Source organism: Juglans microcarpa x Juglans regia, chromosome 6D (assembly GCF_004785595.1).
Source record: "Juglans microcarpa x Juglans regia isolate MS1-56 chromosome 6D, Jm3101_v1.0, whole genome shotgun sequence".
Taxonomy (NCBI): Eukaryota; Viridiplantae; Streptophyta; class Magnoliopsida; order Fagales; family Juglandaceae; genus Juglans; species Juglans microcarpa x Juglans regia.
The window spans coordinates 23,568,878-23,629,825 of NC_054604.1; the positions used below are offsets into that span (position 1 = coordinate 23,568,878).

Genomic DNA, 60,948 nt, shown 5'->3' on the forward strand with positions numbered 1-60,948 from the left:
ATATAAAATGCACAAGTCATTCGAAATACTTAGAGTCTATTTGAGAACACAACTGTTCACATATTACTGCATTACTATTCACAAATAGTTTATTACCATTCACAAATTTATTCACTATTATTCACAGATTATTTCATTACTATTCATAGATGATCAATAATACTCGTAACATCCAAACAAAGCATTTAGAATATTTTGGAATATTTGTATATAGTAATAAAATGATTTGTGAATAGTAATGAAATTGTTTGAGTTAAGATTCTTTATTGGGTTTTGGAAAAAGAGAAAAAAAAAGTTGAATAAAAATACTATAAAATTAAAAAATAATTTGAATATAATCTAGAAGTTTGAAGAAGTTGTATTATTTTTTGTATTTTGTTTAGAAGTTTGAAAAAGTTGTAATGATTAATGTAAATATTCTAACAATCAGAATGATTATACTAGAAATACCTTACGTGAATTGTCAATAGAAATACTTGAACAATCATAGTGATTATGTCACAAGTACACGTGCATGATTGACTAGGAAAATACTTCTTTATGGACTCCTATGACTCGTGACATGATGTAACGTGACGTAACATATTAATGTGACTAATGACATGATATAACATGGCGTGTAATATAAATATGTATTGGAAAAATACATCATAGCATGGCATGTAACAGATAAACATGTACTTGAAATAAATTATGGCATGACATAAACATGGAATGTAACAAATAAGTATGTACTTGAAATGAAAATATGACATGACATAAAATAACATGTATATAAGCATAACAAACATGAATGATTGTTTCTTACCACTATACATATACAAATATCTTGAAAATAAATTAGAGGCCACCTTATAGTGATTATAGAGTGATGGAAAGTAGTGTGGAATAACGTGAACTGAAAGGAGATATTTCTAAGGGTTAGAAAATTCTCACTAAAATATTTGGAAACATAAAATCACTTACTTATGGAAAAATTACTATTTTACCCCTCTACTTATGGAAAAATGACCATTTTGCCCTTAATTTAAAGATTTTGCATCATAACTTCAAAACTCACCAAAATCTAAATTCCTCATATAGATTTTGTTCTAAATCTAAATATTTAATCAGGAAAACTAAAACACATCACAACAATAAGAACTATGCTTAGGCCGAAATATATTAGGGCTAAAATCCATAATTTTTGTTGCAATTCTTTTAACTCCAACTTTCATGCTAAAGCCGATTTATGCAACACTTAAAAAATCACATCGTATGTTTTATGTTTTAGAGAAACATACTAAGACCACAAAATATACATTTCACAAAAAGCATAAACTTCTCATGTTAAAAACATTTTTAAACACCAAATCTCAAACAACTCTTTGATTTATTTAGACTATTTCTTTTCCCATAAATTTCAAAAACTCTAAAAGTCCATAAACATACTCTTAACATATTTCCACAAAAATCACAATACATCTCTCAACACAATTGGATTGCACACTAACTTCAAAACCTAGTAACACATGCTTGGATTTTAGATCAAACCACTAGATATGAGTTTCTCATTAAACAAACTTTCAAGAAATAAAATCATATGCCTCATATTCAAGTTCTAAATATGATCTAGGCATTAAAACCTAAAATCTCATGGCAAAAACTTCATCAAAACACAAAGCAACCCGTGAGCCCCAAGTTTATGTCTTAAACGGACCTTAGCATGCATAAAAACTCATTTAATCAAGATCAAGATCATTAATCTCTAAAAGTAACTTCCTAACACATAGATGAAAGTCCTAAGAACCACATATGTGAATATCAAGACCATAGGGTCGGTCTCAATAACAAAAGGTCAAAACTTTCTCAAAACATAAATTGTTTTAATACCTCCAGTTTCCAACTTTCGAAAATCTTGCAAACCTCTTTGTAGAAAATCTTAGTTAACGTGTTAACTCTAAACCATAAAAAGATCAAAACAAGTTCTGGCCAAAAACATCAATCAAAATTTCACACAACATCCAGACTATCGCTCGATAATACCTTTGTATGCTTAAACAGGTTTTTCATTAATCAAACCTCCATTAGAGGTGTAACGGGTCTGATTCGGTCTAATTTTGTACATTTTTTAATCGAACAGGTATACACCGGTTTTAAAAATTTAAGAACCGATACAGGTTCAATTCACTAACCGAAACTGGACCTTCCAGTTTTGATTCGATCTGGTTCTATTTTTCCAATTTTACAGATTATCTATTTTAGTAATAATATGATATTTACATATACTAAACTATTAGCTTATTTATATTATAGTATAAATATATTATTTTATAATAATTAACACATACTAGTATAATATTAAATTTAACTATAGTCTATATAAGTTTCAAACTTTTTATAGGAGTTTATATAATCAAATGTGTAAAAATGCATTTGTAAAAATAATATATATATATATATATATATTATACAATTAATTATGCCAAAAATATATTTATCATTGATATATATAGTAAATTTATATTAATAACTTAATATTAATATTAATGTTTAAGATTAAAATTTTATAGCATATTAATTTTATATTATAAGATTAAAATTTATATATGTGATATTAAATGTTATATTAAAAATTATACGATTAATTTTATATTATATCATATGTTATATTAATTTTATGTTATAAGATTAAGAGATTTGAATAATAAGATTAGAATTGCGTGTTATATTAATTAGCAACTTAACATATAATATATAAAATATAATATAAAAATTATAAATATATATTGGTCTAGTTCGGTTGAAATCGGTTTTCAAAATATGAAAACCGGTACTGCACCGGACCAATTACAAATCGGACCGACCGAATCGGTGCAGTCTGGTTCAATTGATTTTTGATTTTTTTTTTTATACCTGTAACCTCCATGAAAAATACACAAAATACATCAATGGAAAGTAGACTGAAAGAGGAACAACTTATATGAAGGTAGTTTTGTGAGAATCTACTTGAAAGGGTTTCAAAAAAGTCAAGTAATAATGACCAGAAACACTGCCTAATGTCTCCTTTAGAGTTCTCTCTAAGAAAGTAAAGTAACAAAAGCATAAAAAACAAGCCATGGACGACTTATGTAAGGCTGAAGGATTGAGAGAGGTTGTGAGGGTGACCTTTTGATGGTGGTTTTGTCAACCAAAACCATGGGCAACCGCACATGGTTTTCAGCCGAGGAAGCTTCCATGTGAAGGGTGTTAATGGGGTGGGTATTTGACCTCCCATAAACTACTATCTTGGCTGATACGGGCATTGAAAGTACACCTAGGGCAGTGGGAAAAACTTCTTCAAGAAACCTTGCTTAGGTGTGCTTTTCGGTGGGCCTAAACCGATTGGGCCACATTTAGGGTTTCAATAGGGTTTGGTTTGGGGTTTCAGTTTCTAACAAGCCCAAATCCAAATTTGCTTGGCCCAGTAAAAATATCAAGGTATCAAAGAATAAATAAGGGTGTAATAACATGAATTTGAGTGGTTAATAGCATATTGAAGTGATTTAATTAAATGATTAAATATTAAGCTAAAATCAACCAACATTTTGAATTTGGGATAACCAATTGGGGAAACCTTTAGGGTTTCGGTTTTCACCAAGGTTTGTGAGTTTCAATTGGATTTTAAAATTTTAAGGTTTCAATAGGGTTGAAAATCTCTTTGGCTTGGCACAAAAATGAATGGTTGGATGGAACAGTATTTGCTTTAGATGGCATGATCACAATACTTGATTTCCTTCATTTTCCTTCACATTTCAATATCATGGTTATTCCTAGTGCCAAATGTCCTATACTATTTACAAAGTGTGGCTAAATCTTGTCAAGTTTTCAAATAAAACTTCTGTAGATTGATTTAGACAATCTACACTGTGATTTGAAAACGACTGGACTGAGTGTTATCCCGGATATTACTATTCATTCCGAAAAAAGAGAAAATAAACTTTGCACCATAAAATCCTAAATAATCATATGAACCTAATAGTGAAATTTGTTTCGCAAATTTTAACTCTTAAATGCCTCAATTAAAGCAAAATGTGTTTTCGAACAACTATCATCTAGAAAATGAAAATTGTATTATTGCGTCATTAAATATTAAATATTCATCTAAGACTAATGGCACAAACTGTTTTTCAATCTCATACTCTTAAATACCTCAAATAAATAAAACTGGTCAAAGTGAGTAAAAAACTGACTATGCTGACAGAATAAAACCTACATGATTTCTCGATTCTTGAGATCTTTCCGAGGTTTTCATGACATTTCTAAAACTTACAAAAATTCATCCACTAAATTTTTGATAGGTTGTTACATGCAAGACTCTTTGTAAGTAGGTTGGCTCAATACGTTAAATATTTAAGTAATGGGGTAAAGTACAAAATTAAGATTCGAATGGGAAATTATATGCTCGGATGCTATATTTCTTGTGCCAAGAAAGAGAGTTTTCGGCATTAAAGTATGAAAGTATGGAACAATGCAACAATATTCATATTGAAATATTTTTGGATTATTTGCGCAAACGTTCATTAATATTTTCTGCTGAAATATAGACATGTGACTAGGAATAGTTAAATTCCTAGCTGATAGTAGTTTAAGAAAATGAGTCATTAGTGTGAAATTATTAGATGCTTGCTTCTCAATGTCTAGACTTCTCTTGAAGGGCTCTTGTTATTAAGGCTACGTGGTGGGCTTTCTAAATCTAGCTTGCCCACCCAATTCGTTTGGTCCATTAGGGTAACAGGTAGAAAATCCACCCGTTACCTTGACCAAATGGGCATGTTCGTTTTAAAATAAAATCAAACGGGTGGGTAGAGGGCATGGGTACCCACCCGCCTGCCCATGCTATATAACACTAAAAAGAAGTTCTTTCTATACTCTCTCCCTACTCTCGTTCTCTCTTACTGTTCACTACACTACCTGATGACTCTTTTTTTTCTCTCATTTTCATTCTCGCATTCTTCTACCGCTCTTCTTGCAAATCCATGATTGTGGGTCACTTGATCTAATTGTAGTTGAGAGACCCACAACCATGGCTTGATCATGGATCTTCTCAAAGACCCACAACCAAGCCATGACCGTGGATTTTTACAACAAACAACCATTATTTGGTCGTGGATCTTCCACAAAGACCAATGGCTAAACTGTGACCGTGAGTTCTGGCAGCCCGTGGTCATGCTTTAGTTGTATATATTTTTGTGAGACCCAAGACCAAGACATGGTTGACGGTCGTGGATAAGTTGTTCTTCACTATTTTTTGTTTCTAAATTTCTAGTTGGATATATGTATTTGAAGTTTGATACAGATTTTGAGATTTGAATATAAAGATTTTGGATATGGACCTGAAGTTTTGGGGATAGGTCTGTGATTCTCTATGTTTGTAATGTAGACAACAAAAGAGAAGTGAAACAAAATGCCAAGAGTTGTCTTTGCTTGTGTTTTAGGAAGGGGTTTGGGGCAGGTGGATGTTTTACTAGGCAAAGCATATGGGCGGTGGGTTAAAAAATATGCCCTTCTGTTAGACAAAGGTGGACGATTAGCAGCTCACCCCTACTATGAAAACTTATTTTTAATCTAAACATCAAAACAAAAAGTATCAGTTCATGATCTCTCTCTTATACTTATGAAATTCTCCAATGAAGTAAGCAAACACAACAAATTTATTGCTCATGTTTTGTTTCTAATTATTTCAGTGTTTCTCAAAATTTTGTCCAACTAAATGTTTATAGAGTCTTAGTGTTGCAAGGAAACTTTACTAGGTGTTTCTTAAATTTTATTGATGAAGACATTCTCTTACAAACAAGAAAATAATAATCGAATCTGTTGTTTTTTAAAGGCTTAGGGATTCTTTGATGATAAATTAATCTTTTTTGCTCACAAAGAGAAACTCAAGTGAGAAAGAGTTTTGAAAGATTCTATTCTTATAGTTTTTTATGCAGTGTCCATTTTTAACAAAATTATTAGGATTGTGACCTATGCATGCATATGATTGCCACATGGAAGGTGGAGGGCCAAATAATCCCTTGTAAAGGCTGGGCTGAACCTACGACCACATGGGCCCACAGATTGAGAGAAGGACGAAGGCCTGCGTGATTATGATTGAAAGGCTAATAGCCACAACATGGCATTATGAAATTCAAATCTAATTGTCATTAACCACTAATTAATGACATAACGAGTAAGGTGATATCCAGCGTGACATCTACCTGCGATACTCCTCCAGGATATTAATTCCCTCCTGCATAACGGCTGATTTGAAGTCATAACAATCCTCATTCAAGCAAGGATCAGACAAAATTAAGCCACAAAGGAAGCCCTCTCGTCATACACCCAGCTCGTATAAATAAAGGTCAAAGAACACGCTCGAGATAACTTCTAAGCTCTCTAAAATTTCATATATTCTCCATACTCAATTTTGATTTAAGCATTGAAGGTGTCTCCCACCACACTGAGCCCCACCTATCTTCTAGTTGCAGGTTGCTGGAAGTCGTTAGCAAAGATATAAAATACTTGAGACAGATTTATGGCAACAGAAGGTATAGCCAGTCTGCTGCAACTAGAAGACTGGAATGGAAATCTCCAACAAGGCAAAAAAGACCTTGTTCGCACTAATCCCTAACAAGAGACAAAACCCTTGCTCAGATGAATCATTGGCAAGGCAACGAGGGCTTTGATCAGACTACCTCTTGCAAATGGAATTAAGACTCATATTGAAACTAGCGATAATTATTTTCTTGGACAAGTTGGAATGTGATTCTCTAAAGGAGAAGGATATATACTAAAATTACCACCATCAAAATTATCGAGAACTTACCTCAAAACATCCAAATAGGAGAAATGATATGACAAAGAACTAATTAGTAATGAGCTCAGGGGCCAAGCAACAAGTCCTTTGCCATATGCATTGGGCACCTCAACCAAATGATAATTTATCCATGATACTAAAGGGTAGAAACTACCTTAATTAAGAGCACTCAAAGCTTCTAATTAGCTCGATCAATTGGGAGAGTTAGTCATGAGAATCAGGGATTAAGTACTATTGAGATGAAAGTCTTCTAGTAAATGTTGGAGCTATAAATTTGTTAGTGGACCCTCAAATAAAACCCCATTTTGATTTAGGGAATAACTACTCCAATAGGTGAATGGCTTTAAGCCTGCCAGTTGGTACTAAGTATACATATATAGTTCATATATAATCTTAAGAATCTCATTAAAACTCCACAAATAAAACCCCACTTGCGACCACATCAAACTCCCATTTCATACGAACACATTTAATAATTAATATTCTTTTCTTTATTTGATGACAAAAGTAATCATGTCTTTTACAAGTCAAGTTGGTCACGTATTGCATGCTTCATTCCTTCTAAATCTTTGTCGTAAAAGAATTGCAACTAGCAGGACTTGGCACAATATATATTTCGTAGAAAAATAGTTTTTTACACTTTTTTAAGGTGGGATCTACTTTTTTACAAGGGTTTGCATGGAGCTTATCTATTTGAGACTTGTACAAATAATTTCTCATATAGTTTTGTTTCATTCAAAAGCCTCTAATGGATGAAGGTCAACATTTCTAATAATTTGATCGACACAAAAGGTTTAGATAGAATAAATTAAATTTGTGTCACAAACCTAATCTAAAGTCTTGTAGGAGTAGGTTGTTTTATTTCCTTGGCAAATTTATTGGTTCATCGAATTCTCTAAGTTCACTATTTTTGGTCACTGTATCATGTTGACTTTATAATTTTATTTATTTATTATATATGTTGTTATAACCTTTCATGAACTTTGAATTTCAAACTATCATGTACTACGTACTTATTGTCAAAACACAAGAAAAACCTTTACAAATTCAAATGCCAATTATATATTAATTTTTTCTCCTAAAAAATTCCTTAAAGGGATATATTCAAATAAGTACCATGTTAGCCATCATTTGGTCGATCTGGGGTACTCTTAACCTACGTTTCTTGTTATCTTCAGCCTTAATTATATTTATAGTGGTCAATCACTAATATTCGATAAAAATATTGTTTTTCACTTCTATTTTTTAATAATTTAAAGGTGTGATATCCCCAGACTCTACTTGGAATTTGACAGAGATTGAAGTGTCGAGACATACAACACAAGGCTACTTACCCATCGTTCATGATAGTTAACATATAATGCTCCTAATATTTTTCTAACAGTATGCAATAGTCGCAACAGAAATATAACATAAGATGGTAAAGTTTTGAGCAAAGTAATATGGTACCAAATATCCATTTATTAATCCCAAAGTTAATTGTTCAAAATCTTCAAATACAAAAGTTAAATATCTAAACCACGACCCCCTTTTTCCAGAACTATTAAATAGGTCATAAGATTTTCACTATCATATTCTAAGTGCACTTATCTTTTTGGTTTATAATCATCTAGATTTCCTTGACTCAATCTAAAACTTCTGTTATAAGAATCATGGCCTTTTCAAGGCTATCATCATTTGTAGGATGGGAACTAAACGCTGAACTCCCTTTGATCCTTTGAGCATCTTCATCCTTACACTCTTCAAACTTACATTTTCCCATCTTGCTTACTATCCTCGGGACCTATCACAACCTCTACCATTTTTGGAAGAATGGTAGTGGAAACCACCACAGTGAGATTTCAAGAAATTTCAGCAAGTTAAACCAATAATGTACACAAAGATAATATAATCATGTAAGAGGTAAACAAGAGTATGAATGCATGAGCATGGATGCAGAGTTTTACAAAGACACTTTTCTCTCCCATCCAAATTCATTTGCAAAAATATTGAACATGTTATACATAAAACCATTTTTCATTTTCTTATAACACTTATTGCTTATCACATATAATAGAGATACATATAACCGAGATTAATATAACAATATGAGTGGACATCTCACGGCTCCCCTAAGCATTGTGGGCTCCCTATTAGTTACCGACCCTTTGACCAGGTGTGAGTACTTCTAAGGTTCTTATTAATATGAAACGGCAGTTCGTAAATTCGCCTTCATTGTATTTCAATGTGTTGCACCCACTAGCGATAAGTGTTATTCCACTATGAAATTCTTTAAAAAGAACCCATTTGAAGTCCATTGACTGTTCTTTGTCAACTGAGGAGCTACCACTTTTAGTTTAATCACTTTGGAGTGAACATGAGAGTTTCGCTAAGATATTCTCCCATCCTAGCATTGGGGTTGTGTCAAAAGCCATTTTTAATGCACAACCTGAAAATCGTGTGACATGTAACACTTTTCATGACACCATGTAGACGTTATGTACTTATGCTCAATATGCAGTGGATGCATCATGTATACAGCTTGAAAAAATTAGAACATTCAAATACATAAATATAAACAAACTCTCGGCGATTCAATATGTCATATACAACTCGAACAGGAACTAATCATGTTATTCTGTCTAAAATTCCAGCATGTATAAACCGATCATGTTACAAAGAACATCAAGCATGTAGAGAACACAATCAAACATGTTATTATCAATAGGAAATAGAAAACAATAGGAAGATGCAAAATTTACACAAGAATATAAATAGGTTATCCAAGGGAAAGTTAGGCTCATTTGTTTTTGCAGATGAGATGAGATTAGTTGAGATTAAAGTTAAAAAGTTGAATAAAGTATTGTTAGAATATATTTTTTAATATTATTTTTGTTTTGGGATTTGAAAAAGTTAAATTTTTTTATTTTATTTTGTATTGGAAGTTGAGAAAATTGTGATGATTAGATGAGATGAAATGAGATAAGATGAGATGTTTTCTGAAAGCAAATGAGGCCTCAGAAGCTAACTTACAAAGCTTCCAACATATGTAACGATCAGACAAGTTGAAAGTATATGTATTAAATATTAGGTTCTCGAAATCAATGCACTAAACTAAGCGTGTGATACGTGCATCAAGGGTTTAAACTGCCTAATCCTAATCGGCTAAAAGCTATTTTTGTGATTTTCGTAAACATATATACACGTCATGAGAAACCCTAGGGCCAAATAATATCACCCCTCTATTTCCTTGTGTGAAACCCTAGTAGCCGAGTATGTGTGTGTATTGACAAATGTGATTTCACTCAAACAAACCTTAGTGGCCGAAAAGTGCATAGCACTCAAGATTGTGCTTTTTCAAATGCTGACTAGATAAAACTTCTCAAGAAACCCTAGTTATGGCCGAACACTTTTTAAATATCCAAGAGGTTACTCCTTACTTATCTTGCCATCAAAAACTCAGTTTAGAAGAAAAACTCTAAGGGCTAACCACACTTAAATCTATATTTCAAGCGTAGTTCATCCCTTTATGGTTGAACCTACCACTCAATCATCTTTATGGAGCTTCTTAGAAAAACACAACACCTCATTATGTCCTTACAAACTGAAACTTTCCAAAATTTCTTTTGGCATTTGCATGAGTGAGTGTGTGCGAAATAAGACTGATTGAACTCTCTTACCGTGCCAAGCTCCATGAAAAATATATCCTTAAATCTTCCTTCTTTACTTGTATGAGGTGAGTGTTTGGATGGAGAGAAAATTTTGAGAGCTATCTCCTAGAGTATAGGCGAGATAGAGAGGAAATGAATGGGAGAAAAGTTGAAAATGCACCAAATGACTCTTGATCTTCCCTCGTTCACTATGGACGCCTGCCATTAATGGCCCTATTTATGGGTCTTATTGCTTCCACTCATTCTCTCTCTCTCTCTCATCATTATTTCTGTTGAAAAGTGAAGAGCCACAAGAAATCTCTTGCATGGGGGCCAAGTAGCCCTTTCTTCATGCCCTAGCTAAACATCCTTTTTGTCCCTTCCTCTTCCCCATGATTTCCATGTGGCGCATGTCTCTTTGTTTTACAAAATTTTCCTTATGATTGCATCTTTTAGACTCTCAAACATCCTATGAGTGCTTGCCAAGTGTTATGGCCGAATGTCTCTCCCTTCTTCTTCATCATTTCCCTCTCTTGGAAACTTAAGGGACTCTTATGTGGAGGACAAGTGGCACCTCCCTTGATGTGGCCGAAACCCTAAGTCCTATTCATAATTAGGTTCTTCTAGAAACCCTAAAGATCACATGCATGCTTGCCAAACGGCATGGTCGACATGCTCACCCTTTGTCTTCATCATTCCTCTTTCTTCAAATCTTAAAAGACTTCCATTGCATGAAGGACAAGTGGCGCCTCCCGCTATAGTTGAAACCCTAAATCTCCATCATCTCAAGATTCTTCTAGAAACCCTAATGGTCTTATGCATACTCATCTAGTGGTCTGGCCTAAATCCTCTCATCATTCTTCCTTCATCATCATTACTCTTTCTAGAAACCCTTAAGGGCACCTTGCATGTTTTCCAAGTGGCATATCTCTTGGAAAAATCGAAACTCCCTTTTTACATGTGCCTAATGATTGTCCCCTTAAAAACTCAAAGGTTTCCTTCTTACTTGGCTCCAAATGGCGCCTCCTTCCTACTTTCAATTGGCTTTTCTCAAGCCCTCATCCTTTTAGTGGCCAAAATTTACTGCGCCTATGGCCTTCTCTTGGGCTTGGGCGCCTACTCTACTAATCAAAAGGTAAAAGTCATTTTATTTCACAAGGTTCTAATGTCTATGGCCCTTGGACTTATATCCACATAGGGCCACTCTTAGAACTAAATTTCAACCTAAAGATCTAGCTTGGGCTGGGGTATCACAAGGGGTGTAATGAATTAGTTTTGATAACTTAAGTATAAAAGGTAAAGTAATACGGGTTGCAAATCAAAGTATTTAAAAAAAAAATTGACATTGTAACTTATATATCATAACAATTAGATAACTCATTTTGACCCATTTAGGGTGCCGAAATTGAGAATTTGGGTAGGCTCCCAAATCCTCAAAGAAAGGGATAAAAAGAAAAATAAGAACAAAAAGTACATTTGCAGTCGTCCACCAATGTGTTGATTAAGGTATGTATGTACTTGGGCAGGACAAAGGGTACAACATGCTAGCTAGGAAGCATTAGCATTGGACTTGTTTGGCAGTGCTTTTCAACTTGATAGATGTTTACATATATAGAAAATCTACTCCTAGACCGGATGAACACTCCAACACCACACACTGTGATGTGGCGAACCCGGTCTGCTCCCCACGTCACAGTTTTACACCCATCGCAAATCCCTCTCACTTCCCCTCAGATCCCTTACTCACTTCTCCTAAATGCAAAAAAGACTCTCATTGTCTTCCCCTCACATTTGAGTACCCCTCTCTCCCTCTCTCACTTTTGTAGCCCTCTCTCCCTCACTTCTCTCTCACTTCCCTCCCGTAGCACTCTCTCTATAACCCACAACAAAAAACCCTCCTTAGTATCTCTCTTCTACTCAGTGTACACCAGAAAACCCACACCTCGTCATTATGGGTTTTCTTAATTGTTGGTTGTACGGAAGTTGTTTAATTTTAATTGTTGGTTGAATTTTTGGATTTTTTTTTGGGTGCCCATCAACTGTTTGAAGGAATTACTGAGCAAAATGGACATGGTGTGTCCATGTTTGTGCCCATTCATATGGGTTTAATACATTGTGTTGCCCATGGACGTGCCAATCACGCTCTATGTTCTAGTTTTGAAACCCTATGAGCATTATTACAAGAGGAGAAAAGAAGAAACCGAAGATAATGGGAAGAAGAGATTAATTTGGAAGGAAAACTTATCCTCTTTCGTTCTCTTCATGAATGAGATTTTAGATCTATATTGGTCTTGGGCTTTCTCTTCCACCTCATGCATGGATTAAGTCCTAGGTAGAAGAACTAAGATCTGGGCCAAATGGAAAGCTTCCTCATTCATCTCATTCATATAAAGGACCCATGTCAGGTACTTGTCTCCAAGTCTAATTGGCTTTTTGACTATATGATATTGACATGCAATAAATGTCACTCTAGGAGGCCAAGCGTTTATAAGCATTGATATTGAGTATGCACTAATATTGGCAAATGAGTTCTGTTACTTAAAATTCGGTGTGTAAACACACTAATATAAATACATTACAATTATTAAAGAGCATCACGTATTCCTTTTGGTGATAGTAGAATGATACCTCTTCCTGCATCGTATCAGACTTTTGTATCATAAGTCGCCTTCACCAAGAGGTGGGATTAAGGGATACCTAAACATATTTACAAAGCGATTGGAAAAGGTGGGACTGGGTGTATGTTAAAACCATATTTGAATTAGGCATGCTTGTTTACTGAATACTAGTATTACAGATATTGTAGAACTTGATGAGCCAGAGCCAGAGCCAGATAGGTCTTAATTAGTTCTATCCTTGGTTTTGATTTTCCATTTAGTTTAGTTAGTTTTGAAACCTCCTATCATTAATTACATCCAGAAAAATTACATTCAAAACCAATACACAGTTGAGAACCAAGAAAGTACAACACTAAAAATCAATCAGCTCTACTTGAGTAGAAGAGGAAGCAAAGCATTTTTTTTTTTTTTAAGTTTGATGGAGAATCATTTTAAGTTTGATTACATTGAAAGCTAATTAGTTTCTTAGACCATTTACTGAACTTAAAGTTTATTTTATTGGTTGTTATGTAAATGAACTGGTTTTTATGATTAAAATCTTCAAGAGTCCAAGGATTAGCTTTGATGCTAGAGATGCACCATTTCTTCCAAAACTGATGCAATACCTATGTCTTTGAAATGCACATTTGAATGGATTTCATTAAGCAACGCTTTGTGCTCAAAGAGTTGAGTAAGGCTAACAAGAACTTCTATACTGCAGGGTTTTAGGGGCATTACAGACATAGCTGGAGGGTATGCTACCTGAACACAGATCGGACTTCCAACAGAATCGTGATGAGTGCTTGTAGACAATACTGATGAAATAAATCCAAGGAAGAGCAAAGGTGATACCAGTGAAGCAAAGGAGATCATGTTAAGAAAAAGTATACTGAGAATGTATGTGTAAAATGAGCTAAAAATAAAAATGAAATTGTTATAGATGAGCACAATTAAAAAGATGGTCAAGTTTATTTCTTGTCAAATTTGTAAATAAAATATCTGATTGTAAAGATGACTAATTAATATTTATATAACTCAATTTACACCTAGCCATTGCCATAGCGCCACTTTATACAACCTTCCTCCATTACTAAACAATTATATATATATATATGTGTGTGTGTGTGTGTCATCATCTTGAAAGTTGTCTTTTCTATGTTGCTTTACATTTGTTGTACTCGTACCCGGATGAAAGTGACTAAAAACCATGTAATATGCCAAGCACATATTGATATACGGACCCACCTCTTTGATGCAGACCTCAAACTACGCAATTATTCTACCTTCGTATGAGGTTCATTGTCGTGATTATAAAGTGCTTCAAAACAATTGTTTATCACAAAATTGTTAACTTTGGCATTAAATATTTTCACTGTCATTTGTGATTCTCATTTAGATCACTTGTGACATCAAGTCAATCATCATCATGTTTAGTTGATGCGTTTTAAATGGAATCACCAACCTGTACTGGTGTGGTTTGAAAGCACCATCAAATACTTCCAAAACTAACAAAAGTCCTAGAAGGATAATACCTGCCAGAAGTATAACACGGTAAAACAAAAAAAAAATGTCATATTTTTGTATTGCTTTTGAATTTTTCATATTTAACGTTTGAAATTCTTGAATTGTATGCAGGGAGAATCAAGATATCAATTCTTCATATGGGCATATATACTTTAATTGGTAGAGAAGAAAATTGTGACACGAGAAAATGCAATTCAAAAGCAGAAGGATGATTTATTGTTGCACAAGTGAAGTTCAGAAAAAGAAAGATGAACTAATTGAGAAAGAGAATGCTCTTCAAAAGCAAGAGGATGAAGTTTGAAAGAGGATCGTAGAGAATAGATGTGCATGTATATTATTGTGTATGTACTAGGTGTTATCTATTGTAATAGTTTTTAGTTGATTTGGACTATAGATGTATCATGTTACTGTTAATTGTAAATGGATGATTCGAACTATGTTTTTTACGGATATTGCTAATTTGATTATGTGATTGCGGTCCATTAATATTCTCCATTTTCTAGTAATAGCTGTATATAGGATTTTAGTGGGACAAGAAGGTGTCCACAGCCAATGGTTCCATCTTGTATCATTACAATTTTTGAAGCTCTTATTACTGGAGTAAGCAAAGACTATGCTCATTACAAATATGCCTGGTAATTTATGGAGCTCTGATTCCTTGAGAAGAACTAAACTGTATATATCTAATGATCTAAAAAGAAACATAAAAATGCAACAAGGAGTCTGCAGGGAAATTAAGCTAAATCCAAGAAAATCATGGTTCCTAATAAACCCAAGGAAGAGGAAAAATGAAAAAGTAGAAATAAACTCATCATATGCTAACTAAAAGCTAATTTCAAGATGGTGATTCAAGTGCATGCCAACTCTCAAACTTTACGTCCCTCTTCTGCACATGGGTAAAGACAATAGCTTGAGTAGCATCCGCATTGCACATGGTACTTACATTTCACACTCCCTGCTAATTGTGCAATAGCAGTCAAACACAATTTACTAAACTAATAACACATGCACGACAACAAACTGCCCGAGAACAAAGAATCAAGTTGCATAACATTTCCAAAAAATAGATAATAAACCATAACATCGTGTCTTTCCAACCACTCCTCACAAGATGAGTTCTATATAGCTTCTCATCAGTTCTATAAACTACATATTACAAATCACAACAAGCTGCAACTTGCAAATTACATTCTTTACAACAAAATCTACACTTTACATTAATTAAAGAGTTTCACACTCACAACATATATATTTCATCACAAAGCCTCACAGCCAAAACAAATTACTACATTACAACCATAGCCTCACACCTCCTCATTGCCTGATGATGTTAGTTGTGTGACAGTATTACATTATGTTCCAACAACAAAATTGTCAACATTAGCACCAAGTTGAGCTTCCGAGACCTCACCATGCTATGATTCATCATCAAATATTTTTTGCAAATCTAAATTTCAAAACAAAAATACACATCCATTAGAAAAGAATATGCGTAAAATCCAATATATATAGAATTAATAGAAAAAAAAAATCACTACATGTTTCTTCTTTCTCATGGTTGCAGGCTTCTCCACAGTTAGAACCTTTCTTTTCATTGGGGGTGTAACACCCCGTATTTTAGTATATTTTTACTGAAGGATTATTTTTTATTGTTTAAAAATTTATCCTCTTATTTTAAAATTGGTTGGATTTTTAGTAAGTTTATTTCTATGATTTTAATTTGGTGAAAATTAATTTTTATGTGCTTTCTTAATATTTATTTATTTTTGTGCATTTAAATTGTTTTTCATATTTAATTAATTACTGTGGGATTTAATTATTTCAATTCGACTTTACCATTGCGTTTAAATTATTTTATTGAACTTATGGTTTTAAAATCATCTCCGTTGGATCATTTTTGTGACCCAAGTTATGAGAATTGGACCTCATTTCTTTTCCCTCCATTTTTCTTTCCTCTCCTTTTCTTTTCTTTCTTTTCTTTTTTCTTCCTTAATTTCCTTCTCTCCCTCGCACGACCCAACCTCTCCCTCTCTCCCGTGCGTCCGTCGGCTTCAACCCCAGCGCCGCCGTGAGCCAGCGGTGGCCTTCACCGCCCACCCCATTGTGTTCCCTTGCCGCCGGCGACCTCACCCCACCATCCTCACCTCCAACCGCGCCGCCGTTAACCACCACCAGCCCTTCAAGCTGCGGCGTCACTTTCGCTCCAGCGCCGCCGTCGCGCCACCTCCGGCCACCATCTTCACACCACTTCATCCCCAACCTCTTGGCAACCCATTGGACTCAACCCCAGCTCCGATCCGCCACCGGTGAAGCTCCACCATCTACATTTCCGATTTGGGTATTTTGATCTTCTACCGCTCATTCCGCCGCCACCCACGGCAAACCACCACCACCATTGGCTTCACCGACCTCCCTAGGCCCTACCCTATCAATCTTGGGTCTTCGTTTGCCTCCGTTTGAAAGTTGGTATTTGTGACCCACGGCCACAGTGTATTTTACACTGTGGTGTTGCTCAAACGTCGCCTTTTTTCAACTTCGTGATTCTTCGGAAATTGTTATATTGTATTGTAAGTATTTTCCTTAAAGAACTTTCGTGATTTAAATATATTTTTGTACTAACACATATTATCTGTGAATTGGTTTGTTTTGCCGGACTGAGTCCGAGGAGTTTCGGGGTCGGATGGATTGTGGACGGAGTTGTTGTGTGTTTGTTTGCATTGTGAATTGTGGTTGTTGGTTGTTGGTTATGGCTTGTTCATGTACATCGCATATTACACGCATGATCATGTTTGTAAAGAAAACTGGGTTTTCGCATGATTGCATACATGTTCATGTGTTTATTGAAAATTGGATTCTCATGTGAGTAAAAGGAAAAGAGACTGTAGGGATGGTGGTAAGCAGGGACGGTGGTAGAGTCCCCGCTTGCGATTCCCGCCTACGGTGCACGCGGTAGGGATGGTGGTAAGCAGAGATGGTGGTTGTGTCCCGCCTGCGATTCCCGCCTACGGTGCACACGGTAGGGATAGTGGTAAGCAGGGATGGTGGTAGAGTCCCACCTGTGATTCCCGCCTACAGTGCTCTGTTAAGTATTCATTGTGTGTAAAGGAACTGTAGGGATGGTGGTAAGCAGGAATGGTGGTTGTGTCCCGCCTGCGATTCCCGCCTACGGTGCACGCAGTAGGGATGGTGGTAAGCAGGGATGGTGGTTGTGTCCCGCCTGTGATTTCCGCCTACGGTGCACGCAGTAGGGATGGTAGTAAGCAGGGACGGTGGTAGAGTCCCGCCTGCAATTCCCGCCTACAGTGTCTGATAAATGGGTTTTTTGTGTGAATCATTTTCTGGGAAAATGACAAACTATATTTTTGGGCCAAAATGGGATTTTTGGCGTGTGTTGGAAATAATCATTTTTCTGGGAAAAATGGTATTTTATGACTAAATGTATTTTGTCATATTGTTGGTTGCATTAATGTATTTTTATCCCGAGAGTTGTTTGGTTTATACTTACCTGTGGTACCATTTTATGGTATCGCAGATTTTGATGCAGATGATGATAGCGAGCCTTAGCTTGGCTCCGTTGGTGGAGTGATCTGAGATTGCTCCTGTTTAGCGAGTTATGTTTTTATCAATTTATGTATTTACCTTTTGTATTATATTTGGGATGACTGTATAACTTTTAAAGATAAATTATTTTGGACACCTGTATTTAAATTTCTGGTACTTAGTTGACTTATTTATATTATCCGCTGCGACTTTTATTGTGCACATTTGCATGTTGCACACACACTTGAGCACATTTCGTTGGGATGCGTGACCGTGTTGTCACCATCCTGACGTCACAATTCCCTTGTTTTTGTACATGGGAGTCGGGGCGTCACAGGGGGCCTCCCTTTCCCTCAGACAACATGGGGCTTAATATTTTCTTATCCTTGTCCACGACCACATTCTCTTTGACAATAGTTGAACCGGACTCAAGTGTTAATCCTTTAAATTTATACTCAAACTCATCCAAAAGGCACATGAATGTATTGACATGGTCATCATTTGGGGATACACAGGTCTCTAATTACAAATATCTTTTCACTACAACCTCATACATCTGTATATCTGCATTGTGTTGCAAGTCATCATAGCTAATTTTGACAAGTGTGTATCTCCTCTTTAAGTCCTTCCTCCATCGATCCAAGACGTACTTCTCTGGAAACACATGAATGTTCTTCATCTGACAAACTTTAAATGCATGCCTACAAAGAATCCCCTTCATCTTAAATAACACGCATGTCCATTTAATTTCACATTCCTCCTCGTTATAGTAAATTGAGTATTGGACGGTTTTGACCTGGTCATGATCAGTGGAAATTTCATCCAAACATCGAAGGTGGAAATGCAATCCTGCAATTGATAAGTACGCAATTACTTAAAATATTCCCCACACCTCTCTTTGGACCTCTTTAAACTTTGCATTTGTATACAATGCTTGAAACTGCTTCTCAATTTGGAATGAGGATACACATGGGATGGTTTGGTAGGAATTGAAATCAGTTATTGTCTCGACCCCCACCTTCTTCCTCAGAGCATTGTCAAAATGATCGATAAATTCCTTCAATGTCGTACCATAATGCACAAAGCCATCGAAGAAAGCATTCATACTTTCAAATCGTTGTGCAGTGCTCATACCTATCCAAAATACACTTTTCAAGTAAACTGGTACCCAAAACGACCTCTCAGTGTAAAACCCTTGCAGCCATGCATTATCACCAAGGTCATACTTCTAAATTAGTTTCCCCCACTTGTCCTTAAATTATGCGCAAGTCTGTAAATCATATAGGGCACTCTGAATGGAAGTCTTCACCCCTGTGTTGAATTGGGAGTGAGATTCTAATTTCTTGGAAATTCTTGAACCCAAAGATAATAACTATAGTGACTGTCTGGGAATACCAATGCAATATCACTCTTCGTTGCTCAGTCTTGGTTTGTTATGATTGCTTTTGGAGTCCGAATATTAATGCACTGCAAGCATGTTTGGAACAACCACATAAAAGTATTTATGTACTCGCTTGAAATCAAGACAGCCCCTAACAGTATAGACTACTCCTGATGGTTTACCCCCAATAAATGGAGCAAAAGGCATACCGTATCTATTTATTAGGTATGTTATATTGAAAGTGATAACATCTCTGAAATACTCATACGCCACTCGACTTCCTATGTCAGCCCAAAACAACTCGTCATCCACATCTATCACAAAAATAAAACCATCATTCATCTCTCTCGTCCTCTCAAAGTAGTCACTAAATGTTTCTCCACCTCCTTTACACAGTCTTAAGTGTTTCGCTTTGTCAATAAAATTTCGATAATATTTATCTTGAAATTCAAGATTCTCGAAACGCTCCCGCATCAACAAAAATACTCCAAAATTCTTGTTCATTTGAATATCTACTCTATCATTCAAATTCAAATCTATCATTTAAAAAATATAGTAAATTTAGATTTATGTCAGTACTATGATTATAAGCTATATATCTCAATAGTGGTGAAAACCCATACACCCTTCACCAAGTGAACATTTATCTTCGCCTTACAATTTATTTTAATTGTTGATCGTGGCCTTGAGATATTATATGTGGATGATGATTCAATATACATTTAACTCACCACTTCTATAAAATCTATCATAAGAAGAATTTACATGTGAGAGCTCAATTGGAGAATCAAATGAAGATGGTAAAAAATAAAAGAAAACATCGAAGTACTCTATATGGCACAATTACTAGCCAATGAATCCTGAACACATGTTTTGCCTTCTCTCACATACGGGTCCCATGTTTAAATTGTCACATCCTTTGTTTAATTGCCTTAATGGATTCAAAGGGCCGGTCACCTTAAAGATCCAAATAAGACTACAGTATAGCAATAATCTTCAACCCCTATCATGTCAAGACTAAAACTATTGTAGCATATAGGTGATAGCCATACCAAAATGATGGATCAAAGAGAATCTGCCCCAATCCAATTCAAGCAATTGAGCCTCTAGTATATTTCACTTAACGACGGAAACAAGTGCTCTTCTCCCATATATACGCACACTAACAATAAAAATATTGGGGTTTTATTGTTGTTTTCCCATTGATTAAGAGTTTAGTTATCTGGTCAAACATTTCTTAGTTTTTTCTCCCATTGTCTTTGTTACTGGTTCGATTCTCTCCAGTAGCTAGCCTCTGATAGCTTGATCGAAAGTAAGGAAAACAACCCCCACCCACCAACAAAATCTAGTAATAATAAAAAATACCCTAAGAGCATCTTTGTTGCTAATCCAAGTCTTGAAGTATCAAGTCACCTCTAGCTTCCAGATTGCAAAGAAAAAAACATCCACTCCTTTGAAATAGAGCTACGAAAGAAATACATTACATGTATTTGAGGAAAACCCAAAGAAAGAGGATCGAGTTGGCCATATTCATAATAAGAACTCAGGACTGCGGTATGGAAGCATTTCATTTTAGACATCCCAAAAAAGAAAGAAAAGAATAAGAAGAAGAATGGAATTCACAAAAGAGCTATAAAATTAACTCAGCCATGTACAGCGAGAGAGAGCAAACATGGGTGTGAGTTTGTTCAGTCGGTTGTTTTCGTCGGCAGCCCAAGACGGTGGTGGACGTAGTGCAAGTTGGAAAAATGTGAGTTGAAAGCCGCAGGCGAAGGCGGGTGGAGGGGCGAAGGCGGGCAGATCAGGGGAGAACACGAGAGAGGGAAAAAATTCGAAATGAGAGAGTATTCGGGGGTATGCATTTTAGGAGGAAAAACAAAAAGACAAAAGCCGCATCACCGGTGTGTGGTGTAGGAGAATGGCCGGCAGATGAGTAGAGCTACTCTTATATACATAGTCCTAGGGTGCTTCTACACCCACCGAGGGGAGCCACCAAACGTCCATTTTTTTTTTTTATTATTTTTTTCAAACATTTTTTTAAATCCTTTAAGCATTTTCAAAAAGAAAAACTCAAATTTATTTAAAAAACACTTCCTTAACCATTAAGTAAAAAAAAAAAAAAAATAGGTAGCTTTTTTTGATGATATTCTTCGGTGGGAATATAATTTTCCATACATATAGCCCATGCATTTAGTTAGCTTGATTTCCAATTCGGGGAACCCCTTCAACAATATTGATGAACGCATAATATCAATATAATTTACCATTTTACGTAATCCGGCCAGATTCATGAACGTACTATAAGTACTTGTAGTTTTTAAGTGCTAATGATGAAGATAACCAGTGACAGAACTATTCGAGGCGGCTATTTCAAATGATCTGTTATCTTTAGAGGTAAGCCAATTAATTAAGAAGCAACTTGAAAGATTGTCTTGCACGACAGGTTGAAAAGATTTGAAACCCTAAAATATTTATGAATGTCTTCTTATACTTAATTTATTTGATACTTTACCAATATCCATGCCTATAATTAGGACTACTTGGTCCACCATTTATATTATATCTTGCATGACGACACATCTTAATGTGTAAACGTAATATTTCGTTTGGATGTTGAACTGAATTGAATTATTTGTGAATTGTCGTGAGTTAAGATGATAGATTGAGTTTTGTGGGATTCACTTAAAAGATGAGTTTGGATATTAAGATGAATTTAGATGTATTTATAGAAAATTGAAAAAAATTGTGGATCACACATGTAAAGAAGTGTTGAATTGAAAAGGGTTGTGAGTCTCGCGTGTAAAGAGGTTTTGAGTTGAGATGAGTTTAGTAATTTGAGAGAAAAAAATGATAGGGTTACTACCCTCTTACTACCCATTTACTACTCTTTTTGTATTTAATTTTTTTAAAATTTTTTTACTTTACTTAATAGTTAAAGAAATGACTATTAGTAAAATTAGATATTTTTTTATTTTTTTTCTTAATGATTAAGGATGTTTAAAAAAATACTTAAAAGAAAATGATAAAGAAATAAAAAAATTTCAAATACTACCCATTTGAGAGTTGGGTGTTTGAATGTTAGACTTTAACTTAAAATTAGACTGAATTGAGTTGAACTTAAATGAGTTTAAGAACCAAACGGGGCCATTATATAATATAGTTGCGAGCATATATATATTGGAAAATACTATACCCACAAAAAGGATTACACAAAAACAATCCTACAAACTAATATGATTTGATATAGTTTGTCAGATTATAAAGTTACTTTTATTGTAAAGTAGATCTAATGGATCAGAAGAAATCACATTAATTTATGGGATTACTTTTGTACAATTTTTTTATAGATATAGCAGTACTCATATATATTACTACCCAATGACTTCTACAAAACAAACCCTAGAGAAGAAATAATCAATCTGTTTCAGTTCTGATCAACAACTTCCTGCATAACGTTGATCCCCTCTTCCCCTTGACTAAAATTCCTCACTTTCAGGAAATTAAAAATTATGTTCATGAAAAAAAAAAAAAATCTGCTTGATCTTCGATCCTTTTAATTATTATTATTATTTTCGCTGATCAATGCAGTAAAACATTAAGTATATCGCTAATTATTTCCAAATTTATGTGGAAAAAAAAAAACATGATCTAAGCCTTGCGTACGGAAAATACTGAATGAATTAGTAATTACACAAAATGGCCGGAGGAAATATCTTAGCAACATAGCCAATATATTATATTTTCATGTACGGACGTACGTAGGGATCGACGTCAGTCTCAAGCAAGCTAGCTAACCTGATTGCCAAAAATTAGCATTTTATAGTAACTACGTACTATGTATAGTTTTATTGTTTGCTGATAAATGAAGATAGATAGAAAACTTTAAGAAGCTCAAACATTGCTTGCATCACATTTTCATGCAAGATATATAATAATATAAATGGCGGTCCCTTGAAGCAGTACTAATAATTAACATTTAGAAATCATGTCACAGTTACGGAAGGTTCGATGCCTCTCGGATTGAAGGGGATGGTTATAAAAGCTTAATTTACACGGGTTTGCGCAGAGTTTGGTTTTTTTTTTTTTTTTTTTTGGCCTATATATGATGTTGGTTGGTTTAAAAATCTTGTTGATTGGTATTTCATTGTATTCATGGTATTTTTCTATTATCAAAAGTGGGAGGTTTTCAATAAAAATTTGGAGATTCTGTCCTTTTATTTAAATAATAAAAAAATAAAAAAAAAAAAAAAAAAAAAAAAAAAAAAAAAGGAGGAAGAAGAAGAAGAAAAAGAAAAAAACATGTAGATATCAAAGCAACTTCTAAAGTCCCTCAAAACCTTCATCAATGATAGCTAGCTAGGTAGGTTTTATTCCCCTAGTTTTAATAGTCATGAAGTTTACAGGAGATAAACATATATGATGGTACTGTGGGTCCAAATCCCAAAATGGTTTCCATGTCATGGTTGATCATGTGTGGTTCGCTCATGTACTTCCTCCATGCCTGTCTATATCGGCGTTCTGTATATTCGATGTTATTCACTACCCAGCGCGCGCGCGCATATATTATATAATGTATATGTCAACAAAATTCCAGTCAGAGCTAACCAGCTTCCTGCTAGATGATCAATATGTGAAACCAAGATCAGGAATAATGAAAAATTAATTAGCAATAATAAAAAGAAAAAAGGAAAATTGTCACGCGTCCAACTGATTATAAAGAAAAGTGTACTGTTTTCCTGGCACAGTCCACACGCAGCATAGATCAAGGCCCTAATGTCTGCCTTTAGGACAAGTGGGAACATCTAGTTTTGATGATGACCCTCCTACTTCTTCTCAAGCACAACTATTTGTTATTTTCCCACTCAAAACTGTTCAAATCCAGTTTCAACCTTCTTGGTGCGTTAGTCAGGGTGATCAATATTTTCACGTCGTTGGCTAGTTTTTTTCATAGAATATTTCTATCTTTTCCACCTTAAACAAACTTAATTATTAATTTACGATATGCTTTTGATTGGAACAACGATAGCTACTGCAGAACTTATTATCATTGAAATAACAGAAAATGTGATCAACACTTCAAGTTAGGGAGCAATAGAGTACTGTTATAATTATTAGTTGATAACTTTGAATTTGGTTGAGTAAAATGCTTTACAATCGAATACAGTTTAGAAGTAATCTTTCTTTCTGAATAAATTAAAATGAAATAAACTAAAATCATCATTGGAAGGAAAAGTACAACTCAAATCCGAAAGGTCGGGAAGGTTTACTGCATTATATATTCCTAAACAAGTCTAATAAGGTAGCTGAGAAACAATGGTAACGGAATCCCACTGAATCAGACTACCTTTTACAAGAATATTGTCGAGGTTGGTAAGGTTTAAAAAGCCAAAGAAGGGGGTTTTGGTTGATTATAAATAACATTAACCTCTTTTCTTTTGCTTCATGCACTACCTACCACCTTTGTCTTCTTTGCTTTCATTCCTTTCGTTCCTTTCGTCACACGATGTCTATCTCTCTACGGTGTCTTCTATCCCTTTTCGCAGCTCTTCTTCTCATGCAAAGTCTGGCAGACGCTCAAACAAGTAGCGACTCTTTCATTCATTCTCGTGCAGCTTATTATCCAAATTCTGATGAAAAAGGAACAGATAGTAAGAGAGTTTTTCATTAAAGGGAAAGGAAAATGCATACTTTTACTGATTAAGCATGCATTATTCTTATATCCTTTTGATTGAACTGCAGAAGGCGCATGTGGGTTCGGTTCCTTTGGAGCTACCATTAATGATGGGGATGTATCAGCTGCATCTGACCTCTACCGAAATGGTGTTGGCTGTGGGGCTTGCTATCAGGTAGGTTTAACCAAATAGCAATACTAGATACAACCTTTGGACGTGCAAACCTGGGACAAGCACGCATTTTCTAGATATTGTTTTTTCCTTTTTCTCTATTTGGTCTCATTTATTTCAAAAGACTTGCGCATAGACTTGCACAAAGATTATCTTAAACGAAACTTGTCACAGACTTTTGCTAGCCTTCGGTCGTATTGTCCACTACTTTATTTCTAAAGTTTACTACTACGATTTTAACTACTCCATGCTAGGTGAGGTGCACCAACACAGCCTACTGCTCGGACAAAGGGGTAACGGTAGTTATAACAGACCAAGGTTCAGGTGATCGAACTGACTTCATTCTGAGCAGACGAGCTTTCGGTCGGATGGCTCTAACTACTGATGCGGCTGCTTCTCTGCTAGCTCTTGGTGTGATTGATATTGAGTATAGACGGTCAGATTAATTATAATCTAATATATATATATCGTAGTTAGAAACCAAGAATTCATTTATTAATTACTAAATTAATGGTGACGATTGACGAACATCATACGAGAACTTATGATGGCCTTAAATTAAAGCATGCCAAATAATTCTGTCTGCTAATTTGGGGATCTCTCAGACTCTCTCTTTCTCTGTGTCTTCAAACAGTGTCTCATGCAGCTACCCGAACAAAAATATAACAATAAAGATAGATGAGAACAGCAACTACCCTTATTATTTGGCTTTCGTCATATGGTATCAGCAAGGCAAGAAGGATATCACTGCTTTGCAGCTCTGTGAGGTAATGTGTATATATATAATGCCGCTGCTTGTTATCACTGCTGGCCTGCTCCTCTTTGAAACCAGTTGACTTAAGTTACTGCTCTTTTCAAACATGCATGGGTTTCTTTCTTACAATAATCGTTACCTCGATCAATTTAATGAAAATGGAGTTAGGATGATATATGATCAAGATCTGGCTGCCTTTAAAAAGAAAGAAAAAGAAAAAATTATAGGATTATTACTACATACAAATAGTTGCATCGATTCATGGATCAAACCTATGAGAATAATTATATAGAAAATATTGTATTTTTCAATTACCAGCGGCCAATATAATAATACCACTTCATAAAAAAATACTAAATCCTTTTTTGAATTTAAAAAAAAAAAATTGTCAATATATCGTTACTAAACCTATAAATACATTTTAATTATGTGTAGACTGAGAATTTGGTGTGCAAGCTCTTGGATCGAAGCTATGGAGCAGTATGGACGACCACCTCGCCTCTAAGCGGGCCTTTGTCTCTGAGAATGTTGCTCGGCGATGAGGAAGAAGGTCAAGAGCAATGGATAATTCCCACTAATAACATACCCAAGACTGGAAAGCTGGAGAAACTTATGACTTGGGAGTACAATTGGATTTATAGACGGCTGTTTACATTCAGTTTTTATATTTATACCTTTCAAATAAATTCTTACTTTCCTGTTGTCATCGTTATTATTCCTACTCATAGAGAATTAGGAAAATTCTTGAATGCAATCATTTATAATTTTGAAGAATGAAATTCTCAAATGACTTCGACTCTTAATTAAAGCCCTCATTTTAGACACGAATATTATAAACAAGGAAAGTTCTATTCGTAGTCCGGTCTACTTTTTACACTCCACACGAAAATCCATCTGGCAAACCGGTTCATGTTCAACCTTCGGTCCAATTCGAAATTCATCTGTTCTCCCAAAACTCATTTCCCTCTCTCGCAAATCCTGAATCAACTCTCCCCCGCGCCGGTACTCCCTCTCTTGCCTCACCCTCCCTCACCATCTCTCGCCTCTCCCTCCCTGAATTAGTTCTCTTTTTTCTTAGTTTTTCAGTCTGGGTTTCTTATAGAGGCTTGAGAGTTTGATCATGGATGATGTGTATGCAAAGGTCATTGAGAGAATGAACCCAACAAGGCATGCTTCTCTCTCTTTCTCACTCCTTACATACAACCTTTATATCTCAACTTAGTTTCTGGAGATTTCTTGGGGATCATGTATTTGACCATTTGAAATAAGTCTCATTTGGCTGTCTGGTTAATGATAATACACAGTGAAACACTCTCTCGCGGATAGAGCTGAAAGGTTAGCAAAGACAAACTATCAAATCTTCCTCCATTTCTAATCTAGGATCTGGCTTTTAAATGGGGGAAAAAATTGTTATGATTCCAATTAAACATCCGCACACCAAGTCCATTACAAAAATCTAGGAAATGGGTTTGGAAAAAATTAATGAGTTTGGGAGAAATATGTTAATGATGAAATCTAAGAGATTGGTTTTTTTTTCTTGGTGGAGAAATGCTTCAACGTTTCCAAGAATTTTGGTTGTGCTCTGATTTGCTATTTGCCTGAAGAAGACGACGAAAATTTCATCTTTCAACTTTTTGCTTTGCTTCTTCTTTCTTCTTTCATTTTTTCTTTCTTTGATTTTTACGTTTTCATTTTTGCATTTTAACAAATCCCCGAAACTTCTGATATTGCCTGGCGGAGGTAGAACGTGGGCGTGGGGGTGGGGGGAATAAATTCGAAAAGCACATTTGGCCTTTGGGTAAAAATAAATAAATAAATTGCCTGGCGGAGGAAGAACGTCAGCGTGGGGGTGGGGGGAATAAATTCGAAACGCACATTTGGCCTTTGGGTTGAAAATAAATAAATAAATAAAAAGAGAGAAAAAAAGAAGCCACATCACGGTTTCGTGTGATGTATGAGAAAAAGTGGCAAAGTATGTAGAAGAACTCTTTGTGATCCTTTCTTTTATCTAACACCACATTTCTCATTTTCTTTTATCTGAACACTTTCTACGGTTCAAAAGAGATGCACAATACTTGGGCCCCATGGAATCGTTGAACTTATCCTGTAATCAGACTTCATGCTGAATTTCCCATATTGTAATTGTGCAACTGCTACGTTGCAATTCCTAATCATCGGTCACTGTTACTCCAAGCAGCAACAAATTAGCAACAGTCAATTGACAATCTTCCAGTTTTCAACCATTTTACATTCTAAAACATCATTGGGTCACATGCCATGGAAAGAAAAGCTAAAAGGGAGGCGGTCTCAGCTGTCAAAGCCAACCATGTATGCTTGCTTTGCAACAGACCCAGACCCACAACAAGAGAGGCCGTCACTCAAAAGCATAAAGCCTTCGAACCTGCATGCTTTATAAAATTGTGGTGTAATCCACAGAGCAGGCAACAAAAATTAGCTGAACCAAAACCACATCACGAATTCTATAACTAAGAATCATGAGTACAGAAACTTCCCTGGCAATGCAAACATAATGCTGTTTAGCAATTCAGGAAGCCCAATCACTCACCACCACAACCAATTAACTTTATAGAACTTGCTTTTTAAGTCGGGTGCCTCATTGCCTTTACAAAAACACATAAAAAGCCCATTGGAATCTTCTTACACAGTCCGTACGCGTCAAGTCACATGTCAGAGACAGACCACAGGTATGCTTCTGTTTCTGTAGCTCGTCTCTCATTCGTCCTTTTAATCAATCCCTTCTCAAATCCTATAGGATGAAAAACAGCAGAAGTCAGTCAGTTCTAATAGCTAAACGTATTCTCTAAATACTTGTCTTTTTTTCTTTGGCTCTATGTTTCCAAGCACAAGAATCTTCCTGTGGTGATATGTAAGTAACAACATGACTGGGATCGCCATATCATGGCACACTGGAAGATACTCAATACAAGGTCCATAGCTTCTATGGAAGGTAAATAAGAAATATGTGACTCAAGAATGGTAGAGGTGAACCAACCATTACTACGGTCAACTCCATCCCAATGTCTTCCTGGTCTTATGCCATATCGGTTTGGTGCAGCATCCAATCCTCTTTTTAACCAGCTGTGGACAGGAATGTCCTGAGGAATAACAAACCCCGATTCTTTCATCTTCTCACTATCCCCTAGGTTTGGGAGAACCATTTCAGGATGCTTTTTCTGCAAGATGTCAGAGAGATGTTGAATAAGCAATCAATTCTATAATTTTGGCAGCTAAGAATAAGACAGTGATCAATAACTTACCTTCACCAAATGTGCCATGGGATCACCCCATCTTAATCTCTCCTTCAGCATGTTGTCTAGTTCTGGATCATCCCTGCATCAGGAATCAGTCTATCAATTCCAACAAGCCACTAGGTGTACACAAAAGACAAGAGATGAAAGTACTGTGCAGTGCCTTTGTTAAACTGAAGATGGATAGCCATGCAGTCAAGCATGCTTAATGTTTTGTCGAGATTTTTATTTTATTTTATTTAGAACATTTCTTTTCTTACAAAAGTATTTTATTATGTCCAATTTCATACACAAGTGTATTTCCACAATATCCTATGATTACAGCACCATATTGAGCACAAAAACATCAAGATACCTGGTTCGTGCAAATGGTTTTTCCTTCTCAAGTTCCAATTCCTGCAGCTTAGTTTCAGCTTCCCGCTTTTGAGCCAAGCCCTTCCCCCATTCCAATTTCTTCTCCTGGTAAAAATGCACAGGAAATGAAAATTGACTCTTCAACTAAAAGGAAAGGGACAACATTTATTTTTCAAAGAAAGAAGCTTCGAACTCAAGCTACAATATTAAAACTAAAAAGATGCCCAAGTGCATAACTATGATTGAGTTAACATAATATTTGAGCAAGTTTCTGTCCTCTACAAACTCAATGCTTTAATGCCTTCCATAATAGAATTTCAGCACGTCTGCCATGCTTAATAATAGTCATTTGTATTGATAACCACCAATTCTCTTAGACAACTAGCAGAATTATACTGCGACATTAGCACCAAAGCCTCATAAGAGATGTATAAGAACAAGAAAAAGAAAAAATTTTCAGAGACATGAACATCATCTGAGTGCAATTTGTACGCCTGAATCATTCCTTCCACAATTAAGTTCTTGCCAGATTTGGGAAATGTAAAAGGGGAAAAAACAAAGAAAACAGAAACGCCTATCGTGAAACACTTCACAAGATGAGATTGCTTGGCCCACCACCCAAATAAACATTTATCTAACACAAACTCACATATACACCCCATACCCAACTTGCCATCGTCCCCCACAACTCCACTGGAGCCACATCTTCTCTTGACTAAACTTTAACCATTTATCCAACCATCAGTCAAAAGCAATGATACTGATAAAAAAAAATAGTCAAAATCAATGATCTATTTGTTTCAGAATAAAATAAATTGTTTATTTAGCCAAGTTAAAAAGAAAATGGATCAATTAAAGCTCCCACCCCCCAGCCCAATAGTTGTCTACTCATCACAAACAAATAACCAGAAAATTTTTACCAAGTCATATCTATACAACTCAAGTTATGATTAACTCAAACCTTCCATTTGAAGAAAAAAATGTTAAATAAAACAATATTATACAGTACCTAATAAATTAAAAAAAAAAAAAAAGGCATCGTAAATTCCTTAGAAGTATGTCACTCTAAAAGTGGTAGCAAAACATGGGTAAAAAATAGGGAGACTTTATGACTGCTATCAAGACAAGATTTGTCACAATCAAGATGAAAAATTTCTCAATTACCCAAAAAGAAAAAATATCCAGAATCTGCAATCGAATTAAATGGATCAACCACTCAGCAGAAGCATAACCGTAACAAATATGTATATGCACTCTTTATCCTATGTATCTGTTAAAAACACCAATTTCCTTCATTCATGAGAATTGTAATTCTTGTAATAAAATGGAAATTTCTTTTATGATGAAACATGAAAAATACTGCACGGCCACAGTGGCACTTACCAGCATAATTGAGTAACATGGGCTCAAGGGTAAAGGTTTTGACATTTACCAACAAAAGAAAACAGAAAGAAGGAAGAAGGGAGGGACAGATATAATGTGGTAATAATCTCTAAAACTGTAATTTTCTCAACATAATACAACTTTCCCAAACTCCCAAACTCCCAAACAAAACACAAAGAACAACACTACTTTTTCAAATTTCAAAATGAAAGTAATATTGAAACAATTTTTTAACTTTATAATATTTTTATTCAACTTTCTCTCTCCTTTCCCAAAACCCAATAAAACATCTTAACTCAAACCATTTTACTACTATTCATGGATATACTGAGATATTCTAAGTTCCTTAGTAATTGGCCATTAATTTGATAATAATAACTATTGTTTATGCCAACCACCATCATAATAATGGTCAACATTCATTAATTAGCTAGATTTATGAGGTTCACCAAATTTTTTTCTTTTCTTGGTGCATAATTTCCCCCTTTTCTTCTCTCTGTTTTTTTCTTGATTTGGGAGATATGTAGAATATCCATGCAAGCTGCTGATTAATAAAGATATTCTTACTTCTAAAAAATGTAGAATATCAGTGCAGAATGCTGATGGCAATAAACGAATGATTAGATGAAAAAGTTAAAGATTTGAAATCAAAAAGTGTTTTGTGTTTGAGTAATGTTTAGGAAGAAAATATCAGAGAATACTTAAGAACAGTTGTATTGCCAAATGGACCCTAAAACTTCCAGCAGAATCTGGATCAAGACGTTATTCACTGGTTAAACATGACTCAAAATACTCACTATACCACTCCTCACACATGACAGGTTTAAGGTTCTATTCCAAAGTACCTTGGGCTTCTCTTCTACTTTTACTTTCTGCCTTGACTTCAAAAAGTCTTCCTTCGATATACGTTCTCCTACAGCATTAGAAGCGAAAGCAAAGAATGTAAGCATTGCCAACTCAGACATAACATTAAAAAAATAATGAAAAAATTACTTTTGTTCACCTTTTATCTTATCACGATATACAGGTTCCGCACCTCGACCACTTATAGAAGGATCCATCTCTTTAAACCTACAGAGAGGAATGGATATCAGACACAATAAACAACTTATATTCACTGAACATAAACTTAAAAGGAGCAGGCGAAATAATATAAGCCTGAAGTGTCGGTGTTACCTTAACCAATCAGTCTTCTTAGTTCTAGCAATCTCTTCACTGATCTCTTTGCCAGTAAGCAGACCTGTTTTTCGTTGCTCATTCATAGCAGCTTCCTTTCGGCTTTTTCTCGGTGGGGAAAGATCCTGAACCAAAGATGCACGCGAAGCATTGGTTTCAGTTGAACGTTTACGTGGAGGGGAAAGATCAGGCAACCCAGGAATCCGAAAACCCTCCCTAGTTTTCCTTTGGGGTGAAAGGTCTGACCCTGGAGAAGCCTGGAAGTCATCTTGGTACGAAGAACCACGACGACTCCGTCTAGGAGGAGAAATGTCAGGAAATTCAGGTGTCATATCATTCTGTTGGTGCTTCAACCGCTGTCGTGAAGGTGACAAATCGGTGCTACCTCTGCCAAAATCTGCAGGCTTCAGTTCATGTTCCGGTGAAGGTGTGTCATTCCGGAAATCCCGCTTCCGTGGTGGTGACATATCAGAGTTTGGGTCATTAGAATTAGCGGCTTTGGGAGAGAGGGAAATCCAACCACTTCCATCCTCTGATATGGCATTATATGCACGCATAGCCTTCAGTTGTTCGAGCCTCCTCATCCGCTTAACCTCAATGTCCTCATCAACTTGTGGCTTCTCTTCATCTACATCAAACGACAGAAAATGTTCTTATTACCATAATAACAAACTCAACTAGAATTTGAACACTATAAACTAGAAACCAAAATGTAATGACTTTTACCAGCTGAATCATCATTGTATTCCTCTTCAAGATTAACTGGTTTCTGCCAAACTGGATCTTCATCCACGACTAAAACACCTTTTACATCTGGTTTACTTTGGACCACCTTCTTCTTCCTTTTTTTCTTTTTCTTTTCTTCCTCATCATTGCTTTCATATCTCTTCAGATATTCTTTAAGTGACTTGGACCCTGAAGTTGAAGCCGTCACCATCATTCAATATCAATGGCCTTGAACTTGCAGTAAAGACAATATATTACTGCATTTGATTTTCAACCAACCAAAAAAAAAAAAAGGTTTTAAACCCATTAGAATTACCAGCATAGAAGCAGCAGAATCTATTAACAGCTTCAATGGCCTATATCAGCAGGTTGACTACATATCACAATTTCCCAGTCTAATATGCAAGAGATCAGACAGAAACTGGGCAATATAAATATCAAATTGCATCCATTTTCATTCACACTTCTATGCCATGAATTCAGACTCTTTAAGAAGCAACAAATCTTGATCGACAGAATACAAAAAGCTTAAAAAATAAAAAATAATAATAATAACAAAAACTCATTGATAATTGACACAACTCCACAAACACATTTACATTTAATTTTACATAGAGCAATGACATTCCCCATTTGGGGACTGCAATGCAAGCCTAGGCAATTCTATCTTTAAAATTTTTTAAAATTATAAAATTATCCCTCCTAAAATGATGTTTTTTCTCATTTAATAAAGGGTCTGCATATACACTCCCCAAGTGGAGACTGCAAATAAAAGTTCTCTTTTACATATTACAACTTAACCTAGAATTTTTTTCATTTCTTTCTCCCATGCAATTCATTAACTTATTATACACACAACAGTTAACTATACATACATAAATATAGTATTGTCAATAGGCCCGAGAAGGTATCTAAAAATATCCAATTTAGATATTTGTACCCTGTCAAATTAAGTAACCATGGAATATATGTTTGGATTAGATTCCATTTTGAAAGAGTTGAAAAAGCACCATCTCATTGAAGGTTCTATACATCTGCCCTTTCTCAAGGCTATCATGTATTGGGGTCTTTGACAAGTAGTCTCTCCGAAATATGGTGCTCAAATTAGTAATTCCTTCCTTCTAATCTCTCTTTCTAGTAAATAAGGGACAGATGTTTCTAGGAGGGTCCATTGGCACAGGCATGAACAGTTTGGACCTTACGCTATGAGGTTCGTGAAGGAGTTTAACCTACCTATACAGACAAGATTAACCATTTGAATATAATGCCTATCAGGGACCACAAAGGTGGCAAAGCGCTATTAATATATTTCTAAGGAAGGTTAGGTTTCAAATCACAACAAGATAAGGGATAGATTTAGTTTCCCAATAAAATTTTCTGATATGGTCCTGCTTATAAAAATAGGTTGGGTCATCGATTTTGGGACAGATTGGTCAATTGACTCATTAAGGGTTAATGTTAGGTGGTCTCATTTAAGCAAAAAATATTCTTTCTACACAGTAAGCACCTAGAAAGAAGAAACGATACTCTCTTGTGATAACACTGACTGATGTGATTATGAATGGGATCCCACATTGCTTGGAGGGATAAATACTTGCTTTTTATAGTGATTCTAATAAGGCTCCAATTATACCATTGACTAGTCCTTTTAGATTATGGTCCAAATGTGGCTTAGGTCTCCCTTGGGCATCACAAATGGTCCCAAGTAATGTGAGATCCCATACACCGCCTACACTCATCACTCAATATGGAATATTACATTTCTACACTTTCTTGCTTCCTCTCATACAAAAAGCTCCAAGAAACTGTTTCTTGGCCCTTAAGTTTTGCAATGGCCCACATCATCCCCACCCACCTTCGTAACCAAATGTCGTCTACTCTCCATCAATGTCCTTTATCTTCCAACTCCCTCTTTACAGCATGCCCTCCTCTCCCTTTTCCCTAGCTCTTCGATAGTCCTCTCCCTACCTTTGAGTCTCAAACATGTTCAACGGCCTACATTGGCCCTAACCACACCCCCTCCCCCCCACCTTCGCCACCAAATGATGTATGCTCTCCATCACTCTACTTTCTCTTCCAACTCCCTCATTTACACCATTCTCTTACTTTTTTTCCCGACTCATCGCCGCTTCTCTGCCTAGCTTCGCTTCTCAAACATGCTCCCAAGTCCAATAGTTGAGCCTACCAAAAACTCAAAGCAGTGCATAAATCTTCCCAAGTTGCTATAACATGGTGCATTTGCAAGGGTACCATTCCAATACCTGGAGGTGAGAAGCAGAGGAAAATTTGGGTGCTCTTGGTACAGTTTGAAAATGGAGTTCTGCCACGAGTCTCCCCATGATCCAGAACAGTTTTCAGACATGGTAAGTTATTCCATTTTATACTATTTTCTTGAAAACCAAGCATGACATGTTTAAAATATATAGTTGTGATTTCACAACTGATCTTAATTCACATTCTATTCACTATCGATCAATAGATGAAATTTGTATTGGGAAGAGCAGAATGGTGCCTGCTCAGAAGATAACTCCAAGAAAACTACATCAATAGATGAAGTTTGAGGTCATAAGTTTGAGTTGTCTCATGAAAACTACATACTCCAAGCAATGAACCCCAAATAGCACGATTGGTTCAAGAGGGGTAGTCTATGGACTAGCTCCTCTGCTGCTTTTAGATTCACAGCTCGGCCCCAAAGATTAATCATGCAAATATAATGCTCTAAACCTTTTTGAATTGCATAAACATCACTGATGGCATTAAATAACTCCCAACCTCAATTGACCAGCCCTGCATGGCTACATGCTGATAGGACACCCAAGAAAGTAATGGAATTTGGGTGGGCCCCGGATCTAAGCATGTCTTCAAAGATCTTGCAGGCTTCATTTGCCAGCCCATGATGTGAAAGCCCCATGATCATGGAATTCCAAGAAATTAAATCCCGAGAAGTCATATTTGAGAAAATGATGTGTGCATCGCCTATCTCCCCACATTTTGCATACATTGAGATCAAAGAATTCTCAAGAATCAGGCATTCATATAATGTTTTTATCAACAGGCAATGGAACTGCTTTCCCTGATCAAGATATGACAGTGTACCTACGGCTCCAAGAAGAATAGAATATGTAGAATTTAGAGGTAAAACACCATGGACTCACAATTCCAAGAATAAGTAGGTAGCTTCTGTGAAAAGCTCATTTTGAACAAGTCCTGAAATCATTGCAGTCCATGCAACTGCATCACTTTAAGGCATGTTATGAAACAGATGACATGCCTTCAATACTTGGCCAACATTGAAATAGCATTTAATCATTGAAGTCCATGAGATCTCATCTCGGATGGGTACAATGTCAAACAAATGTTGAGCCTTTTCCAGCTGCGCTGTATGAATATATTTGATCATAGAATTATAAGACCGTTTATCAGGGTTCTTCATAAAAATAGAGCATGCAAAGTCTATCATACCAAAAGTAGAGTACATGTGAATGAGGCTCCTATATAGCCTGCCATCATAATCATCATGGTCCCAACTTTTAATAATCAGTTGAGCATGCAATTGCATACCAAGAAGAGGAAAACCTACACCTGCACAAGCATAGGCAAGTGAAATGAAAGTGTCTCCATTTAGTTTTACTTCAAAATCCCTCATTTCAAGAAAAAGCAACAAAGCCTCCATATATAAGCCATTCCGAGTGAACGCACTGATCATGGCTGTCCAAGAGACAATGTTCCTCTCAGGCATTCTCTGAAACGGACCATACCCCTCATCCACATTACCCACCCTACAGTAACCAACCATCGTGCTGGTCCAAGTGACCACATTCCTCTCTTCCATTTCATCAAACAATGTTTTTGCTTCTTCTATTCTACCATTCTCAACATAGCCCGCAATCATGGCATTCCAAGAAACTATGTTCTTATCTAGCTTTAGTTGCAAAACCCAGCTTGCTTCCTCCAAATCCTTGCTCCTAATCAACCCTGCCAACATTGAATTCCAAGACACAATATTCCTTTCTGGCATCACCTCAAATAACCTCCTCGCATCATCTATCCTCCCTGCAACCGCCAACGCACAAAGCATTAAAGTCCACGACACAACATTCCTTTCCGGCATCTCACCAAAGAACGACCAAGCCTCACTCAACCTCCCACTCTACATGTACCCAGACAACATCAGATTATAGGTAACAACATTCCTCTCAGGTATGATATTGAAGAGACCACGGGCTTCATCAACAAAGCCACTCTTCAAGTACTTGGACAAAACCGAAGTCCAAATACAGATTCAGCCATGCCGTCTCCAACAGATAATTCTTCAAGCATATTACATGCATCCTGAAGCCTATGTTCAGAAAGGAAATGGAGCAGTTGTGAATCATCGTTAGTGAGTTTTGGGTAATCGGTCTTGGAAAATGTGATCTGGGTTTTGAAGCAACAGACATAAATGAAACGGCACAGAAGTTCAGTTGAGGTTTTGAGAGAGAATAAAGTCGAAAGCTACTGGAAGAAACGACACACATTAATCGTTTTGCAAAACGAGATAACTGTCAAAGCAAAACAGTTTCCTCTTGTCTAGGCCTCTACCCCTAGAAAAAGAAAAGAGAAATAATATTTGCAATTGTGGATTGTGCAAGCGCCGTGCAATCCCTTTGAAAAAAAATGAGTAAATACGGGACCCCACTCTTTTTCAAAACGATTGCGAGGCGCTTGCGCACTTCACGACTGTATGTAGCATTACTCAAAAGAAAACTTATGCTTTACCTCTTCAAAGATGATAATATAAATATTGTTCATTGAGACGCATTCTATTATCAGGGAAGTAGTTACACTTGAAAAAAAAATCCATAACTTGAGAGCTGCATCCAAAATATCTCTCACTTGCGGGTATCATTTAAAGAGATCAGCTTTAAGGGCAGCTACCCAAACTGCTTTTTTTTTTTTTTTTTTTTTTTTTTTTGTTGGTGAGTATTATATTTTGTAAGGATAGCCACAGTAGCAAACACTACAGGAATCAAAGTCAGCCCTCACAGATGCACACACTTCAGGAATCAAAGTTATGAATAACATTAACTTGAGAGTTCATTGAAAGTATATGGCCACATCTCTGTTTTGCTGCACTCTTTTCCTTCGATGAGGTGAAAGTGGAAAGAGCTGGTCCACGGTTGATTCTGTTTTGGAAGGAGAGGGCTATCATGAAAACTAACCTTCGGGTTTATGTTATCTGCAGCACTGATAGAAGTGACAACCAACTATGATAAAGCAGGCTATGAAGTCTCACGAGAAAGAAGGAAAGGACAAAGATGACAGTTCAATCTCATAAACAGAACTTTGACAGCCACAACATTGAGAATGTAGCAAACAAAGTGGCAACAGATTCTTATAAGAGTGGCAACAGATCTCATGCCAACCAGAATATAATTATAGCCTGAGCTTCCAGATCTCATGCTGAGGTTATATGTGCAATGCAAATCAATATAGAGCTGGAAAACAATATAATACAAATACACAAAAGAAACTTGATTTTAAAAAAAATTGAATTCAACAATTGAGAAACCCACAGAATGGAAGTCAGATGAATATTCATTAACGTTTCCAACTAACTACATGCCCAAAGATCGAAAACATAATAAATGATTCTGGTGTAGTGCAATCATGAGCTTCCCAAAGAAATACTTATGAATTGTTCCTAGCAACATCTATTATAAAGGTCTACAATCATCACTCAGTATGGGGTATTACATTTCTATTCTGTATTTCTTGCTTCCTCTCATACAGAAAGCTCCAAGAAACTGTTTTCTTGGTCCCATATCAACCAACCATGAAATCACTCAATCTACAAATTCCAATATAGAAGCAGAGACAATCCAAACCCCCAGTTGGCACCAAACATCAAAGTCACAAAAATTAAACGGTGGATACGAGGCTAAAGCTCAAGGGTACCTTGCCCAAATTTGGAGTGGTGGTCCGTAGGATTTGAGAGCAAGGCTGCGCTGTCTAGGGACGTTCCTAATGCTCTGTAACACAGAAAAACAAGGTTAAAGTCGAGTTTGAGATGGTGAGGAACACGCGGAGGTAGAGAGAGAAAAACCGGACAAAGAGGAGGAGAGAGGAGAGAGAGAGAGACCGAGGTATACCTTGGCTGGGAGAGGCACAGGTTGGCTCCAGTAACCTCTATCGGTCGCGGTCTAAAACCTAGAGAGAGAGCGTCTGCGGGAGGGACAGACCGAGGAGTTATAAGAGAGAGAGAGAGGGACGGGCGGAGTACTTACTGGCATCAAACTACGAGCGGGAGGAGGCGACATTGGGTAACTCGCAGGGTGTGCCACACAGAGGAGAGAAAAGAGGGGCTGCCGGAGAGAAGAGAGAGGGCGTGAGAGAGGGAAGAAGAGAAGCGGGCAAAGAGAGGCGTCGGAGGCGGGGGAGGGGGTTTTGCACGTAGGGGAGAAAGAACAGAGGAAGAGGCGTCGGGGCAGTTGTTCTGTCGTGGGTGAGCCTCTGGAGAAAAGAGATGGGAGAAAGGGGATAATTCTTCCGTCGTGGGTGAGCACCAAGTGAAAAAGGAAGGCTGTGTTTTCAGTAGGCCTGTGCATTGGCCTGCCCAAGAAAATTTTTGGCCCGACCCGTCATAGCCCGCAACAGTACCCAGGGCAATATAACCCGACCCGGACCATTTGGGTCAAGTAAAAATAATCGGGTTTTTTTTTTTCCTAACCCCTATTTGTACAGAGACACAGATGCCCAATCTTGTAAACCCCCAATGCATCCGGATATAACAGATTTTTCTTTTCCTTTATGTAACATTTGTACATATTATAATATAATCACCCAATCTATATAATTGTAAACCCCTAACGCATCCAGCTAGTATAACAGATTTTTTTTTCTTTTTGCTACATAAAAGGAGTAAAAAAAAAATCATAATTTAAAGGAGTACGTTAAACATCATAATTTAAAAGAACACAATAAACATCATAATTTAAAGGAGTACAACCCAAAAAAGTCATCAAACATGAATCTTTAACAACAAATATAGAATGTGCAGACCATAAGCCTTGAGTCACTCCTCATCAACATAAATAAAGCTTGATTTAGGATCAAACTCTAAAAATAAAAAAGATATGTCAAGGGTTATTGTAAAATGGTAAAAGTGTTGGCCAAAAAAGCCAATAACCTGATTAAGCACTGTAAGTAATTAGCACAATCTCGGTTTGGGCAAACAGTTTAGCTCAAACAAAGCATGGTTATGATTCAGTTGGCCACTGGATCAACTCTACAATCAAATTATAAACAAAATTAAAAAATAAAATAGAATTATAATGATCAATTTTTCCACATTCCCACAAGTAACTTTGAATTACCAAAGCAAATATATTTGCTCTGGTTTCAACTAACTTATATTCAAGCATCACTAATTACCATCGAATCCTGTATGACCTCAATTAGGGGTGTAACCAGTCCGGTCCGGTCTGGTTTTAGACAAAATTTAGGACCGAACCAATATGTACCGGTTTTGCATTTTCAAAAACCGATTACGCGCCGGTTACCCCCCTAAACCGGTTTTACCGGTTCCGGTCCAGTTCGGTCCGGTTTTCCAGTTTTAATCATCTACCATAAAAAAGATTCTGCCATAAAAAAAAAAAAAAAAAAAAAAAAACTGCTCCCATGTAAAAAATCTGCTGCCATAAAAAATGTGCTATAAAAAAATCTGAAAAATCTACTATAAAAATATAAAATCTGATATTAAAAAAAAAAAAAAAAATTGTAACAACAAAATAAACCCTAAATCAGAAGCTCATTAAAGTTTTTACAATATGCAGTTATGCACGTATTGATGCCAGTTCATAAAAAATACACAAAAAAAAAATGGATCAACCAAAACTGACTTTTTTTATAAGTGTTCAATGGACACCAAATAAATTGATATAAAGAAATCTCAAATACATGAACTGCAACGACTAGCCAAAAGGGCAAAGTACCCTGCCTCTCGTTACATAGCACAAGAGAAAAAGCTTTTGGATTCCTTATATCAATACACAGAATAAAGATTAATAGAGAAAGAAAAGTCATCAATGCAATAGCAAAAAATTCAAATAGAGAATACACACAATGCAAGAAAACATTGTAATGATTCAAGACAACACAGAAAACACAAGAAACCAAACCAGTAGAATCACTGATTGACATCTATACAACCCAAAAAAATTTATCAGGTTCAAATCTACTAACATATATACGAACAAACGAACAAAATTACCCACAAAAACAAAAAGGAAAGAAATCAAGCTATTTTCAGCTGGATGGGGAACTATACATGTTCATCCTCGATGGGGAGCTATACAACATATATAAACCCTAAATCCTAAAATATAAAATTGTACCTTCCACAATTATAAAATACAGATTCAGCTTGATGGGGAGCTATACAAAAAAATATAAATATAAACCCTAATCAGATTTCGAAATCTGTAAAAAAACCCTAAATCTCAAATTTGTAAATTCGATTAAAAAAAAAAAAACCCTAAATGAAATGAATCAATTAGCAATGAATTGAAACATTGCAATGATTCATGAAGTGAATATAAGATTTTGAAAATTAAAAAGCATATATATGTTCACATACCGATTAGCTCGCCGAGAGAGGGGAAAACAATATCTGTGATTCTATAGCCTCGGGAACAACTGGAAGCGGAGGAGAACAGAACGGACCAACAGTGTCGACAGCGAGGGGCTGTTGACGGCGTGAGAGAGGGGCTGAGCGTGAGAGATGGCTGGGGCGAGTTAGGGACTCGAAAGGCAGAGCAAAGATGGTCGAGCAGGGAGAGAGAGGAGGGGGGTGTGGGGGGACCGTACCCCATTAAACAACGCCGTTTGGCCTTTGGGACTAAAATTTAGTCTATATTCATAATATATATATTATAATACTAACTATATATTATACTATTAAAGTGATACTATCATAATAATACTATATACTATACTAATACTAATACTATATATGGTATATGGTTATATATATTTTGTTATAGTGATTTAACCTTTTAAAAACAATTATAGTGATTTATATCTAATACTATAATATAGTATTAGTTATAGTGATTTAATATAACTATATTAGTATAAGTATATATATTAGTATTAGTTATAGCTATATAATATATTAGACTATATAATAGTATTAATATTAGACTATTAGTATAGCTATATAATATAAGTATAACTATAGCCTATATTAGACTATAAGTATAACTATAGCTATAGTGAGTTTGTTAATTGTTATATTAGTATTTGTTAATTGTTATAGTGAGTTTAATTTATTATAACTATATTATTGATAGTATTATCGTGATAGTATTAGTATGGTAATTTATTATAGTGATAGTATTAGTATAGTAATTTAGTATTAGTAATTAGTATTAATTAATTACTATATCATTATTTTATATGTGATTATTTAGCTATATATAATATATCAGTATAATTAGTTATATATTAGTATAGCTATAAATAAAATGTTAATAATAATTTAAATATATATTTTATGTTTAAAGTATATGATAAATTAAATTTTCATACTTAAGATTAAACTTTTATTTTATAAATTATAAAAACATTATCTTATATATAATTATATTAATAACATATGAACAAACAAATTACAAATGTTCATATTTAAGATTAACATTTTATATTATTTTTAGATTATAATATGAAATTATTTCATATATAATTATATATTATATATAAAACTTATATATAAAAAATATTTTGTATAATATTAATTTTGTATAAAACTTATATATATATAAAAATTTTTATTTTTTGATTTTTTTCCAACTGGTCCGGTCCGGTCTTGGAAACCATGGAACCGGAATGGGACCAGGTCCGGCTGGTTTTATGGTTACAAGAACGGGTCCCGGACCGGACTGGTTCAAAACCGGTCCGATTCAGACCGGTCCGGATTTCCAATTTTCCGGTTCAAATTTACACCCCTAACCTCAACGCTTGAAGTCATGAACCAGACCGGACCGATTTTCCAGTTTTCCGGTTCAAATTTACACCCCTAACCTCAATGCTGGAAGTCATGCCATGCCAAGTCAATCATTTATACAGCAAGTGCATTTATACTAGCAGATCCATTGTTTTAACTTTTTTTTTTATCAGTAGATCCATTGTTTTAACTTTTACCTGTATTTGACTCTCTCACTCAACTTTAAAGGCCATTTACTTTCTGTAAAGCATTTAAGCACGTCCATTCTTTCAACCACATTCATGCGTGCCCCTTTTCAATGCCTAAATCAATGTGGATGGCTCTTGTTTGGGCTGCTGTGTTTTTTACCTCTTCCCACCAGCATTTGTATCAGACTTACTAGTTCAATTTCATTGACTTCAGTTTTTTCCTAATTATCTGCATGGTGGAGGTGTCTCAATTCTAATCACATCAGTCTGCACAGTGGCTTTCCAGTTTATCTCACAACTGTGACGAAAATCCATATCTTATAAATAACATACAAAAAGAAAAAAAAAAATAGACCGAAGTTAGGAACTCCAACTCAATGACAGCAGTTCTTGGGATTGTGGGAATTTAACACAACAATTTACAGGTTCTTTGGTGAACAATTATTTTAGGGTTGATTCACCCAAATCCCAACCTTCAAAGCTGATGGGGTTTCCCTATTTTGCCGTATCTCTGTTTTCATAAAGTAAAAAGAGCAATTTTTTTGAATGATGCATCACAATGTTTTCTGTAGTCTCCACAGGAATTAAACATGTGATCTGAAAGAAAGCCATTTTCTCAAGCTTCTTTTGTGAATTAAATGGCAATTTAAGCTGGACACAAGGACACTTGTAGATGTATACTAACCCTCGGAGCTTCATTCAAACGACCATAATCACTAGATGGTTATTGCGGTTTATTTCTACATTATGCACATCAACTGTTTTAAACAAATGAGAAATCAAGACCGAGTCCTTAAATTAGTTCAGAATGCAAACTTCTACCATTCATACGATCTACCAGAGAAACATAACAAAATGAATAAAAACAAGGCTCAAAATCGTCCGAGTTCAACAAAGAAAGAATCAGACCCAGATTGACTAATCAAACCCCAAATAAAACTAACGGTCCAACGAATCAAAACCCCAAATAAAACTAACACAACGGAAGCTCCATGTGATACCAGCAACGACAAGATACTGGAAGGGCAGAGAAGGTGAAGACAGAGAAATTAGGAGCATGAGAAACGGAACATACCTCAGCAAATCGACTTGATCTTGGAGCTGCGGCCGAACAGTGATAGCGAACAGCGACGAAGAACGCCGATGGAGACTGCGACAGAGAACGGCGACGGAGAACGCCACTGGCTAGGGTTTCTGCAGGCAGCTTCGTGTTTGCTTGGAGTACTCGGTTGCTTAGAGGCGTGATCGAGGGGAGAGAGAGACTCGGTTTCTGCAGGCGTGATCGAGGAGAGAGAGATAGGTATAGGTTTGGATGTTTGGAATGGACGATAGACTCGGGTTGCTCTTTCGCCCGTTAAACAGCGGGGGTTGGATGATTTCCAACCCGTTGTCCAGTTGAACCCGCATTTAACGGGTGGGATCGAATGAATTTATCGGGCAGGTGCGGGTTATATATTTTTTTGAATAGGCATAGTTTTCGGCACATTTAATAGTAAAAGTATTTTATTTTATTTTATCTTATTTTATTATTATAATTTATTTTTTTATTTTGATCGTTCATATATTTAATTTTTTTAAAAAAAAATCTTAATGATAAAAGAAGTGACTGTTAAGAAATGTATTTTGATAGTAAAAGTATTTCATCTTATCTTATCCCATCTTATTATTATAATTTATTTTTTTATTTTGATCACTCATGTATTTAATTTTTTTTTTAAAAAATCTTAATGATAAAAGAAGTGACTGTTAATATATTTGTATGTTTTTATTTTTTAAAAATGTTTAATAAATGTTTGAAATAAAAAGTAAAAAAATAGAAAAATACAATTTGCGCTAGGCGGCATACTGAGTAGGCACCTATAGGCGGCAGAATAGCACCACTTTTTTTCAAATTTTTACATAAAATATAATAAATAATTCAATTTTTTTAAATCTCAAAACAATAATAATATTAAAAAATAATATTCTAACAATATTTTTTTCAACTTTCATCTAAAATCATCTCATCTCATCTTACTATCCAAATCACACCTTATAGCCATGTTTAAATTTAGAAATTATCATAACTTATCTCATCTCATTTAATCATTACTAATTTTCTAAATTTCTAAACAAAATACAATAAATAATTCAACTTTTTCAAATCTCAAAACAAAAATAATATTCTAACAGTATTTTATTAAACTTTCATATCATCTCAACTCAACTCGCTATTTAAATCTCCCCTTAATAGAATTTTTGCAGGGAAAAAAAGTAGGAGTGTTACCCACCCCCTACGAGGCGAGCCCACCACTTCCCCGCACCCCGCCCCACATGGGGCGGGGGGGTGGGGTTTTCACTCCAGTCCCCAACTCTCGGGATATGGGGGCAGGGTGTTGGGCGAATTTCCCAAACCGCCCCACCTCCATCTACTAAAAAAAAACTACATTTTACTTGGTTTAAAAATTATTTTCAAGTCTAAAAATAATTAAAAATACATTTTTAGACCAAAATTATAAATTTAAATTTTGTAAATATGACTATAATTTAAAAATTATATAATTTTTAAATTTGCTAGTACATATTTTGTGTAAATTGTAGTGTATTAGTTTTTAAATTATGTAGTTTTTTAAATTTGTCAGTGCATATTTTATGAACAAGTCTAACAAATTGTAATATATATTTATATATATACAGAATTTGTAAAATATAAGTACATATTTATGTTTATATAAATATAAATACATATTTATGTTTATATATAATATATATATATATATAAATGTAAGCAGGGGCAGAGCAGGATAGCGGGGTGTGGGCCCCACTGCTCACCCCTAGAAAAAAAGGGTATAACTAAAAATCGAAGATCAAAACGGTGCACTGTAACTTTTTTTTTTTGTTAAGAAATTTTTTATAGAAGTCTTACACCATATACATTCACTTAACCAATATAAGATTTGTCATTTTATTTAAAAAAAAAATAAAAAACCAGTTTAAGAATAAACCGGCCCAATTCTTATATTATTAAGAATCAGTCCAGTGCAGTACCGATTCTTAAGAACCAAAACTGGCCCTAAACCAATGCGATATCTGTTTTCATATTTTGAAATGTGGTTTAAACCAAACCGGACTGATATATATATTCATAACTTTTATATTATATATAATTTTTTATGTTATATCATATATATTATATGTTAAATTGCTAATTAATATAACATGAAATTTTAATCTTATTATTCAAGTCTATTAATCTTATAACTTAAAATTAATATAACATGTGATATAACATAAAATTATCTTAAATATAAAGATTAATATTAAGTTATTAATCTAAACTTACTTTATATATATATATATATATATATATATATATATCAATGATAAATAAATTTTTGACATAATAAATTATAATATATATATATATTCTTTTTCTAAATACATTTTTACACATTTGATCATATATACTCATATAAAAAGTTTAGAACTTATATAGCCTATAGTTAAATTCAATATTATACTAGTATATGTTAATTATTATAAAATAATGTACTTATACTATAATATAAATAGACTAATAGTTTAGTATATGTAAATATCATATTATTACTAACATAGATAATCCGTAAAATCGAAAAAATCGGACCAAATTGGACCAAAACTGGAGAAATTGAAAGTTTCGATTTCGATAGTGAATCGGTCTGGTATCAGTTCTTAAATTTTCAAAACTAGTATATATTGGTTCATTTCTAAAAAATGTACACAACTAGACCAATTAAACTCTTAAGTGGATGAGTGTGGTATAAGGTTTCCTTATAACATTTCTCTTTTTTGTTAACCCTGTGGGCAGGTTTTGAGCCTACTGGGTCGGATATTGCATCACATGTGTATTGTGTGGTTTGACCATGCACTCACAATTCGATACCATTAGCTACGATCAAGCAAATCTTGAGTTGAGGAGGCCTTGCAGAATTAGACTCCGAACTGAGACTCTAACTCCGAGTACAACTATTTTACTTTGAACTCCAAATCCGACTCTAAACTCCAAATCTTTTTTTTGTAGTGGGTGTCCAATGGAGTTGGAATTACGAAGTTTTTGCCTAGCCCTAGTTGGAGTTTTATACCACTTGGTGTTGTAATATGATTTTTACTAGGTTTTAATGCCGGGTTTTCAATACCATGTGGAGAATTAAATTTTTTGTAAGTTTTTCTTAAATATATTTAGTATTTTCCTCTTGCAAAGTTTGAACACGTGTCATTATGATGAAACATATTATTTGGAATTCTAATAAAGTAATGGTGACGATGGAATATTCATTCTCGCCTATGTGATAGTAGTAGTGGGTCCTATTTATTATTGAAATATTTTTAGAATGATTGATTAGTTGGTTTATGAATTATTCATCTTTATTTTTTTTGGAAAAAATCATATATTATTGATAGCCTTCATCAAAAGAAAAAATGAATATACGAGGGATAGTCCCAAAGTTTTGAATACCGTTTTGGTGATCGTTTCGGTGAAGATATTGAAACTAAATATTTCAGTACAAATACTATTTCAGAATGATCTATACATGAATAAATTTAAACTATATTGTAAAATAACAACAAAATAAATAAAGCATTCATTAAATAAAGTATGTCAATACATATATCAAATATACCATTCATATATTAAATATATGAAATATATATAAACTTTTTTTTCCCAAGAAACATACCATTCATTAAATAAAGCATTTCAGACTTCAGTTCATATATCAAATAAACAAGAAAGAAGTTAAAAGAAAAAAAAAAAAAAAAAAAAAAGCAAGGGTACACATTACCTTTTCCTGCAGTAAAAGTTAAACAAGAAAGTAAGAGGTACAAGTTACCATTAGAATCTAGAAAAAGTACACGAAATGACAATTTGCATATCGGTCGGTATCTCGAATTTTTGCCCGTATCAGTCGGTATCTCGGATTTCAGCCGATATCGGCAGAAACATACCGATACGGTTGGAATTTCTTTCCGGTACAAAGCATGTCTCTTCTTTGTACTGGCTGCTATTCTGGTGCAGCATATTTCGGCCGTACCGGCCAATATGGTACAATTTTTAAAACCTTGGATAGTTCTCCATATCAATAGTGTCCTCTGACAAGTTTAGAGAAGATTTTGCTAAAATGTGAGCAACAACATTTGCATCCCTATTAATACGTTGGGTAGACCAACTATCAAGTGGTGAAAGCTGTTGTTTTACATCAATAATAATAACACCTAAAGTATGCCATGAAGAGCTAGCTACTCTTGTTGACTTGAAGAGCATCACCTTCCAATATGATCTTCCTCAATCCAATCTCAATTGAAAAAATTGTAGCTTGTAAAGCTCCAAAAGATTCAGCTAAGATAGGCTAGGAAAAAACTTTCTCTGCATTATTTTTGTGGCTAGTACTTTATCTTCATGATCTCTAGCAATAATGCCAATGCCAACTCTGCCAAAAAGCCTAGTTAATTGCTGCGTCTCAATTCACTTTATAAAAAGATACAGGAGGAGGCTCCCATTTGTATACCCTTGTAGTCATCTCAACTCCTAGTCGACTAGTCCCTGCCTGCACTTCTTTGAAATCCAAGAGCATTTGTCTCGATTGTTGCATCACAGAGGAAGGATGAAAAAACTGGCCTTTTGACTCACTCAAAAATGAGTAGCACAAAGGCTCTCCCAAGTGCAGGAGGATGTCGCGTAATAATTAGGAATAAATTCCTAGATCGTCTCCTCAGGAAAAGTTACTTAAAATCAAACTCGTTTAAAATGGTGAAAATATTCACAAAGAAAAAATAAAATGATGATATGTGCAATGGATGAAATGGTGCAACAAGAATGAAAAGGGCACTAGTCATGGACTAGATTCATATTTTTGGTTTTTTGAGTATCGAAATGAAATGTAAAATACTAACAAATTGAAATTAACAATCAAAGAATCAACTAAAATAAACAATCTTAATTAATCTAAAAATTAAACAATAAAACTGAAATTATTTAAGTTCTAATTAAACTTTAATCAATCTAATATGCAATGGAACTAAGAGATTAATAAAACTAAGTTAAGAATTAAACTAGATTATAAAGTAATTGACAAAATACGAATTGAAAATTGAAAAACTCCAAAATCAAGATTCTAGGGTTCATCCTTGTATTTAAATCACAAATTCTCAAAATTAATCCATAACAATTGTAATTACTGTTCAATGAAATCTTAAAAGAACGAGAAAAATAGCGACATTAAGTAAAATAAATAGCAAATAAATTGCCCAAATTTCTAAGCCAAAAATCTCAAAATTACTCAATAAACTTTAAACTAAAATTAAATAAATAGTAGAAAGTGAAAAAAGCAAGTCAAATGAATGGAGATGGAGGTGGTAGACAATGAAAGAGGCGGCTGGAGCGGCAATTGGACCCTGTAAGAGTTCTTCAAATGTGAGGTGTTGCTCTGCAAAAATCTCCAGTTTCGTGCTAATGATATGCTTAAATAGGGTAGGAAAGAAACCCTAATGTCTTCAAATTCCGGCACACAAAATCGCTTAAATTTTAGGACTCAACTTGGCAGTCACGTACGCGCTTCAGGAGTTCAAATTTAGAAATACTTAAGAGACAACTTTGTAGCCCTTTAAGAAAGCTTTCCAACGCATCAAGAATCGTATCAATCCGATATTTGAACGGAAAGTTATGATTAAAATACTAAAGTGTGTCCATTCTGTAAACTTGACTTTTCTCAAACTTTTCATTTCTTGACCTTTTGGTACCTTGACTTTTCTCAAACTTTTTATTTCTTGACCTATAAAAACAATAGAAATTAGAAATAATATAAAAATTAAAAAGAAATAATAGAATCTCAAAAATATATTGTGCATGTGAATTAACATTATCCAATTAAATCACAAGTTATAAAATTAAACATAAATCATGTTATTAACCAATTTAAAACACAACTCGGATTTATTCATCTTAACTATTTTTTCATTTAAAACCAATAATAATGTAATGAAATAAATAAAATATATTGGTTCTAAATATATAAAATATGCAATAATTCAGCTCAATCACCTTTAAAGACAAATTCATTAATCCAAACATCTTTGCAGCATTTAGAATTTTGAGTTTCCAACAGTTGGTCCACTCCTCTTTCTTGGAGACAAACTTTGAAGCCTACCTTTTTGCTTGATTAATGAGTTCTTTTTGTAGATGATAGGCACTCTTCTCAGAAAAATGGTCATTAGCAGTACATCTCCAAATCAATTTGTCTAGTGTGTTTGAGAGGCTAATAGGAATCCTCTTGATAATATTAGCTTCACTGCTAGAAAATATTTATTCAATAAGTGTCACATTCGATTGCTTAGAATTAGAGTTAATAATGGCAGTTACATGAGAATTTTCATCCAATGTATGAACAATACTTTGCACTTTGTAGATTGTAGGTTGAGGTAGACATTTGTCTTTCCAAATTTTAACTAGTTGTCCATTTCTAATTCTCCAAAAGGAACCTTTTTCCACCAAATGTCTAGATGTAACAATGCTTTTCCAAATAAAAGATGGTCTGGACCCCAGTTTAGCTTGAAAGAATGAGGAATGAGGGAAATACTTTAGCTTGAGGATTTGGGTAGTGAGAGAATCAGGCCTTTGTATGAGTCTCCAACCTTGTTTGGCCAGTAAAGCCAAATTGAAACATTCCATGTCACGAAACCCCAAGCCTCCTGCCAACTTTGCCTTTCCCATTTGATTCTAAGAAACCCAATGGATCTTCCTCTCATTATGTTGTTGGCCCCACTAGTAATGGTGCATCACCCTATTGGTTTCTTTAAGCAAGGACTTTGGGAGTTTGAAGGCACCCATACTATAAGTAGGTAGAGCTTGAATCATTGATTTAAGAAGAATTTCCTTGCCTACCTACGAGAGAAACTTGGTTTTCTAGTTGCTGATCCTATTCCTCACCCTATGTAATATACTTTTGAAAGCTTGGTTTTGGGATCTACCAACAAGAGCTGGTAATCCAAGGTACTTTTCATATGAAGATGAGGATTTGACACTTGCAATGCTTAGGATAATCTTATTTGTGTCAGTAATGTATTTGCACTAAATTGAATAGAAGTCTTTTCTTTATTGAGTCTTTTTCCAAATGCTTTCTCATAGATATCGAGAATATCTATCAACCCGCTCCACTCCAATGAATTTGCTCTACAAAATAGATCTGCAAAAAAGAGGTGGTTAATACATAATTTGCCTCTAGCAATGGGGATGTCAATGATGATCCTTGATGTTTCTGCCTGATTGAGGCTTGTGCTTAGAGCTTTAAAGCAAAGAATAAAAGGATAAGGTGAGAGAAAATCACCCTGCCTAATTCTTCTTGTTGGCTTAAAAGAACACTGAGGAGATGCATTTATGAGAATTAAATAAGAAATAGAAATAACACATCTCATTACCATATCACTCTATTTACCATTAAATCCCATCATCCCATAACAGTTCTTAAGAAACCCCACTCCACTCTATCATATGCATTGCTTATGTCAAGTTTCAATGCCATAAAACTTGGATGACCCGAAAGTCTGTCATTCATAGAGTGCATAGCCTCATAAGCTACAATAACATTATCCGTGATTAATCTTTCTGGCACAAAAGCACTCTGTGTGTGAGAGATAAAATCAGGTTGTATATTCTTCAACCTGCTAGCCAAAACTTTTGAGATAATCTTATAAAAGACATTACATAAGGAGATTAACCTGAAATAAGAAACTTTCTTAAGGTTTTTAACTGTTGGAATCAACACAATGTATGTCTCATTAATATGTGCCAACTCACCAGAAGAATTGAGAAACTCAAGAGCAGCTTCACTCACATTATTTCCAACAATGTTCCAGTGAGCTTGGAAGAAAGCTGCAAGGAAACCATTCGGCCTAGGGGAACTCATGGGATTCATCTGAAAAATAGGCTCTTGAATTTCTGCTACTCTGAACTTTTTTGTCAGGGTTGAGTTAATCTGCTTAGTCACTTTTGGGGTCATAGAGCTGAGACATTCATCAATTCCTTCGAGGTGGGAGGATGAGAAGAGTTCCTTATAAAACTAGTAGAATACCTATGACATCTCCTCAGGAGTTGTAGCTACTAATCCATTATTTCTAACAATCCTTTTGATGGTATTAGTCTTCCTCCTTTGGTTACCACACATATGATAAAATTTATTATTCCTATCACCATCTTTTAACCAGGTCTGTTTTGCTCTTTGTTTCCATCTGACATTTTCTTCCTCTAACAAACCATCAACTTCTTTTTGCAGCTGTTTGATGCTACTCGTATGGTCACCTACGTTTAGATTTTGCAGCTTAGAAATATGATTAAGCTTTGTAGTAATTGAAGCCCTCTGCTTATTCACAGTCTCCTTGCTCCACTTCTTTAAGGACTCCTTACATCTTTGTAGTCCTTTAATAACAGTTACCATATTGGTAGGTGATCTCAACTGATGTGCCCAACTTTCATCAATGACATTATATCAATCGTCTCTGTTGGCCTGACTTGCCTCATACTTAAACAACTTCTCTTTCCACTGGTTAGAAACCAATCTATTCCTCATTAAGATCAATAAAGAACTATGATCAGTGGTTTGAGCAAGCAAAGTAGTAACAGAAGTGCTTGCAAACATAAGTGACTAGGCTTGGTTGCCAAATACTCGATCCAATCTTTCCTTTGTGAACTGATTGCCTTCTCTACTGTTGCTCCAAGCAAACTTTGATGCATGGAAACCATGGTCACCTCGGCTATATTTCTCATGATTGTATAATATCACATTAAAGTCCCCCATACATATCCAAGCCATCCCATTACTTGGTTTTAACATTTGAAGTAATTGCCAACTCTCTCATTTTAGTAGTTATTGTATTCCCATAGAAACCTGTTATTAGCAGTTGTGTACCATTTTCTCTTCTTCTGACAATAATGGATATATAGTATTGAGAGTAAGAATCCAAAACTACAGCATTAGAGCTCTTCCACAATAAGGCTAAGCCTCCACTGAGACCCCTGTTATTAACAACAAAACTACAATCAAAACCTAGTTGATTCCCCACTACCTCCACCTTATGTCTGTTGCACTTTATTTCCATAATGAAAACAAATTCCGTTTTTGACCCCCTATTAATACTCTCTAGCTCTCCTTTTCCAAGTGGCCTTCTTTTTCGACACATCATCATGCTATTTAAGAGAGTTAGCAGTTATAATGGTATCATGATGACTATAGCTCGTATTAGAATGGTTAGAATGTAATAAAACATCAGGAGGAGATGATGAAATAGTAAGCTCAAAATCCATGCTATTTTGCAAATTCATACCCTCTTGACTTTGTACCAATCCTGCCATATTTCCTTGATAAACCTTCCTTCATTATTTCCTTTGTAGTAAATGTGGCTTCCCTAGTTTGGAAACTTCCATGATTTAAGGCCTCATCTCTATCTCCTCCTTGATTGACCAGCTCACGCCCATTTTCAGCCTGTTCTGCATATTCTCCAGTTTCCAAATTAACAAGGTCTACCCCTGATTGTGCCTCAGATCCCTCCTTAGATTCTATATTTCCTTTCTTGATGTCATCACTATTCACCTAAGCTGGAAAGTTTCTGTTGTCGATTCTGAGTATTGGCCATGTCCACATTGCCACCGTATTTTTTAATTCCAAAAATGTGGAATTCACAGGCTGAGCTTGAAGCCAAGGACCATATTGAGATTGTGAATCCTCCGCCAATTATCTATCCATTTTCTGCTTTGTGCATCCTCTCCCCTTGTGTTTCAGGACATTGGAAACATAAATTTTGCAACCGTTCATACTTGAAAGAAATCCATAGTTGCTTATCACCCACTCTTAACCACTTTCCCCGTAACAATGATTTCGTTAATTCTACTTCAATCTATACTCGAAGACATCTTCCCCATCCCAAACCATCCCTGTCCACATCAATTGAGAGCACCTTACCGATAACTGAACTAATATTTACTCCAATTTCCTCATACATGCCTACCAGAGGTAAATTGAACTAATCTTTACTCCAATTTCCTTAGACATGCCTGCCAGAGGTAAATTGTGGAGTTGAACCCAAAACGGCTCATGCGAGAACAATATTGCATTAGGGGTTGTGCTACCGTCAGCTTCTTGAAAAGTAAGGAGAGCATGATCAAAGAACCAAGGCCTTCCATTTAACACCTTTTCCTCATCAAATTGCCTTTGAAATTCAATAATAAAACAATTGTCTCCCACTTCTTTGAAGGTAACCCATCTCTCCAACTTCCACGCTTGTGCCATATTTAAACGCATCTTTATTCACTCCCTTCGTTGTCCAATCAAGCCAAGAAGGTAGTGCTTCCCTCTAGGCCATGAATCACTAATAACCTCATTCGATAGATGGATAACCTGTTCCTCGTCCTCAGTAAGTCTAAGACCCTCCCAACTTTTGGAAAGATCATCTTCCTCCATATCCACACTCTCAAGAAAAAAGTCTGAAAGACAACGTCTTTGCCGAGGCAAAGAAAACAAAACCTTAAATCTCTCATATGAAAAGAGAAGGACAAAGTTCGTTTTGTTTAGTAACTCTATTGAAAACACTTTAGAATTCCTCTTTATCACTATCTCGAATTATTCATATACTTAATTATTGTGCAAATGACATTTTTGGGAAACACGGAATTCATGGTGATAATATATTTATTCGATGGGATACCATAATTCCGAATCATTTATGAATTATCGGCTCCAATTATTTTCTCTAAATTTGAAAAAAAAAAAAGACAAAATAAACAAATATTTTCATTCCATTTTGTATTTCAATTTTTTTCAATTGAATATTTCATTAAGTTGGGATTTTTAGTTAGTATGAATTTCATTACGTTAAAGTCCAACATGCATATACACATCGACCATGTGCCAAATCACAAATATATGCATTAAATAAAAAAATCTAGATAGATTACTTAGTTACCCATAAATACTTCTTGTTCAACATTGCAATGTCTCAAACACAATCGCAATTCGCATAGACAGAATAAAAACATTACCGTTTGGGTACGAGTCATCAGCATGATGTTGAAATAAACAATTTTCAATGCTCACTTTTATGTCCCCGCGTTGGTTTTGCAATGCCATCTTTGATAGTAGACATAACTCGGGCGCATTTGACATGTCAGGAATATAGGACGACTCAACAGCCTCACCAATAAAGCCTGTTTAGAACAATGTCTAGATTGCTAAACTCTTCGAAAAACTTATCATTGTGTGATACCATTCGAATGAAATTATGTAAGGCACAACATGCAACAATAATCAACTCTTGCTAATTTATGAGTCTCAAGGCATTGAGTCCAAAATTTGAAAATGTATTTTCAATACATCATATGTGTGTTCAATAACATTTCAAAGTGAAGAATGTCGATGGTTAAGGTACTCTTTATACGATGACCTATGATATCTTTCCCTCCGATATGGAGGTATAAATCGCATAGTGTAAGGAAAATCATAATCAATTAATAAATAATTTGGTATGCCCCATATAAATAATATGTAATAATTAACTTTCTTTGGCCATGAGAATCAATCTCCCCTCATACTTAAGACATCTACGAAGACTCGAGCATCATGGGTAGTTTCCTCTTACCCTATGTAGACAAATTTAAACTTCATATCGAACTCATGATTCCAAGACATTTTGTGCAATCCATTTTGTCCACCTCCAATCGAGACAAATCATTATAATTCCAAGGATTATTGGACAAGATTACGGTAATCTAAGCATCCCCCGAAATCCTATATTGTATTGTATTGTATTGCGGCATTGGTCTATGTGCTCTACTATAAAAAGATGCGAGCAACATCAGAGCAACAATAAATTATAATCATTTCCTCAAATAACGAATCATCATCACCAGGGTAAGTACCCAATCCATCTTCAGTACCAGTTGCACTGTTACACGATGTCTCTTCGCTGTGACTATTCTCTTCCATTGACAAGTCATCATTTGATACACTGTCAGTGTCCATTTTCGACACCGAAGAAAAAAAACTTCAGAAGGAATACCAATATATCAAACAACCATGGTTAAGAGAAACACGTCGAAGTCCAATATAATTTTGTGATGGTAAAAAGAAAATGAAGTCACGTATCAATGTTAGCCTAATTAGTCATACGAACAAATTAAAAGAGTTGTTCATAATATATACTATTATATGAGATAAGCCGTAAATTACCATTAAACCGATATCCATGGAACATCATAAATAACAGAGTTAGGATGAAAAAACATGAGCAAACATGCAAATTCCGTAACTATAAAGTGATACAGCTAGTACAAAAGAAATGTTAGGAAACTTATGCTTATCGCTTTGAATGATAAGCTTGAAATTATAGCACTGCTGAGTAATTGTCTGCCAACTCAATGCAAACTCCAAACCCATTGACTCCTGCGACGTTCAGACAATGCAAGGAAGCCATTTTGAACTGCCCAATCAAGTAATCGTTTCCTCGCTAGGTTATATTGCTCAGTTGTCAGGGAGGGTGTAATCTCATCCAACAATCGGACGCAGCGCGAGCGGCGATCAAAACCAGCAGCAGACTCGCAACTCTTTTCGACTTTAGAGCGCTTCCCTTTCATTTTCTTGTACAATAATTCATCCAAGTTAGCCCTCACTGCAGCACAGCTAGCAATTGCATCCAGACACTCGCTAATCACTGGTGGTAATTGCATCGAGGTCCCTGCCCTCTGTTGTCAGTGTGAGTTACGAGCAGACGTGCTTGATGATTGTCTCCCTGATCAGAAGGACACGTCCATGTCATCCACATCAATGGACAACTCCTGAAGGTGCTGCTCTTCATCACTAGTTGGTGGCTTGTCGTCACTAGTTGGTTGCTCTTGCGTGGAGGCATGATGGAGGATGCCTGTGGCAACAGCCTGACCGAATATGGTGCAGAGAATATCGTATTTCCGGCATCCATGTGTCTTAAATTGTTGAAAACTTGGATTCACCTGACAATAATGAGGAAACCCATTCACATAACTATAAGGCGTAACAGTTAGGGAACGAATGCAATGTGTACAAACTATTTTGTACAGATAAATAAAACTGAGCAAAGCATGAAGGAAAAAAAAGAAGAAAAGAAAGCTTTACCTTCAATGCATTTGCCCAATTTTCCGTGCTGCCAATCATAGTGTTGGTCTTGGGGTTCCAACCCATTCCAGTTGACCCATGAGATCAGTGAATAGCTGTTGTTTAGCCTTTAGGCATACAAGTTTGGCCTTCACTTGTGCTGAATCAATTACCTTCATACCAACGGCAGTAATCTGTTTAGCAAGTCTCATATGGTCTTTATTAGTGATTTTACCTCCCTTCAGTGTTCCATTAATGATTTCTTCATACACCATATCTATGAAGATATCCTCTAAGCCTTTGCTCCATAGGTCATGATCTCGTTGGATTTCAACCTCCTCCATGGGGTGCTAAAAACAGAAAATTATGCGAATCCGTATCCAAGCAATATCATAAATATATTATGGCTATTGAGTTATTGCACGATAAAGCAGGACAAAATGTAAACTAGAATTAAGCAGTTATATTATATCAATACCAAACCTCCAAAAACAAAGAAACAGTAGGTCGATTGTAATAACTATACATTAATTATTTCATACCTGCCAAGGATGTAACTTGCACGAGCATAAGAAATAACGCTACAAAATAAGGTTAAGTCAGTCAAGCATGGGTAATTTTGTTAAATTTGAGACATCATATTCGACATTATATCTGGAGCACATGTTAAATCCAATACATCATGTCAGTATGCTGGTCCCATCTCGGGTACTAAAGGGAGACTGAAAATAATAGCACTGCTGATTCATAATGGTAGATTCACTACAGCAATGCTGAATAATATGTTAGATAAAATAAACAAGAAACGTGCTGGTTGCAAGCCAAAACTATCGTCCACTTCAGAAAGGTTAGTTTTGGTGAATATCCGTCTTTTCAAGCATGCACCTTGATATGTTATCTATCCTTAATTATTCAAGTTTCAAAAGATGTTAGAAGACTTTTTCTGATTTCTATTTGGGTGATAAGGTAGGTAGAGCTTGTTTAAAAAAAAACGGATGCTTTTAAGTGTATGGACGAGGGTTCAAAGGGTACATATAATTAAGTGCATGGAATATGATACATGGTTCTGATACATGGTTCTTCTCTGTGGTCAGATTTCTTTAGCGATAATTAAAGAAACTCCACTTAAGCAAATTCCACTACACAACTATTTTCCAACATAAAATTTATTCACATTTTTGTCTTTCATTTCCCAAAGCCAAATCTCAAAATAATTCTGGAATTCTAATCACTTTTCATAACTGTCCACAGTTTTTGGCGTGATGATTGGTCGTGTCCACTAAGTTTGTCTACTAGTGTGGATGAGATGTGCCATGCCCACTAAGTTCTACATTTTGGAACTCCAATAACCATGGCAAGATGGCCCTAGGATTCCTGTTCTCATAACCACCAGCTTAGTTGCTGACTTTCAGGACATGTATTAAAAAGAATGGCACTTGTAAAACCCAATTCCAGTATATCTGTTAATGAAAAAAATGAAAGCATCGCTTGCTAGGTTTTCAGAAGAGTCATATAGCCGTACAATTTATCATTTGTTGCCCACCATTGGAGAGGTGTTATTTTTTCTATCATTGAGTTGGCTGCATAAATCCTAGGACCGGTTCATATGAAAAGGAAGTTTGTGCAAAAATGTGGAAGTTTGTAAGAATATGGTTTCGATACGGAGAGACTGTAGTTCCATCTAGGACCAAATTTGGCTGTCCAAGTGAGTGTCGCTAAAATATTATCATGGCTGGGTATTAATATTCCTTTCTGGAAGGCTGAGTAGAATGGTGGCTTTTTCTACAAAATCAACTTGGTATTGCCTTCAGATCTTATGGAGGAGTAGTGCCTCGTCATTCACTAGTTTGAAATATGTGCATTCCAGTTAAGCTGTTTGAAATGTGTTTTCAACTGAAGCTGTTTTCATGACTAATTACACTTTGATGAAAATATTCAAAAGTTACAGCTAGCTTTAGCTTCAAAATGTGACTGCTGTGTGGCATCAAATTATGAACACCTAGATCAATCTAGTTGGGGTGACTTAACTAGATTGATCACCAAACTTGGAAGCAAATTATGGTTTCTGTCTTTAGTATGCAAAGGAAAATCCATGACTTTGCGTAGTTGAGGGTTTTCTTCCATGCATTAATTACTTGGAATTTATGGTTGAGGTGAAGTTATGCAAGAATGAAAGGAGAATTTTGCAATATAATATAACTGAATTGGTGGATAAAGAATTTATTAGAAGATTTGTTGCCCAACATAAGAGCAGAATTGGTGCACGAAATTAGTGGTCTAAGTTCTAGATGTTCTAGATTAAATTTAGTTCATACGAACAGAAACATAGATGGTTTCCATCTTTGTTAATTCCAGCATCTTAACAGTGCATCTCCAATTACTTTAACATACCATATTTCATTGCAATCATTGATTCTTGTGGCTGCAACAGTTTAATTATCTAGTTTATTGATGAGCAAGCCTTGTCAATTATGAACACCAAAGATTAGTGTCCTAATGTTCTTTATTTTTCATTTTGGATTTCTTGTTTAACCAATTCAATGACAATGGAAACTCAACAAACATGAAATTGTATCCGTGATAGCCTTGGATTTTTACAAGTAGGGACCTTTTGGCAGATTGGAAATGTAGGACTGGACGCACAACATGTGATTAGACAATTTCAATGGGCATTATATAATCACATTTAAACCCCTGCTGCCATCCGCCACATTAACGGAATATAACCATCCGAATGAAGTCATATAGAATCAAGTCAGCCTACATCGTAATCAATGCACCAAATCGATAATTAAACTTTATCCAAGCTCAATACGGTAAAAATGGGAGGCCATTTATGCTTACATGGAAGGAGCGCGTCTTCGGTCACGTGGTTGCCGATTTATATGCAGGGCGTCGGTGCTCAGAGTTGGAAGTTGACGTGTGACGCTTACAGAGATTGGTGGTTTACCTCCGTTTGCGCATGTTGATTTTGTAGTGGAAACCGGTCCACAAGACAAACCCAAGTCCCTTCAAAAGATAGGGCAAATTTCGCCCAAGAGATAAGAGAGTTGGAAATGGCAGAGGGCAAAGGTAGCTGGTACATGGACCACGAGCGAAGACACTTTGCAGGATAGAGCCTAAAGATTCAGCGAAACGGACGAAAAGACAAGCGGCATTGTCGGCGGTGGAGCTAGGGACGAAAGTTTTGGAAACTCTGTCGTTGCTTTTATGGGGAACCGAAATGGAGGTGGAGGGAAACTTTTGGTCGATTGTCAGGAAGCTAGTACGGTGTTTTTGTTTTAGTATAGCTGCTGTTAGCAAGCGTATCCAGTACGTCTGGATGAGCAATTTTTTTTTTTTCTTAATTTTAATTAAAATTTATATTTTTTTCAAATTTTTTTAAATTTTAATATTTTTTCAAAATTTATTATATTTCATTTTTTATTCTTTTTCTATTCTATTAAAATAATTTTTTTATTATTTTTTTCTCTCACTCTCTTTTATATTTTTTCTCTATAGTCTATTAAAATATAATTTTAAAAAAACAAATATAAAGAATGAGTTAAGATTGTTATTTGTTACAGTACTTTCCAAACTGAGAGCAATTGCATCAATATTAAAAGAGCATGTAGCACAATATCCGTCCTATAAGAATAAAATTATTTTTTATT

General features: G+C 35.3%; 2 protein-coding genes, 1 long non-coding RNA gene and 1 pseudogene across 7 annotated transcripts; 1 reads left to right on the top strand and 3 right to left on the bottom strand.

Moving 5' to 3' along the window:
- The first annotated feature begins 24,961 nt into the window (after window positions 1-24,961).
- LOC121234490 (expansin-like B1) lies at window positions 24,962-26,726 on the top strand. Its single transcript, XM_041130432.1, is given in 6 exon segments — window positions 24,962-25,136; window positions 25,228-25,334; window positions 25,586-25,767; window positions 25,966-26,098; window positions 26,521-26,671; window positions 26,674-26,726. Coding segments are annotated over 6 exon segments (771 nt in total). The 5' UTR covers window positions 24,962-24,991.
- Window positions 26,727-28,247: 1,521 nt separating this feature from the next.
- LOC121234488 (BUD13 homolog) lies at window positions 28,248-44,569 on the bottom strand. 5 transcript variants are annotated; one of them, XR_005934412.1, is made up of 10 exons: window positions 44,242-44,560; window positions 32,994-33,250; window positions 32,268-32,895; window positions 32,095-32,162; window positions 31,937-32,004; window positions 29,710-29,813; window positions 29,364-29,436; window positions 29,099-29,279; window positions 28,652-28,852; window positions 28,248-28,436 (listed from the first exon to the last, which is right to left on the bottom strand). XR_005934412.1 is itself a non-coding variant. In XM_041130431.1 (10 exons), exons 3-10 carry the CDS (start codon window positions 33,205-33,207, stop codon window positions 28,767-28,769), a joined length of 1,422 nt encoding a protein of 473 aa, XP_040986365.1. In that variant the 5' UTR covers window positions 33,208-33,227; window positions 33,310-33,366; window positions 44,242-44,564; the 3' UTR covers window positions 28,537-28,766. The 5 variants fall into 5 exon arrangements, 3 of the variants coding, with proteins under 3 accessions (XP_040986365.1, XP_040986364.1, XP_040986363.1); XR_005934411.1 differs by having other exon boundaries at window positions 28,398-28,493; XM_041130431.1 differs by lacking the exon at window positions 28,248-28,436 and adding an exon at window positions 33,310-33,366 and having other exon boundaries at window positions 28,537-28,852; window positions 32,994-33,227; window positions 44,242-44,564.
- On the bottom strand, window positions 35,532-52,180 carry LOC121235465 (annotated as a pseudogene).
- A 4,198-nt stretch (window positions 52,181-56,378) lies between these two features.
- Window positions 56,379-60,567, bottom strand: LOC121234440. The gene is made up of 4 exons (XR_005934393.1): window positions 60,140-60,567; window positions 57,838-57,876; window positions 57,317-57,645; window positions 56,379-57,174 (listed from the first exon to the last, which is right to left on the bottom strand). It is a non-coding gene; the product is annotated as an uncharacterized LOC121234440 (long non-coding RNA).
- Between the last annotated feature and the right edge of the window lie 381 nt (window positions 60,568-60,948).

Coding starts and splice junctions, on each gene's coding strand:
- LOC121234488 (XM_041130429.1), bottom strand. CDS start 33,207: ATGATGGTGACGGCTTCAACTTCAGGGTCCAAGTCACTTAAAGAATAT. Junction 29,437..29,709: donor AAACCATTTGCACGAACCAG/GTATCTTGATGT, acceptor TTCCTGATGCAG/GGATGATCCAGAACTAGACA. Junction 29,280..29,363: donor CCATGGCACATTTGGTGAAG/GTAAGTTATTGA, acceptor GACATCTTGCAG/AAAAAGCATCCTGAAATGGT.